The 62,254-nt window shown below is 40.1% G+C and overlaps 1 protein-coding gene and 1 pseudogene across 3 annotated transcripts; one reads left to right on the top strand and one right to left on the bottom strand.

The window, feature by feature from the left end:
* The first annotated feature begins 22,525 nt into the window (after nt 1-22,525).
* On the top strand, nt 22,526-23,938 carry LOC143850401 (UDP-glycosyltransferase 91C1 pseudogene; annotated as a pseudogene).
* Nucleotides 23,939-31,678: 7,740 nt separating this feature from the next.
* On the bottom strand, nt 31,679-57,366 carry LOC143850765 (uncharacterized). Of its 3 annotated transcripts, none has more exons than XM_077360014.1 (2): nt 55,601-57,366; nt 31,679-31,703 (listed from the first exon to the last, which is right to left on the bottom strand). In XM_077360014.1, exon 1 carries the CDS (start codon nt 57,323-57,325, stop codon nt 55,676-55,678), a length of 1,650 nt encoding a protein of 549 aa, XP_077216129.1. In that variant the 5' UTR covers nt 57,326-57,366; the 3' UTR covers nt 31,679-31,703; nt 55,601-55,675. The 3 variants fall into 3 exon arrangements, with proteins under 3 accessions (XP_077216129.1, XP_077216131.1, XP_077216130.1); XM_077360016.1 differs by lacking the exon at nt 31,679-31,703 and adding an exon at nt 46,710-47,772; XM_077360015.1 differs by lacking the exon at nt 31,679-31,703 and adding an exon at nt 54,128-54,557.
* Nucleotides 57,367-62,254: the final 4,888 nt, after the last annotated feature.

Genomic DNA, 62,254 nt, shown 5'->3' with positions numbered 1-62,254 from the left:
CCTTGAGATTGAAACCCTTAAGGGTTGTTTGGATGAGAAAACTTGCCAAATTGCAAAACTCCAAGATGTGGCAAGCTCTTCAAAATCTTATGGAGATGAATTTAGTGATTTTCTAAATCAAATAACCCATCTTCATAATGAAAATGAAAGGTTAAGATTATGTCTCCATGGTTTTCTAAATGGTGATAAAATTATAGACATAATCTTGAAGAAGGCTAGTCAAAGACCCAATCATACACATTATGATAGAACTAGTTTATCTAACCCTTATGTTAGATGCCATTATTGTGGAATTAATGGTCATTACCAATTCCAATGTGCATCTAAGATTAGGGATAATGGAGGAATCAAGAAATCTTGGGTTCCCAAAGCCCCCATATGATCCTCTTCATATGTGCTAAGATTAGGGGCTTTTGCTTAAAATTGAATATCTTTTTATAGTTATTTAAATATCCCCTCTTGTATTGAAATTATTTTTCCAATAGGGGGAGTTTTAGGGTTGTCTTTTTCCTTGAAAAAGGGGGAGCCTTAAATTGAATATTTCATCCATTTGTTTCTCTTTACCCCAATCTTTTTGATTGATGCCAAAGGGGGAGAGAATTCTAGTGTAAGGAAAATATGTATGCTTTTATTGGAAAATCTCTTGTGCTTGTCATCATCAAAAAGGGGGAGATTGTAAGCCCAATGGTTTCCAGCTTGGCATTCCCATCTTATTTTGATGATTCCAATACACAAGTGATTAATGATCCCTAATGTGTTTGAATGTCTAAGTTGTAGATCTCATTGGTGCTAAGACAACATTGCTTGGATTAAGGCCAAGAAGATCTCATTGGACCACATAATGAAGGCCAAAGACATCGAAGTCCAAGACAAATGATGACTTGAAGAATCGCATTGAAGATCGAAGTCAAATTAGATTGTAAAAGATCCAATCTTAATTTAGATTTTAAGAGGCATAATTAAGTTAAACTCATACTCCCTAAATGTATAAGAGATTGTCCTTGTGGTGTTCCAACACCTTGGAACCCTCATAGCAATCCCAAATTGATGTTAAGTTGGAAGCCTAAAAACAAGAATTGAAAATCTGCTCAACATAGGCTTCTCGGAACTCCGAGAAATATTCTCGGAACTCCGAGAAATGGTCCAGTAGACTTTTTTCCAACTTCTGTTTGTATTCCCGGAACTCCGAGAAATATTCTCGGAACTCCGAGAACACTTCAACGGTCGGATTTTTAGCCGTTGCGATTTTTCCTGGAATTACAACAATGCCATTGAACGGTCATATTTGGTTTTTCCTATATATATGGGTATTCCAAACAAACAATCAATCCTAACACTCTAAAACTCCATTTGAACATCCAAAGAGTGAATCAAACTTGATTATGCCTCTCATCCTCTAGAGCTTAGGATTTGGATCATAGGCTAAATTTGTACATCTTCTACAATTCTTGTAAACCCTTATGAGGGATTTTTTGTTCTTTCTTTCTTATCAAGAACGTTGTATCGGGCGAGTGTTCGGAGAAGCGTAGCCCACTCTCCGTGGTGAAGATTGCCACCAAGGTTAAAGGTAATCGGAATTTGTAATCGGCACCGATCTTCGCCGAAGTTAAGAAGATCACATAGTGAAGCCATCAACGGGTTTGGTTGGTGGAGTGGAGTAGGCCTTGCGTTTTGAGGACCGAACCACTTTAAATCTCGGGTGCATTCTCTCTTATCTCTTGCTCTTTATTTTGCAAATGCACTAAGGATTTAACTTGTATGCTTGAATTTCATTTTGATCTCTTAATCTTCTAAAAATTGGGTTTAAGTTTTCAAAAGTCTAAAACTTGTTAGTAACCTAATTTTACCTCCTCTTAAGTTGCCAACTCGGGACCACCCTTGGAATTTCAGTACTCTATAGGCTTTACATTTTATCTTCCTTAGAGTGTTTGTGAGCTTTCAAAGTTGTAATCCGCCTAATCTAGAGGCATTGAGAGTTTCTTTTTTATTTCTTCATTTGTTTGTGAGGGTCTCTGATTCGGCCCGTTAAGAAAGGTGAATCATTGTAAGAGGGAGGTGCCCTCGCAAGGCTTCGTGCGAAAAGGGTGTGATCCCTTTTCATCTGTTGTCATTTTTTTTTAGTTGTCATATTCTTATCACTGTTTCTTTTACATTGTTTGGATATTCAATCTACCGGAAATAATTTTATTTATAAAATGAAATAATAAGGAAGGGGGGAATTCTCTTTTAAGATTATCTTCAGTGATTCTTTTAAGTATGTATGATCATTGTTTTATAGGATTTTACGGATTGTTCATGATATTCAAACAGTGTTTCCTGACAATAAAGGATAAATTTTCAAAATAGGTAGATAGGTAGATGAGTGCTGGGCATATCAAGTTTATCAATTTTTACAAACTAGGTTATTGGTACCTTTTGTTTGGACATTGATATTAAATTCATCTCTTTTATTACATTAATAGATAATTGAAGTTGTTGTTTAATTGGCTTTAGAGCAGAATTGTTTGGAGTGAAAATCATTGAAAGTCTTACTCTTATTCAAAAATTCTATCTCATTTTGTCCTCTTCAATAAAGTTTTGGTGATATTGTGTAAGTGTTGGATAAGGGAATCCTTCCTGTCTTATGCTTGGAAGTTTTAAATATTGTTTGTATGAGAAAATTAGACATAGAGCAATAGTATTTCCAACTAAAAGTTTTTTTTTTTTTTTTTAAAGAAAGTTTCTAAAGTTTTGATTAATTGTTGGGTTTAAAATTTCGTTCCTATAGTCTAGGGATAGACACCAATGTGAAGTAGTTAAAAAATTGATTATGTCATGATAGTCTTCTTTTTGAAGTTCCCAAAAGAGACACAAGGAGTACTTGACTTCGGAAATTTCCTAAACCTGGATCAAAAGGATATATATATATGTCCATTTGCCTTTTGACGTCCAAGGAATATGGGTTAGGTGCTTTATTCTTTGATTTATTTTTATTTATTTTTTTGCCCTTATTTAGTCATTGAAGGATGTGAGCTTACTGTGCTAAAGTATTCAAAGGAGTAAAGCATGTTATCTGTCCTTCAAGCAATGAAAGTCAACTATGTTAGGTATTTGGTTGGGTATTTGGGCAATAATATAGTGATCCTGTTATGTTTTAATTTCTAGATAGTGTAAGTTAAGCATGATAATGTAATTTAATAGTTTATGTTTGGGTAGTAGATTATTTTAGGAATATGAATGATACAATTAGTAGTGTTTAATTATAAATTGGGCTTTATTTCATGATAGAGTTGTTGGCACTTACAAATTCTTTAAATGTTTAAGTGTAACATGTCTGGTCAGAAAAAAATGCAACTGGAGTAATGCTAATATTGCTTTATCTGTTTAGACTATTACTCATATTTTTTTTAAAGACATTCACACTCAATTTACTATAGTGTGAACAATTCATTGTTTTCATTTATCATGTCTGAAATTTCCAAAAGAATTACAAGTGTCAATTTAGTCTAATGATAAAGAACTTGACTAGTGTACAGTGATATCAAAGTGATATTATTTTGAAAGGTAATTCTAGTTTCTTTTTAGGAGCTTCTCAATATACATCTCCAAGTACCTTATTTGTTATATTTTTAATTTCTCGTGTATAAATTCTTAAGAGTAGCTTAGCTCTATCCGTCCTTCTAAAAGTGGTGTAGAACTTCATGGAGGAGAAACTAAGAATAGATAAGTTAATAATGAAATTTTGAGTAATAAAGAACATGATGAAGACAAAATAGTGTTGAGAGTGAATATAGCATAATTAGATACAGATTTAGTCCTTTTTTTTAACAAAAAGAAGTTATTCTCTTTTCATTGATTTCTGCTCTAAAATGCTTTTGGTCCTCACATGTTGTCATAGTGTAATTGCATCATCTATCATTTGATTTAAGTAAGGATAAACAGTAATCGTTTGGTGTCTGGTAACATGAAGTATGAACAAAATTTTATTCCTCACATATATGTATTCTCTCATATAACATTTTTTTATGCGTACAAAGTTTGAAAACAGGACATTAAATTTCTGAATATCTATTCCTAGAACAAGGCTATTGTAATAGATTCAATGATCATTTAACTTTTATGATTTATTGACGAAAATGAATATATGATATCAAAATAAGGAAGGATTTGTGTTTATGCTTTGATTCATTGCCGATGAAACCCTCACACTTTAATTATCGTACTGATCAACTTTGCTTTTGGTAGAGTAATTTTATATATAAAGTTCTAAGTTTCTGTGCTTAAAGGAAAATTTCATAATATGATTATTACCCATTCAACTGTCACGATCACCTATTACAGACGTTATTTAATGAGAATTCTCTATGTTTTTATTACATTTGGGTATTGCTTTGTTGCACATATTTGATAGATATTAGAAGTGCATAATGAATTTATGATACGACTACTTAGAAAGTATATAAAATTGTTTTTCATTTATTCTGTTTGTTCGTCAGAAGGTAAGCCTGTTGATAAAATTGGTATCTTCTAGTAATCAGTATTCATATTGCTACGAGATAATTATAATAGCATTCATCTTATTCATTATCTGTAAAATAGAGTGGTCGCTTGTGATAGAGACTGGGGTGATGATGATGTTGCATTATGTTTAGATAGTTATTGCGCTTTTAAAATTATACTTAGTCAATTATTTTTCTTTATACTTAGCATTCATATTATTAATGAGTCATGTATAGGTTAGAAGATTAAATAAAAGGATAGTTAGTTGTTAAGTTAACATAAATGATCTTTATCCTCTTCCCATTAAGGGCGATGAAGGCGTTAGCCCAAGCCCATCATTAAGGGACGTACTCGGTCCTAGTAGCACTCCTCTCTTTTATTTAGTAGGCTAGCCCAGCCTTTTAGATGCCTTTAGATACTTGTTCCCTCATTGCAAGGGCAATGAAAGAGTTATCTAGAGCCCCCTTAGGAGACACACTCTGTCTCGTTAAGGCGATTCTCTTTTGGAGACAAGCCTTGTTGTTTAGAGCCTACCTCTTAGGGAGTATACCTTGACTTTAGTATAGAGTTAATACATAGGGGGTATGCTTTGCCTCACTTATAGAGCCCTTATTTGGAGACAAGCCTTGTCTCATTTAGAGAGTTTCCCTGTTAAGAGGCTTACCCAACCTCATGTTAGAGCCCCCTCTTCTAGAGAGAGTCTTTGACTTATTTGCCCTATTTTGGTAGTGTTATTAGCGAGTCTTTGACTCATTTGCCCCCCCGTTAGAGTTGCCTGTTTAGAAGTTTATCTTTTAGATAAGAGTTTATCTTTTAGAGTTGATGTTACTTCACCTTGATTAGAGACTAACTTAGTCTTATTAGAACATTGCTTGTTTGGGATCTTAGATCATTTTTCACTGTTCTTGGGACACTAGTTTACTTGTTGTGGGTCGTCTCTTTGAGACACTAATTGTTTGTTCGGAGTTTTTCCTTTAGATTTAGGGCTTTGCCCTAGTTTGTGTTTGTGCTTGCGTGTTCCCTTTAGGAGTGAAAACATTTAAAGGTCCAAAAACATTGGAATATTTTAAAACATAAAAAACATTTGAAATGTTAAAGTTTTAGGAGTAGTTAGGAAAATTTGTTTCCGAACTACGTTGGCTTGATACTCTTCCATGAGGTACGTAGGCAGTTTAGGATTTTTATCCCAAGTCCAGTCAAACTTTTCAAAATAAACATTTCAAACTTCATAAATAAACCATTTAAACCTTTTTCACAAACATTAAAATATTTTAAAACTTTCTCGATAAACCTTGTTTTCAAAAATTCTTCCTCTAGAGTTAGGAGTTTGTCATAAATAGAGAGTTTTAGAGTTAGGAGTTTGTCCTTGATGTGATTTTTGATATGTTGTGTGATTGTTGTATGTTTTGTTAGAGTTAGGAGTTTGTTCTAGCTAGGAGCGCCTCCGTCCGGTCAGTTGGCGATATACATCGCCGATTGATAACTAGATTTAGGGTGCATTAGATAAGCCTATTGTTTTCCTTAGAACATACAGCCTAGTTACACATAGGATATAGGAACCACCTGCATTAGCTTAGGGCTAACCTATATTTAGTTAGGGCATATAGAGTATCCTAAAATCCACAATCTATTGGAATATAAATAATCGTGCAAGAAGCTTTAAGAACTAGTCCGGTCTTTTAGGTCGAGTCATGGATAGAAGTCTAAATGTCTTAGGCATCATAGTTTAGAATAGGTACGAAGAACTACATAACTCTGATTCTCGTGGAGGCGGGGATACGAAGGCGGCTTGGATGAACATCAGATCATCCAAGAATCGAGGACAACATTAGAGTCTTAGGAGTTTGTTGTTAATGTTGTTTTAGGGTTTGTGTTTATGGTTATCATTGTTTGTTGTGTGTTCTCTTTCAGATTGAGATTATTTTATTATCTTTGATTCTTTCACTCACATGCTTAGCTATAGTTTACATGTTTCTTTATTTGCTTTGCTTATTCACATGTTTAGTTGTAGCTTTTATTATTGATGATTATTATATTTGTTATCATTTACTGACATTTGTTCATTGTGCAGATACACTTTGTGTAGTTTTATAGATATGCATGTGTATGTTTACCGCTTTCTAGATGCGATGAGTTAGGGTTAAATATGAATGATGGAGATTGGTAACAGGGTTATCTGTTATCAGATCGATATTAGTTTTCTTCGCCTCTTTCTGAGAGACGACAGATTATGGTGTTCATTTTGATAACAAATGCAACTGATACTAACTCTCTTTAGGCGTGGATGTTAGACATGATGCATGTAGATAGGTAGCAGAGTTATCTAATATTGGATTGACCCTAGTCTTCTCCATCTGCCTAAGAGACGGTGGATTCTAGTGTTTATTCCATTGTCAAATAATTCCGATATCACTTTTTCTTAGGACTTGTGTGTTTTGTTTTCTTTATCCCTCCCCGAGATATGCATGCTTAGGTAGACATCCTCTCGGGGATATTCATTCCCATTTCATATGATTTTCATCCAAAACTCTTCAAAATCAATAAATAAATGGCATAAGAGACCATGTGCTTGCACTTGGGCGGATGAGGTGCCCTTCGAACCTTCCAAATTCGTAATCAGGCATGAACATTTTTCCATCTCTGGTTATCCATTGCAACAGAGCATAGTATGGGATCCAGGGCCGACTTCCTTGGATGGCGACTCTTTTTGTTTAAGGTACGTCTCGAATCAGGGCTAGTCCCCAAATTGAAAGGTATCTCACTTTACATCGCCACTCATGCTGTGAGGGGCACTCTTTTGAGAGTTCCTTGGTAGAGCTCTCCTTCACGTAGATGATCTAGAGACTCGAGAAGGCTCGTCCCCCGCCTCTCTCGGATCGGGGTCCACAAGCAAATGTGGAATAGTTAAAGTGATTCAAATCACTGGGCCTATGTGCTTGGATCTTTTATGTTTTGACTAGATGCACATAGTCAGGGGGAGCTTTCACTTGCAAATATATAACTATCTAGGGCCAAACAACTTAAACTCAAAAGTTATTTTATATTTCTGAGCATGTTCATGCTCAGAAAGTGTCTTGTATGCCCTATGACAAGAAAACCCCTACAAAATGCAACTTGTGAACTTGAAAGGTTAAGTTATAAATCTGAGCATATCTTTGCTCAGGTAGATACTTATCTGCTTTAAAAAAAATTACAAATGAAGCCCAAGTATTCAAATCATTCTGCCTGGTCATGCCCTACAACATAGGTTTCACCTAAGGCCAATGACAAACTCATAGGAGGAGAGCCAAATGGTTATATATTCATGCTTCTATAGATCATTGTGGTGTGCTCACAAGGTCTATTACCCATAATCCTATGCTTAACCTGCAAATCATTTGATAAAAAAATGACTTATCATGCATTTCACTCTCGTTTTCTCTTTGATAAGCATTCATGGAGCTTGAATGGTATATCATATACAAGGCACATAGTTTAGACAAGCTATCACTTGCACCTTCACTTGTAGATCCCTACCTTTTTGCTATTGCCAAAAGGGGGAGAATTTTGAAAATTGATTGGGTAGTCCAATTGTATATGCACCATATGTTTTACAGTCATTAATTATATTTGTGCATATAGTGAGGGGGAGCTATGCTTATTGTGTATATCATATCATGCATACTCATCTATTTGTTTATTATCTCCTGCCTCCCTAGTCAATTTGTTTGCCATCATCAAAAAGGGGGAGAATGTAAGCCAAAGGATTCCCATGAGTTAATCATTCACCTTACTTTCTTATTTTGATGCTAGCAAACTAAAATTGATTAGCTTTTATGGACTAATGTGTTGCCTTGAGGTGTTGTGTCATATACAGCAATTTCATGTCATAATCGCCATTACACAACTCAACTCAACACATAGCTTGTGGATCAAGAAAGCAAGGAGCAAAGAGCTTGCTCCTACATTGGAGTCATCACCATTTGGAGATGATCAAGTCAAGAAGCTCAACATGAAGATCCCACAAGTTCCCCAGCAAGTGTCAAGAATGAGCTTGGAGTTGAACATGTCATGGTGACAACTCATGTACCTCAACATGCATTGAAGATTGGAGGACAAGTCACAAGAGCCAAGACAAAGTTCAAGATGTTCACTCAAGCCAAAGAAGTCCAAGGAAGTGCAAAGAGCAAAGACATTCCAAGAAGACTCAAGGTTCTTATTTTTAGAATGTATTTGGAGTCCTCTTGATTTTATGTTTAAATGCACTTTCAAAAGGTTTTCATACTCAACTTTTTACATCTTTGAAAGCCATACACACACCAAAATAAGTGTTTGAAAATCTAAGACTTAAGCCCAAGACCATAGCCCAAAAGCCCCTGGATTTTAAAGTTAAAATCAGATTTTACTCAAGGCCGGTCGACCAGGCTATGTCTGGCGACCGCGGGACACTGCCTGAAATTCCAGGACATCTCGAAATTTAATGGGCTTGTCGACCGGGGTAAGCCGGGCGACCGCCGATATGTTTTTTGTAAATCCAGAAAACATCCAGGTTGGGCGTGGAGGTCGACCGCCATAGGTCCGGTCGACCGCGATAGTGTTTTGAGCGGAAAATTTATTTCAAACAGGTAGCCTTCGCCGGGCGACCGCCATAGGGCCGGTCGACCGTGCCGGTATGAAATTTGAAATTCAAATAGAGAGCCCGATAAGGGTGGGCGACCGATGTGCCTCGATCGACCGCCACGACATGAAAATAGATCCGTTGGGGCTTGCGCAGGTTGACTTTTCCACCCTGTAATTTACTGTTTTACCCCCAACGGTCATATTTTCTTGTGGGCTATATATACACTATCATCAAAACCTTTCTAAATAACCTTTTTGTGAAGATCAATTCGTATCTTCTTAAACCTAAACTTTTATATGAAAGGTTAAAACCTCTTTGAACTTGTATTTGTACATTCTATCAAGAGGTACCCCATAGGCTTTACATTTTATCTTCCTTGGAGTGTTTGTGAGCTTTCAAAGTTGTAATCCGCCTAATCTAGAGGCATTGAGAGTTTCTTTTTTATTTCTTCATTTGTTTGTGAGGGTCTCTGATTCGACCCGTTATGAAAGGTGAATCATTGTAAGAGGGAGGTGCCCTCGCAAGGCTTCGTGCGAAAAGGGTGTGATCCCTTTGAAGGATAAGTTGGTGTACGGCTTTGAGATTCGCCCGTTGAAGAATCTTATTGGTTTAGTGGAGATCCCAAGGAGAAAAACTTGGACGAGTGGAGCAGGTCAAATTTTGACCGAACCACTATAAAACTTGTGCCTTGTGGATGTTTTCTTATCTCCTTCTCTTTGCACTTTGGTAGTTGGTAATCTCTACCTTTTCCTTGTGTTTATGTTTCATTGAACAAGGGTTAGAGTATATAAGCATAAAGTCATATATAATCCCTATCTTACATTATATTTATTGATTGACCAAGAGTTAGACTTGTTAAGGCTTAATAGGTAGATTGATTTTAATAATCCACTAAATTAAGCCCCAAATTTTTAATTAGCCAATTCACCCCCCTCTCTTGGGTTAACACCCTTTATTTCAGTTTATCTAACCGTTATTCTCTTGGAGTCACTAGAGGGTAGTACTGGAGTGTTGGACAAACCTTCGAGGCCAACAGTGATACCCGACATGGAATTCTCCACCTATTTCATAGGATAACATCTACGGTTTCTGCCTGAACAGTAGACCTAGAAAAATACCAGGCCAGGTGGATTTGATAAAGTGTATATCAAAAGAATTCACAAAATAAGTTTTGAAATGGTTTTTTAGCAAATGCATTTGCGGGCCGGCACTGCTTGACTGAAAGGTATACCGTGAGTGAGTCTAGGGGTAGTTGATGTCCACCCCCGTAGGACTCAACTTTGTAGATGTGGACTTGGAGAAAGGACTTGTACATTTGATGTGAATAGGGGTATGATGATTTGACGGTTATCTTTAGGGTTACGTCTCGATGGAGACCACTGACTCAATGCGATTGTAGCATTGGCTACGGAGCAATAATCGCAGTGGGGCTCACTTGTGGGTTCTCTAAGATCTACCGTTGAATCCCTGCTACGATCCCACTCACAACTCATTGACCTATTATTATCTATTAGATAGAGGTCCCATATTTATTTGGTTGCTTACACAAACTAGTTTTGTGGCATTAGATGCATTGAAAGGATATACACAATGTATATAGTGCATATGCATATGGATAGATTGGGAATACCAAAATGGTTAAGTATAAACTATAAGGGTATTTTGGAAATTATATAAAAATATGGATGGAGTTTTTTTATTCCATCGGATGGGAGGAAATATGTTTATTTAATTAAAAGAATTAAATAAATAATTGTAAGTTTAGCTTATAAACTAGTTTTACTAAAACAGTCATAACTTACTCATCTCTTGTCAAAAATTTATGATTTTTTCTAATTCGGTTATTTACGTGTCCAAAAATGAGGTTGAAATTAGACCTACAGGCTTATAGCGGGAATGTTGAAAAATGAAACAATGTGTGAGATATTTTTGGGATTATTTTTATCCAATCAAGCAACCACATTTTTTACTTGGAAAAAACTCAATTTAGGGATTTCTAAAAGTCCAAGAATTTATAAAAACACTCCCACATTGTTCGGTATCTATTTTGAAAAAACTAACTAGCTTGTTTCCAAATTGGAGCTTCTAATTGTGGCTAGTTTTCATATTTTGTGAGATTTCTCTAGAAGCTTTGGGTTGTGTATATGAAAATTGAGAACTTTGTAAATATAAGACAAAAGAATAGAGTTTGTACGAGCTCTTCCATAATTCCATGTGTTGGAAATTGGTAGAGACATCCCACAGTCTTTCTCTTCTTCTTCTTCTTCAATTCCATCAATTAGTTTTGTCTTTTCTAAGTTAAAGACAAACATCCAACAAAGCTCCATTGATCTAAATACATATTCCCACATTATAATTTAATTTAGATCAGGTTATAAAATAAACAAAGAGTTGTTTACAATATCCTTTGTGCAAAGAAAGGCATCCATCGGTTCAACTTGCGGTTTCGAATCAATTAGATCGTTGGTGGATTTTCGAAGAGTAGATCACGCAGACGTTTTTCTTACCATCATCAAAATAAGGTATTTGTATTTATGTTTATTAAATCATATTAAAATCAATTAGTCCTTAGAAATCCTGGGTTAGAGCAAAAAAAGTTTTCTACACGGTTTATTCTTCCGCAACGTGTGGCGATTTTGCTCGGGGTTTTACAACCAATCTAACAAGTGGTATCAAACCTAACTATGGAATAGATTAGGAGGCTAACAAACCAAAGAAAGATCATGTGATGATCCACTGTGAGTCAGGACGTTTATCCAGGCTATCCGAGGTTCCTAGTCTTTATGTGTTTTTAATAAACAAAGGACTGTTTGCTGGAAAACAGCAAAACTGAACCGTATGGTGGATTTCTAGACTGATTGGCTTACGTTTTTGGAAAGTAGACTCGAATACGAATATAACACATCAAAAATCATCGAAATCCAAAGAGCGGTTTAGGAGATATGATTTTTCAAAGTTTGGAAAAAGTTGCTGGAATTCAGGAAATTAATTCTGAAAATTGATTTGGAATTTTGTTTCTCAACCCCAAACGATTCGAAAACCCTATTACCCAGGCATAGACTTTTTTAATAACGTCTTGAGGTGTATGTAGCATGATCTGATCCTTGAGAAAGCATTCGAGTAACTATATCCTACTCAAGGTAACTCGAAAGGTCATGTTATCCAGATTGTGTTCTCGGTATGGAACAATTTTATTTTTCACAAATCAAACGATCTTGTTTTCGTGCAAAATTTTGTACGCTGATTTATTTGACCATATAAAAAGGTTTTATGATGTTTCTAATTAAAATCAGAATTCTTGTGTGTTAATCAAAATTGAATTAACCTGGTTTTGTGCGAATTGATCGGTATTGGTGAAAGATGGGCAAAAAGGAGATTGGACCTCAATTCATGCAACAGATGCATGACCTTTTTATGGATGTTATGATCTGATGTAATGATTTATTTCATGGTTTGTAATATTAAAGTCCACAATGTAATTTAATTATTTCAGTTTTTAATTACTCTATCTGGGCAGTTTGGCAGACAACTGGTTTCCCATGGAGATTGATTATGATGTATAGATTACATAGGCTAGTGTAGGACACTAGAGTAGTTTATATTTGTTTGTCCAAGACCAATTGAAGGTGAGATCATTCTCATGGTGCTCAATTAATGGATCGTGGATATTGCGACATGATGATGCTCCAGATTGACTGGCAAATGGAGGTGGATTCGATCCAACGAAAGAGGGATAAACTTGCTGATGTTCCTGATGTTATTGTGCTTCATATAATGAGGCAAATTAGATTACACTCCTTTGGAAATTCGCTTTGAGGCCAGAGAAGTTCCCCTTGTGCCGTTGCACAAAGTTGCCCATAATTCACCCTCAATTTGACAAGATGGTGTTGTAGGGATTTTCTTATTCAAATAAGGTTAGTGGGAGAATCCCTAGGATCCAAGATGCCAAATTGGGTTTCATGGATGGTGTGTTTTTATTTCTATAGTCTGATGGTTTGCTTTTCATGTGATGGATGGCATGGTTTGGTTGTTTGCTTTTCATGTGATGGATGGCATGGTTTGGTTTGTAATGTATGTTTTTTCTTTTATGCAATGGAAGCCTAATCAAACATACACAATGTTGATTGTAACTCCCACATTAAATAACCCTCTTAAAAATATTAAGTTGATACACGGGGTTAAGTCAAAAAGACAATACCTCGTGGCCTTCCATAGCCATCCAACCGTTGGCTAGTCTAGGAAATAGGACTGTCACATGCCAAAGCAGAAGCCGATCTTTTTTTTTTACTAGAGTAAACCGTTAGATTCCTATAAGGATAAGGAGAATATGCATGATACATTGGTCACATGCCAAAGCAGAAGCCATTGTAGATTACATAGTTTTTCCAGGCAGTAACCAAGCAAAGGGTATTGACGCCCAAAGGATATACATACTGCAATGCTTGGAGGCTGAATATAAATTGGATCTCATAGGATTAGATGAATCCACTTATTCAAAGTTGTTGAATAAGTTTCTGATGATCATTGGAGAAATTATACATTTCTCTTGATTCATGAAGTTGAGGAGCCCGTGAATGAGACGTGCAATGGGCAGTTCCATTGTAGATCAAAATCCGAGATCTGATGGACATGTCATGGAATTAACTAAAATGGTAGTTTTGCTAATTATACTTCTTTCCTTTGTACATAGATATCATGGCTTTATTTAACCCATTAGCTAAAATCCTAGACGAAAATAAGAAAATTGCCTTCCTAGCAAAAGGTAATGGACCCTTAGCACCTAAGCCGAAAGGTAAAAGAAAGGAAATAGCAAAAGTCCAAGGCTCTAAGAAGAACATGCCAGTAGTAAAGAACAAGAAGAATTTTAAAAAGAAGTCAACCAAGGGCAGCTACGGTTGCTTCCATTGTGGAAAGACTAGACATTGAAAGCAGAACTGCAAGAGCTATCTAGCTAGCAAGCAAGGCAACAAGCCTACCTTATGTATGTTGCAAGTTTTTGTTGCTAAAACCAATATGATTGGTCCTGCATTTTCCTGGTATGTTGACACAGGTGCGACCTCACACATCTACAATATTTTGCATAGGTTCAGGAAAATCAAGAGGTTAACTGAGGGCGAGCTCACCCTACAGGTTGGAACTAAAGCAACAGTTGTTGTCCAAGCTGTAGGAGATTACGTTTTGACATTCTCAAGCGGTTATCTAATATTAAAGGATTGTCTCAATATTGGCCTAGAGCGGATAAGAAGAATTTAATTTCAGTTTCAACATTATTTGATGATAGGTATTTTCTACTAGTTTTAATAAAACTTCTGTTTTTATTAAAAATAAAAATTCCTTAATTGTGGAAGGTACAACGAGTCATGGTCTATACTTAATAAACACCTTAGAGAATGTGAGCAAAGTTGAGAATATTCCGACTATTGATATTCCAAACCTCAAAAGGGCAAGGGACACGGTAATTCCAACACATCTTTGGCATCTTCGATTAGGTCATATTGGCCTAGAGCGGATCACAAGATTAGTGAAAGATTGTCTATTGGATTCAATCCAAGTGGAACCCTTTCCAACTTGTGAGCCATGCCTCCAAGGCAAAATGACTAAAATACCCTTCAAGGGCAAGAGTGGAAGAAGCAAAAGTGCATTGGAATTGATACATACGGATGTATGTGGTCCTCTTTCCCATCCTGCTAGAGGAAGGTTTGTTTACTTCGTGACTTTCACGGATGACCATTCAATGTACGGCTACCTGTACCTAATGCGACGTAAGTCTGAGACATTTGAAAAGTTCAAAGAGTTCAAGAATGAAGTAGAAAATCAGCTAAACAAGAAGATTAAGATACTTCGCTCCGATAGGGGAGGAGAGTAGGATGAGTTTAAGGAATCGAACACTGTTAGACACGGTTCAATCTATGATGAGCTTTGGACAAGCACCTTTGTTTCTATGGGGATACGCCCTAGAAACGGCGCTCTACATCCTTAATCGAGTCCCAACTAAATCAGTAGCTAGGACTCCATATGAGATATGAACAGGCAGAAAACCCACATTGAATCATATGAGGATATGGGGTTGTCCTGCCCATGTTAAAAAGATATGTGTTGAAAAGTTGGAGGCACGAACCAATAGGTGTTTCTTTATTGGATATCCTAAGTAAACAAAGGGTTACATATTTTATAACCCTGGTGAGCAAAACTATTTTGTGAGCCGGAATGCCGCATTCTTAGAAGAAGAGTTCATTCAAGATGCGAGTGGACAGGATAGGATTGCCTTACAAGAGCAACTCGAAAATCCAATAGAGAGATATAAGGAAATTGAGCAAGTACCCACTAAACCTATTCCAACACTCCGACGTAGTAGTAGGGAGGTCAGACAACCCGATAGACTTGTCTACTTGGGTGAAGTAAATACAGAAGATACAGATCCCCTTAACTACAAAGAGGCGATGTTAGACATTGATGCAGAAACATGGATGGACGCTATGAAATTCGAAATGAATTCTATGTATTCCAATAAGGTCTGGACTCTCGCTGATCCACCTGAGGGTATTAAACCCATTGGATGCAAATTGATCTTTAAGAGGAAGAAGGGCTCTGATGGAAAGGTGGAGACCTATAAGGCTAGGCTAGTGGCGAAGGGATATAGTCAAAAGGTTGGTATTGTCTATGAGGAAATATTCTCACCAGTAGCCATGCTAAAGTCCATTAGGATTTTACTAGCTATCTCTGCACATTATGATTATGAAATCTGGCAGATGGACATCAAAACCGCCTTCTTGAATAAAAACATTCAAGAATATATTTATATGGTCCAGTCGGAGGGTTTTGAGGCTGCTGAAGAGCATATTCAAAAGTTGTAGAGATCCATTTATGGATTGAAGCAAGCTTCCCGTAGTTGGAACCTTCATTTTGATCAAGCAGTCAAAGAGTTTGGCTTCTGTCAAAACGTAAACGAGGCTTATGTTTACAAGAAGGTCAGTGAGAGCGCGGTTACATTCTTGGTTCTTTATGTAGATGACATTCTACTCATTGGGAATGATGTAGGAATGCTATCAAGTACAAAGTTATGGCTTTCAAGCACGTTTGCTATGAAAGATCTGGGAGAAGCTTCATACATTCTAGTACTTAAATTGTTTAGAGACCATAAGAATAAGAAGCTTGGGCTATCACAAGAAACTTGCATAGATAAGATATTGGCAAGGTACAACATGACAGATTCTAAGAAGGGATTAGTTCCTTTCAAGCATGGAATCAGATTATCGAAGAAGATGTCTCCCAAGACACCTGAGGATAAGCAGGTTAAAAACAACATTCCCTACACTTCTATTGTGGGAAGTCTTATGTCTGCTATGTTATGTACAAGGCCAGATATCTGCCACTCTGTAAGTGTGGTTAGCAAATAACAGTCAGACCCAGGTCTAGAGCATTGAATAGAAGTCTTATGTATAATATGTTACGGTGCAGACGAGTTGGTCGTTTCTCGTTTTACTGATGTAGACTTTCAGTCTGACGTTGATGACATGAAATCATCATCTGGTTTTGTGTTCACCTTAGCAAATGGGGCAGTGTCATGGAAAAGTTGCAAGCAAGATACTACGGCAGATTCCACAACTGAGGCTAAGTACATTGCTGCGAGTGAAGCAACAAAAGAGGCGGTATAGCTGTGAAAGTTCCTGGACGACCTTGGAGTCGTGCCCTCTGTTGAGAGACCCATTACGCTATACTGTGATAACAGTGGAGATATTGCTCAAGCAAAAGAACCGAGGTCTCATTAGAAGTCCAAGCATGTACTTCGAAAGTATCATGTGATACGGGAGATCATTGATAGAGGGGATGTGATACCCAACATGGAATTCTCCACCTATTTCATAGGATAACATCTACGGTTTTGGTCAGAGCAGTAGGCCTAGAAAAATACCTGGCCATGTGGATTTGATAAAGTGTATATCAAAGGGATTTCACAAAATAAGTTTTGAAATGATTTTTTAGCAAATGCATTTGCGGGCCGGCACTGCTTGACTGAAAGGTATACCGTTAGTGAGTCTAGGGGTAGTTGATGTCCAGCCCCCGTAGGACTCAACTCAGTAGATGTGGACTTGGAGAAAGGACTTGAACATTTGATGTGATTAGGGGTATGATGATTTGACGGTTATCTTCAGGGTTACGTCTCAATGGAGGCCACTGACTCAATGATATTGTAACATTGCCTACGGAGCAATAATCGCAATGGGGCCCACTTGTGGGTTCTGTAGGATCTACCGTTGAATCCCTGCTACGATCCCACTCACTACTAGATTGACATATTATTATCTATTAGATAGAGGTCCCGCATTTATTTGGTTGCTTACACGAACTAGTTTCGTGGCATTGGATGCATTGAAATGATATACACAATGTATATAGTGTATATGCACTATGAGATACATTGGGAATTCCAAAATGGTTAAGTATAAACCATAAGGGTATTTTGGAAATTATATAAAAATATGGATGGACTTTTTTATCCTATTGGATGGGAGGAAATATGTTTATTTAATTAAAAGAATTAAATAAATAATTGTAAGTTTAGCTTATAAACTAGTTTTACTAAAACAGTCATAACTTACTCATCTCTGGTCCAAAATTAATGTGTAAGTACTCATTTCGAAGGATTTTGAAATATCTACAACTTTGTACTTTATGATGTTTTCTAATTCAGCCATTTACTTATCCAAATATGAGGTCGAAATTAGACCTACACGCTTATAGCGGGAATGTTGAAAAAGGAAACAATGTGTGAGATATTTTTTGGGATTGTTTTTATCTAATAAAGCAACCACGTTTTTTACTTGGAAAAAACTCAATTTAGGGATTTCTACAAGTCCAAGAATTTATAAAAACACTCCCACATTGTTTGGTTTCTATTTTGAAAAATCCAACTAGCTTGTTTCCAAATTTGAGCTTCTAATTGTGGCTAGTTTCCATATTTTGTGAGACTTCTCTAGAAGCTTTGGGTTGCGTATATGTAAATTGAGAACTCTATAAATACAAGACAAATGAATAGAGTTTGCACGAGCTCTTTCATAATTTCATGAGTTGGAAATTAGTAGAGACATCTCACAGTCTTTCTCTTCTTCTTCAATTCCATGAACTAGTTTTGTCTTTTCTAAGTTAAAAACAAACATCCAACAAAGCTCCATTGATCTAAATACATATTCCACATTATAATTTGATTTAGATCAGGTTATAAAGTAAACAAAAAGTTGTTTACAAGATCCTTTGTGCAAAGAAAGATATCTATCGGTTCAACTTGCGGCTTCGCATCGATTAGATCATAGGCAGATTTTCGAGAAGTAGATCACGCAGACATTTTTCTTCTCATCAGAAAAATAAGGTATTTATATTTATGTTTATTAAATCATATTAAAATCAATTAGTCCCTAAGAATCTTGGGTTAGAGCAAAAAAATTGTTCTACATGGTTTATTCTTCCGCAGCATGTAGCGATTTTGCTCGGAGCTTTACAACCAACTTACAACTTCACCTTGAATGTTCCAGAGAAGCACAATGTCCAAAATCTTTCATCTTCACCATTCCTATGTATATAACAAGTGTCCAGTATCTCAAATAATCTTGCTACCCGATCCAGCTTCATATTTATCTTCCATTAAATTCCCCATTCCACCCACTCTAAACACTCCTTAACAAACACCTCCTTATCCGCGACACAGAAAACAAATTTAGAAGTCCTTCAGAGGGTCTTCTTGGAACCTCTTTTCATGCCAAAATCTAATCCTATCACTTGAATACACTATATATTTGATCCTCTCATGGAACTTGGGTTTTTGTAGACCTGGAAAACGGGCGGGTTGGGTTGGGTTACCTGCGAGTGCGGGTCAAATGGGTTGGGTCAAAAACGACCCGCCTCCCTATGGGTCAGCACTTAGGTGACCCGCACCCACTATAGGTGGGTTGGGTCAACCCGCGGGTAACCCACAATTTTTTGCCAAAGAAATTTTTTTTTTTTTGGAGGGAAGCATGTTCAACCGACCTCTCTCTCTCTCTCTCTCTGTCTCTCTCTGTCTCTCTCTCTCTCTCTCTCTCTCTAAACCCTAAAACATGAGAATGAGATACCCCCCACCCCAATTGCAAACAAACCCTTGTCCCTTTTATACTAGGCTGCATTTCCTCTTAATCTAGACTGTCCATTTCTCTTTTTCTTTGATCTCACGGTTCGTATGGATTGCTTCTCAATGATTTAACACAAAATGCCTGGAGTACCCTCCAAAAGAGAGAAATCTCCTCTTTTATCTGAAAGCTACCCTCTATTGCGAGTTAGGAAATGAGGCCGGTATCTACTCGAACCAAAAAAAAAAAAAAAAATGAAATGTGGGTACTTGCAGCTTCAGCCGACCCAACCCATGTTTTGGCGGGTTGGGTGACCCGCGGGTCAATTTTGACAGTTCACTCAAATGCCAACCCATACCCGCAAATTTGCCGGTGGGTTGGGTCGACCCGCGGGCATGGGTCGATTTTGCCGGGTCTAGGTTTTTGTTTCAAAATGTCACTTCGTTATGTCTAAACATGTCCTCAAATAAACACTGGGCTGGCACACACCCATACTTGCAATCTATGTCCTGGTCCATAGTTGGTGTCTTTCCATCTCCAAAGCCACATCCCCTGCCAAGCCTTATTAACACCTTTATGCCTTTTGATGCCTAAGCCACCAGCCCTAATAGGCTTGCAAACCTCCTCTCGGCTAACCTAGTGTAATTAATGGTTCTCATGTAATTCGCCCATAGGAATAACACTTACGGAGCATTAAACGCAGGCTAATAAATAGCGTGTTTAGCCATTATGAGCGTGACTCTCCCTGCTCTCCAAAGAGATCAAGTTCAACTTCCACGTATCCAATCTTGTTTCCACCTTTTCACAATCGGATCCCACTCCTTCGTCACCCTTCCCACACAGTTGTAGCCTTAAATTAATCGACGGAACCCTATCCACTACGCAACCAAGAAGACTTGTCGTTCCCTCAATTATTTTGTCATACATGCGGATACATGAGGATAGAGAGGAGCCTAGAGGTGCAAAAATTAGGTCTCTAGATAGTAACCATATCATAGCATTTGAGAATTGCCTTTAAGTGAGAACTTTATTAACTTAAGGAACACTAAAAACCAAAGTATCATCTACAAACTGAAGGTGGGAAACCTCTAGCAGTTGATTTCCCAAATATGAAGCCTTCAATTTGACCCTGGTTTTTCCTTTCTCAATCAATCTGCTTTGAGTCTCTGCAACTATTTCAAATAGGAAACGGGGAGGGGGTCACTGACACAGCTTGATGGCAAAAGCCAATTTTATCTTCAAACAAATTTCAAATGAAAAGGAAATTTCCACTTCTTGCTGGAATTCATCAAAACTATATTAGATCTGTAACTTCTTTCTTTCTTTAATACATTCATAAAATTTCCAGCAAATTCAAATTGAAAAAATTGGAAGTTGTTGAAATACTTACACTTTTTTTTGGAATTCTTTCTTTAATACATTCATAAAATTTCCAGCAAATTCAAATTGAAAAAATTGGAAGTTGTTGAAATACTTACACTTTTTTTGGGAATTTTGTGAGATATAAGAAGTTGATATTGCCATGAGCAATGGGATGCAAGAGATTAGATCAAGTGCGAAGTCGGAGAACCAGAATTCGTACATTTAACAAGAAAGATCAATGCAAGGGAGAAATGGAGGAAAAGCTAGATTCACTAGCTTGCAAATCTATTATTTTTTTTGGTAGGTAAGTTGGGATCCAACCTGAGAGCTCAAGGATGAGATACAAAGGCTCAACCATTGAGCTAGAGGCCTAACCCCAATGCAAATCTATTATCACACGAAAAGAGATGGGATACATCATACATGAGAAGAGCTAAGCTTTCTATCCACAAGAAAGGAATCACCGTCGATTTCAAAAAAACAAGCCCCCCCCCCCCCCCAACACATGAGAGAGAGATGGAGAGAGAGAGAGATGGGCTTTATATGAGTAGTCCTCACCACCATCAACTAACATAACTAACATATAGTAAAATGACTAAAGAGCATCACTAAAAGGAGAAATTACAAATAAGGACTACCACTAAGGACAAAAACACACTAGCATACCCATAACCTAATGCAGTCCACATGTCGAGTCGATGCACCAAGGGATGCTCTGCATCAAATGTCCTTTCTTGAGAAGAACTCACCCTCGAGTTTTAATCAGCTTCAGTCGGATTAATATGGCAGTTACTGATGCAGTCCGCTTGGTGACCCACTTGGTGAACTTGGATGTGGTTAGGTCAATTATCAAAGGCCAGCGCCTATTACATGCAACTAAGCGCAGACTGTGGAGAAATCCAGCAGGTCTCTCTCTCTTTCCTATTCAAATTAGGAAATACCTAGGACAGCGAATCTAGCCGTAGAATAGCTAGGAAACCTTACTCTCATTCTTTCTCTATGCTAGTCATAGTAGGAAACCTAAATGAAAGTAAGAGTCTCACTTCCTACTTACGTAGGAATCAAGACACCTAAATCCAATAAGAACACGGTACAAAATCTCACCATATAAAATCTCTCTCTCTTTCTCACTATATATATATATATATATATATATATATATTCGTGTGTGTGTTCATCAATGAGACAAAAGGGAAAAAATGAACCCTCACGTCGTCCCTGAATATAAAAACCATGCGCCAAAGAAATAACTCAAGGGGATCTATTGAACTTGAATATTAAACGAGCCTTGACCAAGTAATTTTGGACTTTCCTTGCAATTGTTTTCGTTTGTCTTAAGCAAATAATCAATGAGCCTAATCCAAACTATGTCCTACATCTGTTTTGGACCTATTGTATAATGATCTTATGATCCAGTCCATCCATCTAATAGTTTCCTCCTGTCTGTAGTCAGATGATAGATAAAAAATCAGACTCGAGAACCAAGAAAATAATGGAACAGTTGGGATTGTTCGCTTATCGTAAATTTGCACATTAATCCATCCAAGAGCGGAGCCCATTGAATGAACTGTTTCAGTAGATCACCTAAACTTTTTTTCCCTCTTTTTCTTTCTTTTTTTTTTAGTGTATGTCATGGAGAGAGACAATGGCGATACGAGAAAAATTAATTATGCCAGAAAACGAAAGGAAAAAATAACAGAAAGAGGGCTGCAAACACAGCCAAAAGGCTTAAGAAGAAAACAAGAAGAGAAATGACAAACACAAAATGAGAAAAACAGAATACCAAAAGTTCAAATACACTCAATATTGGTGAGTTGAGATCATTACAACTGATCACTAGTAGAAATCGATGCTTGAGAATGGCGGCCCACACTTTATCAAGTAAAATTGTGTATTATATATTCACCATATCATCTCTGCACAACACCAAACATTCAAAGCCCTTTCCCATTGCTTGCCTTTGTTCAGCATTTCTCAAAGAACTATGGACAATGATGTTAAGCTTCACATTGTCATGTTCCCATGGTTGGCTTTTGGTCACATGATCCCATTTCTGCAACTCTCTAAGTGCTTAGCCAAAAAGGGTCACCACATCTCATTCCTCTCTACCCCAAGAAACCTCCAAAGGCTACCAAAAATCCCTTCATCCCTATCCCCAAACATTGACCTAGTGGAACTTCACTTGCGTCCTAGCGAAAACCTGCAGAAGAACGCTGAGTCCACACTTGACTTACCAGTAGACAAGGTCCCATACCTCAAAGATGCACTTGACGGGGTCGAGGGACCCTTGTCGGGGCTCTTAGAATGCCTCTCCCCGGATTGCATAATTTATGATTTCAACTCTTATTGGATCCCTCGAATTGCTCATAAATTTGGCATATCGTGTGTCTTCTTTGCCACATTCAATGCAGCGATGCTCGCCTTCATGGGACCACCCTCGGCGTGGCTTGAAGGCCAAACTACGCGGACACTGCCGGAGCATTTCACGGTCCCACCTGAATGGATCCCTTTCCCTTCAACAGTGGCCTTCCGCCTCCATGAAGTACAACGACTCTTGCCAACCAATCTAAATGTATCGAGTTAGAGTGTGTCCGATTTCCAACGAGTCAGTTTGACACTCCAAGACTGTCACTTCTTAGTTATACGAAGTTGCACCGAACTTGAACAGGAATATTTGTGCGTCCTCAAAGAGCTCTACAAAAAACCGGTCATTCCCGTAGGCTTGCTTCATCCCTCAATGCAAGAAGATATCACAAGCAATAAGGATGACAATTGGGAAGTTGGCAAGTGGCTAGACGAACAATCACGATCATCTGTGGTTTATGTTGCATTCGGGACCGAGGTGGCACTAACTATAGATCAAGTGCACGAAATAGCTATTGGGTCAGAGAAATCCCAATTGCCCTTCATTTGGGCACTTCGAAGGCCACCGGGCTCGCTCGATGGCTTAGACAAGTTGCCACAAGGGTTCGAGGAACGAACCCAGGGTCAAGGAATTGTTCAAATGGGTTGGGTTCCTCAGCATCGGATCTTGGCACACATTTCGGTTGGCGGGTTTTTGACACATGCTGGTTGGGGTTTGATCATCGAGGGTCTCGGGTTTGGAAAGGCTATAATCATGTTGCCTGTACTGGCAGACCAGCCATTGAATGCAAGGTTGATAGAAGAGAAAGAGATGGGGATAGAGGTGGAGAAGAATGAGAGAGATGGGTCCTTTACAAGGGATGGAGTGTGCAAGTCATTGAGGTTGGTGATGGTGGAAAAAGAGGGGCAGGGACTTAGAGCCAAAGCCAGGGAGATGAGGAGGGTGTTTGGCGACCAAGGAAGTCAGGATGTGTATGTAGAAGGCTTTGTTCGCTACCTAAAAGACCATTTACAACAAAAGAGATTACCTTAGTATGTAGGCCACCCTTCACAAGCATGAATCTGTTTAAACTTCGAACATTAGTTTCTCAAGTGGTGCGAAAGGGTGGGAGATGAAGACTTGAGATCGCTAGAGTGAGGAGAGGAAAAGAAGTGGCTAAAAAGCAGCTAAAAAATTAAAGTCGGTTTAGAGCAGAGTTTGTTAGGTTTTTTTTTTCTCCATGCTTTTCAGCCCCTTGTCACCTCACTCAAGCCCTCTAGTCTCTCCTCACACTCTCCCTAGCCCTCTCTCACGACTTGAAAACTAAAATTCATGGAAATATTTTTCATGGCAGCCAAACAAGGTTGTAGTTGAATTTTCTTCCCATGAAATGTAAGTTTATTAGCTATGAATTTGAAATGATAAGGAGCTGCTTCTTTACATTTGGGGTTTAACCATTCATCGTGATTTATGGTGAATACAAGAACAGTTAGACCATATTTGCAACTTGTCAAATTTTCAAAACATATTATCACTAAGACGCAGTTTCGATTGGAAGAAAAACATTTCTGATGGAAAAAAATTCCATCATTTAAAGAGCAATGATAAGATTATGATTGATTTAGAGAGATATTATCATAAATTGAAGGTCCCTCTATGTAAAAATTGAATAAGATTGGTTCGAGTCATATTTCTTGGTGTGCAAAAAAGTAGAAAATTTTAGAAATATTTTTCCTTTCCAAAAATTTCCCAAACATTCTTGCAATCCAAACAGGGCCCAAGTTAAAAAGCAAACCAAGGGAAAAATCAAGAGTTAACGATGTTAACAGAGAGATTTGATAATGAAATATTGTGTGTTAGCCTCCTTGCCCTAACACACACATATATATATTTATTATGAAAAGACTATAATGCCCTTAGGCTACATAAGCTTATTCTAACGCTCCCCCTCAAGCTGGAGTATGAATATCATACATGCCCAGCTTGTTACATAAATCACTCAATCGAACTCCATTCAACGGCTTGGTAAACATGTCTGCAATCTGATCATTCGTTCGAGTGAACTCGGTTTGAATTTGGCCTGTCTGAATCCTGTGACGAATAAAATGACAATCCACTTATATATGCTTAGTTCGTTCGTGAAATACCGGATTCATAGATATGTGAATGGCTGACTTGTTGTCACAGTAGAGGGATGCAGGTGAGGAGTATGAGAATCCAATCTCTGACATAAACGAACGTAGCCAAATTAATTCACAGCTTGTGTAAGCCATGGCCCTGTATTCTGCTTCTGCACTGGATCGTGACACAATGTCCTGCTTCTTACTCTTCCAAGATACTAGATTTCCACCTATGAAGGTACAATAGCCATTAGTAGATCGCCGGTCAGCAGGAGATCCGGCCCAGTTTGCATCAGAGTAGCCCTCAATCCTCAAATGGTTATGCTTCCTGAAGAGAAGACCTTTCCCGGGAGCTTTCTTCAGATACTTCACTATCTGAATCACAGCTGACCAATGTGATGTTCGAGGCGCACTCATATACTGGCTAACCACACCAACAGCATATGCAATGTCCGAACGAGTGACTGTGAGATAGATCAACTGTCCTACTAACCGTCTGTATCGACCAGGATCTTCTAGTGACTCCCCCTGATCAGGTGAAAGCATGACATTCGGATTCATAGGAGTCTGTGCAGGTTTTGCCCCTAGAAGACCTGTTTCTTCCAAAATATCAAGAGCATACTTCCTTTGGGACAAAGATAGCCCCCTTTTGTGAATGTGCCACTTCAATGCCTAAGAAGTATCTCAGAACACCAAGGTCTTTTGTGCTGAATTCATTCTGAAGGAAATCTTTGAGGCGTTATATTCCTGCTTTGTCATTCCCTGTAATAACAATAGCATCAACATATACAACCAGGAGAATCAAACCATCCTTGCTTCGAGAGCTGAACACAGAATGGTCTACAGCACATTGTTTCATACCAAATCTTAGGATGGCCTCACTGAATCTCCCAAACCAAGCACGGGGAGACTGTTTAAGACCATAAATCGCCTTTCTAAGCTTACAGACGGTATGCTGCAACTCCCCCTGAGCAACAAACCTTGGTGGTTGCTCCATATACACCTCCTCCTGCAAATCACCATGGAGGAACCCATTCTTGATATCCAACTGATATAGTGGCCAAGACTGATTCACGGCCAAAGAAATCAATACACGGATGGATGGAATCTTTGCCACTGGAGAGAATGTCTCAACATAATCAATCCCATAAGTCTGGGTAAAGCCCTTGGCAACAAGACGGGCTTTTAACCTCTCAACAGAGCCATCAGGTAGGTATTTGACGGTGAACACCCACTTACATCCGACTACTTGAGCACCAGGTGGAAGGGAAGCCAACTGCCATGTCTAGTTTTTGTCCAAAGCATCCATCTCAGCCTCCATAGCTGCTCGCCATCCCGAATCAAGCATAGCCTCTTGAGCAGAGCGGGGAATAGAAACCGATGACAAAGATGATATAAATGCGGTATACGAAGGAGATAACCGAGCATAACTTGCTGCATCAGAAATAGGGTGATCAGTGGTACGAGAATGAGACAACTCGCAATGGGGGCATCAAGAGATTCATCAACCTGAGTAGCATCATCAGAGGATGAGGGTAAAGGACCCGCTTGCTGAGAAGAAGTGGCAGGGCATGAAGGCTCAACTGAAGTAGTAAAACGCTTGCGAGTATATACCTGGAAGGGACGCTAAACCGGATCCGGTGGCAAACTGGGAACCGGAACTGGCAATGGCAACGGAGGAGGAGATACCGGTAAAGAAGAGGAAGCAGGAAAGTAGGGAGTATCCTCAAAAAAGGAGACATCAGCACTAATAAATTTGCGGCGAAGCTGAGGACTGTAGCATCGATAACCCTTCTGGGTTCGTGAATAACCCAAGAAAACACACTTGATTGCCCTTGGGGCTAATTTATCAAGTCCTGGGGTGAGATCCTGAACAAAGCAAACACACCCAAACACCGTGGGTGCTAACGAAAACGGATCCCCATAAGGGTGTAACACCGAAAAAGGGGACCAATTGCTAAGAACTGAAGATGGTAGACGATTAGCCAGAAAGCAGGTTGTAAGCATAGCGTCAGCCCAAAAAGATTTGGGAACATGCATCTAATACAGAATGGTGCGAGGTATATCTACAAGATACCGGATCTTCCGCTCAGCAACACCATTCTGTTGTGAAGTGTGGGCAGAAGACGACTGATGAATAATTCCACGACTAGAAAGAAACTCCTGAAAACCGTGCCGATCAGAAAAATACTCACGGGCATTATCAGTACGTAAACATTTAAGGGAACATGAGTATTGATTTGTAATTTCAGCATAAAATAAACAAAATGTAGAAAACACCTCAGAACGATCCTTTATTATATAAAGCCAGGTCATCCTGGAAAAATCATCAACAAAAATAACAAAGTACTTCCCACCAAACATAGAAGGAGTACGACATGGACCCCAAACATCAGAATGCACTAACTCAAAAGGACTACTGACACAACTAACAGAACGAGACGGGTAGGAAACACAATGGTGTTTTCCATACTGACAAGACTCACAATGAAAAGGACTAATAACACCAGAAACAATGGATGAACGCTGCAGACGCTCAGGAGAAGGATGACCGAGCCAGCAGTGCCACCTAAAGAAATCTGCTAAGGTACTAAACGTCGTGGGAGTGATAGCATCATCCAGGTAGTATAGGCCATCTGTCTCATGCCCCGAGCCAATAGTCTTCCCAGTCGCAAGGTACTGAAAAACACAATAAGACGGAAAGAATGTTAATGAACAATTAAGACGATTAGTAAGCTGACTAACAGAAAAAAGATTGCAGGGAAAAGTAGGAACACAGAGTACAAATGATAAGGATAAGTGGGATGTGGCTGTAACAGTCCCAGTGCCTGAAATATGACATCGAGTCCCATTGGCCAAGGTGACCATCTTAGTAGGAGCACAAGAAGTAAAGGAACTAAGAAGTGTACTGTTACCGGTCATATGATGAGAGGCACCAGAATCAATAAGCCAGGAAGCAGAGTGGCTAAGGGAGCAAGATGGGTTGCTACCTCCTATGGCAAGTTGAGCAGCCGGTTGTTTCCCTTTCTCCTGTAGGCGCAAAAGTGACTCATACTCAGTCCGAGAGACAAGCATGGTGTCTGAGGGAGCAGGAGTAGGTGCAGCAGGTGTCTCAGAAGCGAAGTGGGCGGCTCGAGCGGGACGCAGCTCGGGATGGAGATCGTAATAGAAATCAATAGTGTGACCCTCAATGTCACAATGACTGCAATAACGTGAGCCACGACCCCCATAAGTACGGCCTCCCTCTGAATCTCGGCCAAAGCCACGGCCCTGTCCGCGACGACTACAACCACGGCCCCTAGCACGAGTGCCCTGAAAGGAACCAGACTGGGCAGCAAAGGCGGACTGGTCACCAGCAACAGAGATAGCCAGATCGAGATGTAGAGCGCGTTGAACGCGAGAAAAGATCTCATCCAAAGATAGGAGTGTGCCTAACCCAAGGATCTGCTGCTGAAGAGGGACAAACTCAGGCCCTAAGCCATCCAAAAACCGAGTAGTACGGAGCTCAATCTTCTGTTGAGCCAAGACCTTAAGGTCGGTGGATGGGGGATGATAAATATCAAACTGCTCACAAAGACCAACAAAATCCAAATAGTACTCAGCGACAGTCTTATCTCCACGCGAGATACGAAAGAAGTCATTGTAAACATCAGTAATCCGTGTGAGATTGTTGCTTCCGGAATAGAGTGTCTCAGCACGCAACCAGACTGCCCGTGATGTATCCAGAAATAGCATGTGGCTTGCAATCTTTGGTTCCCTACTCTGACAGAGAAGAGACTGAAGCTGGGCATCCTCCTGACTCCACTTATCATACCCAGCATCTTTCGGATCCGGAGGATCCATCGTGATGAAACGTAACTTGCCCTGACCTCGCAAATAGAGGTGAACAGAACGACTCCAGGCAGGGTAATTAGCACCATCCAATTTAATGGATGTCATAGAGGTCACCGACACCGGAAATGAACCGGAGGAAGAAGCTGATGGCAAGGCCATAATAAACACCAAAACTCAAATGGGATGTGGGTGAAGCAGACCAGACAAGACACACCACAACAATCACAGACACCCACAGAAAAGGGCAGCCAAATATAGGCAAGCAAATCACCACGAAAAATAAACAATCAGAAGGAAAAACCACAAACATCCGCCGGAAGGACCCTGAAAAAACAAGCACGAAGTCTCATACTTGTGGAACTACAACGAAACATAGAGACAAAGCTTAAGTCATCACGTAGGAAGCAAAGAAAAATGTAACAAAGCGGAGCTGCGACCAAAAAGGTGAGAAATGTAACGGGAAGATTTAGGGCATGAACACCCGACAACTAGAAGAGAAGAACACTATCCTTATAGGTCAAAGAAGATGGGGAAAGATGTTACAAAAGAAGAAGGGAGAACGCGCAGGGGGGGCAAACAGGGAAGAGTAGGATTTTCCAGGGGCAAAACAGGGAAAGTTGGGCTTCCAGGGGGCAAACAGGGGAAGTTGGGTTTTCCAGGGAGCGCACAGGGGGAAAACAGGGAAAATTGGGTTTTCCAGGTGGGGGTGCGCAGGGGGGCAACCAGTGAAGAGTTGGGTTTTCCAGGGGGCAAACAGGGAAAGTTGGGTTTCCCAGAGGGGCCGCGCAGGGGGGCAACCAGTGAAGAGTTGGGTTTTCGAGAGGGGGCAAACAAGGCAAATTGGGTTTTCTAGGGGGGGCGCGCATGGCAACCAGTGAAGAGTTGGGTTTTCCAGGGGGGCAAACAGGCAAAGTTGGGTTTCCCAGGGAAACGCGCAGGGGGGGCAACCAGTGAAGATGGAGGAAGAAAGATAAAAAAAAAAAAAGAAGAATTTAGGGCATGAGCATGGCCATGGCCATGGGCTTCAATGGAAGAAGAAGTTAGGGCATGGGCATGGGCATGAGCTTCAATGGAGGAAGACAAGAGGTCTTCAATGGAGGTCCCTAGGGCATCGAGAAATCCTAGGGCTTTGATACCATGTTAACAGAGAGATTTGAGAATGAAATATTGTGTGTTAGCCTCCTTGCCCTAACACACACATATATATTTATTATGAAAAGACTATAATGCCCTTAGGCTACATAAGCTTATTCTAACAAACGAATCAGAATTGACACAGAAACTAAAATAGAATTTCAAAACTTTTTGACAGCAGATCTCATGTAAACTTAACAGAACTGAAATTTAGTGCATGCGATATCATCCCAATCTCATACAACCAGGAGAGCAAAAATTTTGAATACACCGGTATTCAGAAAATGTTAACAACAGGCCATATGTAACCTGACATCTTCAAAAAAGTTGAGTTGTGATACAATCAAAATAAGCATGCCAACTAGAAGACCAGAGATTTAGGGTATGCCATATATTATGGGACAAATCCAGACATACCAAACTGGCCCCGGTTTAAGTATATAAAAGAAACGAAAATATGAAATCAAAGCATTAACTGATACTCAAAAGAACCGCATTACAAAAAAAAATAAACAGTTGCTGAACTCAAAGCATTAACTGATACAGCCCTTTACTCTCTAAATCCTGACACCAAAATCGTTTGGAAACCTGACCAGACGGGATATTCTCCCTCAAGAGTGCCTAGAATTCAATTAGGAAACCAGCTCCAAAACCTCCATGGCCTTCCTCAATCTAGTTCCCTGGTTATATCCCCAAATACAGCTTCATCACTTGGCAAGCTCTACAAGACAGGCTGACCACTAAAGATAGACTTCACTTCCTTGGTCCAGCTAAAGATATCACTTTCAAACTATGTAACTTGGATCCTGAAAGTATTAACCACCTCTTCTTCCAATGCAGCTACTCTGCTTGGATTTGGAGGTCAATACTCTGGAGAATCTCCAAAAGAAAAAAGCAGCTGCGATCTCTTAGTGAAAAAGAAGCTTGGATAAGAGAGAAATTCAAATCCAAAGCCCAAACAGCTGTCGTGTCCAGAATTCTTCTCACTGCATCAATTTACTTTATCTGGATTGAAAGAAACAAAAGAATCCATGAAGGGAAAAAATGTCACAAGCAATCTACACTGAGAAAATTCCTCTATGCAGCCAGGGAACGTATCCTTGACCTCAAGCTGGATGAATCTCCAAATGAAGAGAACAAAATCATTGCTCAAAAGATGAACCTCCCTTTCTTTCCAAAAACCTGTACCCCCAAGTACTGCCAGTGGAAACCGCCGTCACACCAATTCCTGAAACTGAACTCTGATGCTTCCCTTCAAGATGACAAAGCCTGCATAGGAGGAATAATCAGAGATAATAGTGGAAGACCCATTGCCATTTACTCTCTAGATTGCACTCCCTCCTCTATTCAAGAGCTGGAAATGGAAGCAATCTACAAAGGAATCCTCATCGCTTGCAACCTCAACATCACTAACCTTTGGATAGAATTTGATTCTCTCCTAGCAGTCAACATCATTCAAAAGAAATACCCTTGCCCTTGGAATTAAATTCCGCTACTGGAAAACATTGAAGATAAGCTGAGCTCCGTACTCTCATGGAAAATTTCTCACATATGGCGTGAAGGCAACAAAGCGGCAGATTACCTCTAAGATTTCTTGCCCATGTAAAGGGGACTCTATCCCAATTGATTCTATATCTCCAGTCTTTGTCAAATTTTGTATGATGACTCCTCCGGAGTTAATTTCTTGAGATTGCAATCCTCTTTTTTTCTTTCATGATTCTGGTGGGGGTCTGTCTAACCCCAAATTACCCATAAAAAAAAAATGAAAATATGAAAGAGATGAAAGTGTCAATCAAATGGGTTTGAAATCCAGAGCCATAACGTACACTATTTCAGTTTATGTTACAGCTTTAGAGACATTTCCAATAAATAAAGGTTCTTTTGCAACATCAAATCGTAAACAGGATGTAATAATGGTCACTGTGGTATTAACCATGATGAATTTCATGTGTTTTTGTGAGAACACAACTAAGAAAGAAACAGTCTTGTCACCATGAGAGTTGTTGGCCAAATTAGGCTACAATCTCTAAGCAAACATTGTTTAAAAAAGAAAGGATCAGTTCATAAGAAAAAAGAATCAATCCAAAATAGGCAAATAAACCATGATCTCAAGCACCCAAAAATTAAGAAGAGTGAAGATCAAGAAGTTGATCGACCAAACAATTTATAAGCACATGGCTCATCTTACGAGGATAACCAGCTCGATAATTCACACAAACAAAAACCTATTACCAAAGTTGCCAGAGCAAAAAGCGAAGGGTCACGGGATGGTGAGAAGCGGGAAGCATGAAGGGCCGGGGGAAGCGTGAAAGGGAAGTGTGTTTTCCATTTTTGTGATTCCCATAAAATTAAAATGACGGGAAAGCACGATTCTCATTTTGGGGAAGTGCGATTCCCACTTTTTTTGCGAAGCGTCGCGATTCCCAATTCGGAATCGTGTTTTGGGGAATCGTGATTCCCTGATGCAGGGTACGATTCTAAATCGGAAATCTTGACGCTTCCCCAAAAGTGGGAATCACACTTCCCCAAAATTGGAACCGCGCTTCCCCAAAATGGTAATCGCGAATAAGAAAGAACAGCCTATGATGATGCAGTCTAAATAATAGCAGTTGAAATTCACATTTTAAGAAAGATATGCACATGAACACAATGGAATAACATGAGAACTGATGCAAGCTCGCATGTAACTTCAAACTACAAACAAAGATTTGTGAAATGATTTTTTTAAACCAAAACTTAAAAACTGATGTGATCCAACCGTTGGATCATCATTTATTTGCTTTATGGACCATTAGATTGTTATATTTTAGTGTTATTGAACTTATTTACTATTATTCTCGTTTCTCCTAGATGTGAGGGGATGTCCACATCACTAGGGCCCACTCCATGCACACACACTAGCCTCACTTACCCCTACCCTTTTATTCCATTTGTTGAGACCCTTTTACCCTTAAAGGCTTATTTTCATAAGTAGTGGGAGAGGGGTAGGATAGACATTGGGTTTCACTTTAGTTCTTTTAAAGCACATGGGGAATTAAGGAGAGATTTGGGCCCACTCTTTTAACTTCACTATATAATAGAGCCTTGGGAGGAAAAACCCTAGTTTTTGAGTTTTAGAAAATAACTTGCAAGGCATCCCAAGAGAGAGCCGATGGCCACTCCTCTCCTTCTTCTTCATACGCCATGGGCTTTCTCTTCCCCCAAAACTCACACCCAAGAAGAGTGTTCTCCTTCTTTCTTCCTCCCTTCTCATCTCTTCCATCTATAACCTTTTCTTCTCATCTCATCCTCTTCAAACATCTTCTTCTACCCTAATATTTCACCTCTCTTCTTTCTACTTCTCTTCTTCTCTACAATTTTTTTTTGAAAAATGACATATATATATATATATATATATATATATATATATATATATATATATATATAGAGAGAGAGAGAGAGAGAGAGAGAGAGAGAACGGTTCCCACACACTTGTGTAGATAAGTTATCTACACACTAGCTTAAAATACAGTGGGGCCCACATTGTTTGGGTGATCAAAGCATTCATTTGAAAGGCCCTCACATAGATAGGGTATCCACAAAAAATCAGATCCATAGGATCATCCTAACCATTTGAATTGTGGAGGCAAAAAATGGACTAATTTGTGAAGGTTTATACACATCCATTTTACCTCCACAAATCGTAGGGTTGGGATGATCCTATGGATCTGATTTTTTATGGACACCCTATCTATGTGAGGGCCTCTCAATGAATTGTTTGGATCACTATCTAGTGTGTAGATAACTTATCTACACAAGTGTGTAGGAACCGTTTTCTCATATATATCTATAACTCATACGAGAATTACAGAGGTTAGGGACCAGAAGTCCCTTTCTGATTTACAACATATGAGATCCAGGGGATCACGACTCGGCCATAATAAAAACCAAAAATTCCTTAAGATGCCCTTTTTCATTTTATCATAGCCTCCAACTTCTGAATCCCCGACACCTTATCTCCTTCCCATCGTAGAAGCCTCAAATTCTTTTCATCTACCAAGACCTTGGTAAAGAATGGGTGCTTATGCATAGGTGAGTGAGTTTCTTTAACATTGCGCGACCCGGTTACACTAAAGAAAACTTTTGGCCTCCTGTTAGCCGCCTCCTTAAAGAGCTTCCATTGTCCCTTCAAGAAGTCCCTAATGACTTCTCTCGGCGTTGGCGATAATTTGGAGGCCAACTCTTCATTGTAGACCATAGCTTTTATCGTGTTCAAAGTTTCTTCCATCTCGATTAGGTCCACAGTCCGCTTCCTCTTCCTACCCAACACCAGATTACTCGAGGAAGAGGGCCGGACTAAGGAAGTATCATTCAAGTTTTCCATCTGGTCTTCTTGTAAGTTGTCTTTTCCTCTACTCTTACTATTTGCAAGGGAAGAGAAGACACGAAAAAGGTGGTTATTCCTACTTTTGTAATCCACCGCCTCAAAATGACCACTAACCAAAGACCAAGGTGTCTGTTAAAGTATAAAAGATAAATAATGCCTTTCTCCAACAACTTAAGCTTTTCGAGAAGTTGGTAAGTTAACGTAGTATCAGAGCCAAAGGTCTCGAGTTCAAACCTCCCGGATAGCAAAAATCTGCATGCGATGGTCGGCCCAAGGTGGGACCACATGTCCCACGTGTTTGCCAAGTGGGCCACACGTGCGGGGGAGTGTTAAAGTATAAAAGATAAATAACGCCTTTCTCCAACAGCTTAAGCTTTTGGAGAAGTTGGTAAGTTAACAGTGTCCATACTAACACTCATTGTGGCATACAAAGATCTCATCCTGCCATAAATGGGCATTAATGGCGTCATATTACTCATTGCCATCCAACCCAACTCAAGGAGGCCTTTTCAACTTCCCATGATATAAAAGACAGCAAAAGTTCAATACTTTAATCAAAAAGTTTTAAAATGCCTAAGGTAATTATTCCAAAACGGAAATCTCAATTCTTCCTTTTTTAAATAAAGGTGATCATTCCTCCGTGTAGCATCATCTCGACAGTACCAATGTCAGAATCAAAAAATAGTAAATGTAACCTTCCTTGATGCTATCCCCAATCCCAAGCACCATCAAAAACTCCCAAGCTAGAGGCTGGGGAGACCCAGATAACCTTCATCCGCAACGGCACATGGCTTGGGTAGCTGGGAGGCCCAACCATAACTCAGAAGGGTCGTGGCCTTAGAAGCAGGAATCTTCCCTCGGGGTGCCGCGCCCACCTTGGAACCTCGATTCGGCGCTCCTTAGGAAGGAGCTTCCAGGGAGCGCGACCCCAAAGAGACGAGAACCGCTCCAATGACGATACTAGCTTGCTTCTATTACAGTATTTACTCCAAAAGTCCCACCACCACCAACTTCCTTGCATCAAACTCCTCCCAACTCTTTAAAGCATTTCATTGGAGCAAGCACAAAGGCTTTGCATCTTCAGAAGGCACAAGGATGTGCACGTAAATGAAGATGGTTAGAAATTACTGCTTTTTGATGTACTTAAATTTCGAAAGATACATATGAAAATGGCTAGAAACTATTATTTTTTAATGTACTTGAAGTTTGAAAGATATATAAAGAAAATATTACACACGCTCCCATGGCGCTCCCAAACTTAGACTCTTCTAGACCCATGCTTCCCTGCCCCCGCCCCCGCCCCCGCTCTCGCACCCGCTTCGTGCTTCTAAGGTCGTGGCAATATTTTCCTTTTTATTCTTCAGCCCTTCTGAAGAAAGCTTCTTTGAAGCGTCCTGTTTTTTCATGGGTAATTTTCCACAAGGGTACTCCCCATGACGGCCGGACACTTCCGCTTCGAATCTTTGCTTCCAAGCTAAGCCAGGTTTCAGCTTTCGAGATCTGGACTTTGACCCTAAAGATGCCCCAGGAGAAGATAGCCCTGAAGTCCCAAGTTTAGTGACTCCGAAAACTTTCCTCGGTTTCGCAAGCCTACCCTGCCGGGTCAACATTCGTGCAAAACTAGCATGCCTAGGTGATTGTTTAAGATAAAGACCCTTCAGCCTCAGACCTTCTTTAGCGGGACCCGATGCAGTGGGTAAAGGTCATTCTTGTCCAAGTTGTTTGTTTGATGATCCCTAGGCACATCCGACAATCAGAGCAGGAAGCAGAGAGGGGGAAGGAAATTCACCCTGCAGATTTCCTGGTGCTTCAGCTGAGCAATGAAATTTGAAATTTGAATTCAAAGAAGCGGGCCCCAAAGGATCAACGACCCTCCTGCCCGATTTTTCCGAAAGATGTAGTGAAGGCCCCATCACCGGCGCCGACAGCTGCCTTTCCAAATTCGGAATATGATCCCTCACAGCTCCATTCTCCAGGGAGGTAGTAGCCCCGAACTGTGGGATGGCTCACAATGAGCAGTGTCGGATCCCAGCTGAGGTCCAGTATTCTGGACTTCGATTCAGACTGTGTGACACTGGCCTGAGATCCGAATATGGACAAGGGATGGGAATAACTTCCACCATGGAGCAAGAATTTTAGAAGACACAAAGGGCATGTTTGGTTTGCAAGAAAGAGGTGGAAAGAGGTGGAAAGGAAATCCTTTTCCATGTTTCCACATCTTTCTCTTGTTTGGATGCATAAAGGAGACAAAAATTTAGGTGGATAGGTCTTTCGATTTTAACCGCGCCGTATCCAAAATTCTCCAAAATCGTTTCCATCTAAAAAGCTAGGATGCGGCTTTCCTTTCTGCGTAGAAAGAAGTATCGGGCTTCACGTAACTAAACTCCAACTACATCACGATTTCATCTCTGTTTATAAAATACCTCACACAGTTGTCGTCTTTATCTACTACCCTGGGAAAGCTCCCCGAAGTGCCTCCTCGTCCAGATCTAGGCAACACCATCACCGATTCACCTTCTCGTGCAAGAAGAACTTGTGTTGCCGCACATTGCTCCTCAAACAAGAAATTAGCTTAATCTTGCTGTTCCCACCCAGTATTATATTCTGTCACAAGAGGAAAGACTTCAGAAAATGCCGCCATTAATGGGTATGTCCGGAGCTTCTTCAACAAGATAGTAGCTTGTTAGTGAAACTATAATTAGAGTTCATCAAATCTTCAACCCATTTCATCTCTTCAATCAATCCCACCAGAAACAGGAAGCCCATCACATAAATCAAAACCATCCATGCCCATATCATCAAAACTGCCCTCCTTCAATCAGATATCTTCATTGCTAACACTCTTGCCGATTTCTACGGTAAATCCTCTGCATTGAATGACGCACTCTGTGTGTTTGATGAAATTCCTCACCCAAATTGTATCTTTTGGAATCTCATGATTTCTGGATGTAATTAGAGCTTTCAATTTGATGAATCACAGAGAATTATCTTACAATGTTTTCTTCTGGGATGGAGCCCAATCGCATAACTTACGGGACCGTTCTTTCCGCTTGTGCCTCGTCCTATAAGACTTGAAAAACATGTTTACTCTCTTGAAGTAAAAAAATGGTTTTGTTTCAGATGCCTACATTTGTAATGAAATGAAAGACTAGTTTGCAAAAAGTTGTAATTTTGATGATGCACTGAGGGTATTTTCAGAGCTTCCTGATGAGAATGTGGTTTGTTGGAATATCATCATTGCCGGGTGTGTTAGAAAAGAGAAAATTGGGTTGCTATAGATCTTTTTCATCAGATGTTAGATCAATTTTCAATGCCAAATGGTTTTACATATTCTAGTATTTTAACAACTTCTACTGCAGTTGGAGAATCAGAGATGGTTATAGGGATACATGGATGAGCGATTAACTATTTTGATATAGTCTATTTTCTTCTTTACAAGTAAGAATCAAAACTATTGGGTTTTTTCTTGATTGTCTTAGAATGTTCTCTTGTACATATGATGCTGGAGTTTTCATATTTGGTTGACGTAATCTAATATCTAATAATCACAATCTTTATAGCAATTGTTTATTACTATTGTAGATAATATAATGATATTTTGTGAGTGTTGTTCCTAGGTGCCCTGTAGAACCATGTATCCCTTGGTCACCTATAGACAAAAACGAATGTCCAGCCCCTGAGGATAATGCTTGTTCCGCAGTTGTAATTCTAACTATTGTATTGACTTATTTTCAGAAAGAAAGTTTCCTCCAAGTCTCTCTTTTGTCACCACAGTAGTGAGCAAGTATTAACAGTAAGGTGTAGTCAGTGGCTATGGTTGCATGCTGGCTCACCAAGGCTCAATTTTCAATATGCACAGTCTAGATCTCTTATATCTGAGTAATTGTTGGCTTTTTAGGTATATGCTTTTATTTATTGGTAAAAATGATAAATAACTCATTAGTGTACACGTGGGCCCCTTGGCCATCAACAGTCACTTAATAAATGAGTTGATAATTCTTTTCCAAATAACATGCATCCAAACGAGATTAATACATTTGCAGGAAAAAAACTTTCTATTTCGGCTGTGTTGTACCAAACGACGAGCATGATTTCCCTGCAAAGGAAAGGAAAGGAAAAGGCTTTCCTCATAAAGCCTTTCCAGGCTGGAAAGACCTTTCCGGCAAACCAAACAGGCCCAAAGTTCATACATTGATTATGGTGCCCTTCTATTTTTACCTCCAGAACTCGCCCAAATATACTTCCTAAGGCTTCAACCGTTGAAGTGGCCCATACATGAAGTGGAACGCCATAGAAATTAACCCAGAGTGCTTATGTGCCTTGAACATATTCGCGGCTCCAGGTCGACAGAGAATACAATTGATTACCCCATACCTCGTTTCCCTTAGCCAAGATCTCGGCATCCTCCTCCTCTGATTCAAACATAAACAAGACTTCGTCCTTTGATAGGGTACATAGGCAAGAAAGGGAGGGGATATCCCAAGTTCTTTTAGCCCAAAGCCAAAGTTTATTAAGGGTCCCAGATGTGTCCTTCCTCCTTCCTATCAGGCAAGCTTTAAGGGTATCCAATCTCATTTCCACCTCCTTACCCGAAATAGATAAGGAAGGAATACCTCCCTCGACCAATGAGAAGATCGTCCCAGAGTCAGGCCATCGATCAACCTCCTTACTAACGTTAGCCGATGAGGCTTCCGGATTGATGTGGTTTTCTGTCCAAATGGCACCTCCGGCATCTGCCCCGCCACTTGAAATGAAGGTAATTGCAAGATAAACAGCGCCAATCCCAGGGCCTCCGGTTCGATTCCTCCTTATTTCATCCTTTCCACGAACCCCCTGGAGATGAGGTAACTCCAAATGGGTGATCCCGTTTTTCCTGCTTACACCATCGGCAATAACTCCGGCATTTGAAATTACAATAAGCACAAGCTAAGCACAACCAATCCCCCACCCGTCCTAGCATTTCACCACCAAACTAATCACCTCCTTCTTCTCTACCATTTTCACCCCTTTTAATCTCCTTTTCTATTTGTGGATCACCATTGCACTCTTCTTTCACCCATTCTTCAATCTTTTCACCATTTCCTTGCACATTCCGAAGGTTCTCTTGGAGGTTGCTATTGCCCGCATAAGATTCATGCCCGGAACTTCTCTACCATCTTCTTTTGGGACCCATTGTGAGTATTTTTGGGCGAAAGTGCTGCTGCGTTTTCCGAAAGGTATTTTAGAACCCTATACTCTTCATTTCTTGGCCTTTTAGCCCTCATTTCATGGTAGGTTTAACCCTTGTCCCTCATTAGTGCCATAGGAGGCTTTTCACCCTTGAATAGTGTTTGTGGGCCCTAGTTTTAACCATTCAAAATTCTGAACAGCAAGCTATTATTTTCAGTTTTTCTTTGTTTTAGACTCCGTTTGGTTCTTTTAAATGCAATGGAACATCATCTTCAGATGATGATTGATTTAGCATCAAGTTCTCATTGATTTTCGATCTTTGAAGCTAACCGTACGTAGGTTTTCGTGACTAAATTAATTACTTCTGTTTATGTTGATTATTCGGTTATGTTATAGTTAATGATATTGCATGAGCTCCATTTAGATCTTGGTTGTTGTCGCGAACCCTTCCAGGTTTGCACCAAAAACCCCCAGGTTTATTTGGATGAAGCCAAGAGTATTCGTTCGTGCCCTTTTGACCCTGGACAGTCTGAACGCGCAATACTAGGCAGTGTTTTGGGAAAGACTCTCTTTGTGCCAATTAAGAAAAAAATTGCATATATATGAAAATCAATTGTTTTTCAAAGCAATCTCTTTAACTCGATCCAAGTTCGAGATATGGTTGTCGACATCTTTGTTAACTTATCAACTTCTCCAAAAGCTTAAGCTGTTGGAGAAAGGCGTTATTTATCTTTTATACTTTAACACTCCCCCGCACGTGTGGCCCACTTGACAAACATGTGGCAATGTGGTACCACTTTGGGCCGACCATCACATGTCGATTTTTGCTATCCAGGAGGTTTGAACTCGAAACCTTTGGCTCTTATACCATGTTAGAAACTTACCTACATCTCCAAAGCCAAAGGTCTCGAGTTCAAACCTCTTGGATAGCAAAAATCCACATGCGATTGTCGGTCCAAAGTAGGACCACATGTGCCATGTGTTTGCCAAGTGGGCCACACGTGCAGGGGAGTGTTAAAGTATAAAAGATAAATAATGGCTTTCTTCAACAGCTTAAGCTTTTGGAGTTGGTAAGTTAAGCTTTTGGAGAAAGGCATTATTAATAAAAAATACAAGGAGAGAGAGAGATGCTATCGGTGGTAGCTGAAATTAGGAGAATCCGTAGAGATATTTATTGATATTGATCTTTTCTCAATATCACGAATAAGATCCAAGAATAAGATTAGTTGATGGAACAGGGAGATAGATCTAGGGAACAACTGGTAGCGAGAGAAAGGATCACTTGTTCCTTGACAGTGATTTCCAAAAATTCATCTGATTGACAAGTCATAAGACAATTCAGGGTTCAGATTATTATTAAGAGTAGCCTGAATAGGAAGGAATAATCGAATCGAGCTCCGGCGACATTGAACCATGAAGGAAAGATAGAAAGAGGTGCTTTCTCCGGCGACATTGAAAGAACAGCTTATGATGAAGCCATCGGTGAGTTTAGTGAACGGGATGGCCAGTCATAGGAAGTGACGGTGATAGTTATCCTGCAGTGAGTGAGTGTGTGTGTGTGTGTGTGTGTGAGAGAGAGAGAGAGAGAGACATGCCGTTCTCATGCAGTGTTATGAAGAATGGATAGTTGCTCACAATAGTCGATACCCTGAAAAATCTAAGAAATGATAGCACCGTACCATGGGAGGATATCAGATAACTATGATCTTAATAGAAGAATCAGAACCAGACCCAACAAAGTTTAAACCTTTAAATATTAATAAATCAATACAGACCTGCATGCACTCGAGCTATTTAATTAATGCAACAAAGTAAGATGAAATAATTACAGGCCAACATGAACAACTTCATAAAATCATTGTCCAATAACCAGAGGAAGAAGCAACCCGACCAGATCCGGACGTCGAGGTTGCGGCAGAGGAGGGTGAGGATGACGATTATGATTACATCGCGGATCCTCAGGATTTAGGCGATGATGGTTCCCCTGTGCCTTCCAGGAAAGCAGGCAAGCGTCGTTTGACGACTATATCCTCTTCGCCGAAGAGGATGAGCGCAGGGACTGAAGCTCTCGGGTTATACGACTGCGGATCTCCATATTTGGAGGAGAGGGCGGCAGACATCTCGGGTGGAAACATCATGTCCACGATCATGGCTCCTGGCTCGGATGAGTACTCGGCGATGAGCCGGGCTTTCAGGGCAGCATCAGGAGAGGAGCTGGGGGTTCAGTGGAGCGAAGGGAGACCTCAGTTTCCCGAGTACCCAATGACACGACGATCTATTTAGCGCCCCCGAAGTTGACAACCGTCCCTCCGTCGAGTGACAAGCCACCACCGCCGGAGTCCGCATATCCCTCAGCGGTTCGTCCATCCTCAAAGACCTGATGTACTCTTTATTTTCCATTTTATGTACACCTTTTTAGACATTCTGGATGTACTTATCTTTTATGTACAGATCATTTCTTTTCTGAGATGGTTTGCTTTGTTCATTTGGATGATTGCTTTTCCTTGCATGTGCTTGTTTTTTCTTTACTTAGATGATGTGCATTTTGCGTTGCTAGTCACCGGGCCAGGTCATCAGATACACAAAATGCCCCTAGTGCAGATCTCTTGATTATTGTTCGAGCATTTTGCGTTGTTAGTCATCATCTGTAGTGATTAACGAGACAAAATGCCCCTAGTGTATGTATTTCCATAGACAAAAGAAAACTTAAAATAAAGTAAGAGGCAAAAGTGATTTCATTGCAACAATGAGAGTATACATTTTGGGTATCCCTGATTGGGATTTTACATTTTTACGAGTACTCTTCTTCTAAGCACGGGATGTTGCGAAAAGTTATGCTTTCTTCTGATCGAGAGAAGGTCTGCCCTGTTTCCTTTTCAGTACATGAACACCTCTGCTCTAGTTGGACAGGGGTAGATGTTCTCTGTGGTGAGTTTGACAAGAGAAAGGGAGAGTCCCGATTTCTACTGAAACAAATGTTTTACATTTTTTTATAGGTAAGTCAAACCTTTAGTAGATAAGTTTGAAAATGTTTACGCATGGGCAGTATTCCCTGCCCCTAGTTTTTCAATCATGGTCCAAACACCCTTTAGATTGTTCAAAGTTTTAATGCATTTTGTTTTAGATCAAAGAGTGTTTCGCCTGATTTTTAATACGCCTTGCCAACGACTAAGTCACCTTTTACAGGTTTTCGACTTGGCGGACCGTTTTGCCCTAACTTTTGCCAGAACCGCCCTTTCGAGTTTTCACTTCTATAGGCGAGATGACCCTAAATTTTTCCTAAGTCGCCCTTTTAGGTTTTCGACCTAGCGGGTCTTCAGATCTTCTCGTTTTTATTTGTTTTTCTTTTCTTTTCTCCTACTACCTCAGACTTGAACATCGGAAGGGCTCGTAGGTTGGGTAGCTTTTTAGAAAGAGGGGAATGGATTTACTTTGTGAAATGTGACAGAACCTAGATTGTTCAAGCTGCCTACGTACCCCAATGAAGTTGGGACCAGGTCCGCGTAGTTAGAGGGACTTCGTGGGGAGATGATTTGGCTATTTTTCTGAGATGGTGACCGAACCTATGGAATCAGGTTGCCTACGTATCTTATCGAGATAGGGATCAGGTCAGGCATAGTTCAGGGAACTTGCCCCTAGTTTAAGGTATTTTAGGAAGAGATGGGTTCAAAAGTGTTCTCAAAAAGGGTTTGATGACTAGGGTTGTCTGTTTGGGTCTGATCGGTCAAAGATGGCCTTCTGATATTCAAGCATGGTATCTTTTGAGTTGATCGAGGTTGGTAGATTCTGTCATTTTATCTACATTTTGATCGAGGAGTCTGACGGCTTTTCCGGGCAGAACTTCGTCAACGATGTAAGGCCAGACCAGTTAGGTCTAAATTTTCCCCAAGGATCGAAGACAGGAGTTCTTCATTCTCTGAGTACCATATCCCCCTCTCTGAGGTCTCTGATTCGGACCTTCTTGTTAAAAGCTCTCATAATTCTGCTTTGATAGCCTTGTACGTGATATGACGCTCTCAGTCTTCTCTCATTCATCATGCAAAGTTACTGATGGCGGATGCACGCCCATTTGGATTCTGGCAGGTTACTTTCCATCAAGATTTGGAGTGAAGGGAACTTCAGCTCGATTGACAGCACGGCTTCCATACCGTACATGAGTAAGGAGTGGCCCCTGTAGAAGTACAGACCGATGTCCTGTATGCCCAAAGTGCAAACAAAAGCTTGTTCGATCGGTCCCGGAAAGTCTTGGTCACCTTTCTGACGATCATCTTGACATTTTTGTTAGCTGCTTCGACGTCTCCATTGGTCTGAGGACGATAAGGCGATGACTTATGATGCTTGATTTTGAACTCTTCGCATAAGGAAGCAACCTCTTTCTTGAAATGGGAACCGTTATCCGATATCAGTTCGTGTGGAATACCATATCTGAAAATGATATTGTTTCTGATAACCTTTGCTACCAGTGCTGAGGACAGCAAGGCGCAGGACTGAGCTTCGATCTACTTGGTGAAGTAATCGATTGCTACGAGTACGTATTCATTCCCACTGGACGATTTTGGAGAGATCTTTCCAATGACGTCAATCCCCCATACCGAGAAAGGCCGTGGAGAAGTGAGTGAGTGGAGTTCTGATGGTGGTACATGTATCAGATTGGCATGTATTTGGCATAAATGATACTTTTTAACGAATGTGAAGCAGTCTGATTCTAAGGTGGTCCAGAAATAACCGAGCCGGAGGATCTTTCTAACTAACATCTTGCCAATCATGTGAGGACCACAGATTCTTGCGTGAACTTCTTCTAGGATTTCGGAAGCTTTGTATTCATCGATGCATAAGAGTTAGACCCCATCAAAAGACCAACAGTATAATTCTCCCCCAGAGATGACGTAATGAGATGCCAACTTCTGCAATGCTCTTTTCTCCTTTGTGGAGGCCTCAGGGGGATGCCCATTGCCAGAGATAAGGTTTTTGATATCAAAATACCAAGGCCTTCCATCTGGGCATCTGGCTGCTATCTCGATCACATGCACATACGCCGGGATTGATTGTTGCTAGATTGCTAAAGGCTTAACCCTTACCCCCATGGGAATATCAACCATGGACACAAGCATGGCTAAGGCATCAGCATATTTGTTCCTTACTCTTGGGAGGAAAGTGAACTTTATGTTACGAAAATACTTTACCAGGCATGTGAGGTAAAAGTTATATGGGATTAACTTTTCCTTTTTGGTCTGCCAATATCCACTGTTTGACAGATGATGAACAACGAGCCTTCGTATACTTCAAGGTCTAGTACTCCTAACGATAAAGCTGCTTCAAGGCCAGTTATGCAGACTTCGTACTCGGCCATGTTGTTGGTACATTCAAATTGTAACTTGACTGAGATTGGTATGTGTTCGTCTCGAGGTGACATTAGCACAACACCAATCCCTTGGCCTCTAGCATTGGAGGCGCCGTCGAAGTACATAGTCCATGTGGAGCCAGTAGATGTGTCTTCGATCGCCATGATTTCTTCATCCAGAAACTTGTGTATCAACTCAATATCTTTAGTAGGTGTGTCAGCCAACTGTTCTGCTATAATTCTGCCTTCGACAAATTTCTAGGTGACATATATGATGTCGAACTCCAACAACAATAGAAGCCAACGGGCTGTTCTGTCGGTGAGAGCTGGTTTTTCGAACAAATACTTCAAAGGATCGATCTGAGACATGAGGATAACTTTATGAGATAGCATGTAATGCCTAAGCGTTTGAGTGGCCCACACTAATGGCAAACAGGTCTTCTCCAGAGGAGTTTAGTTTTGTTCGTACCCAAGCATCTTTTTGTTGAGGTAATATACTGGCCTTTCTTTCTTTGTATCAAGGTCTTCCTGGGCAAACATACACCCGAGAGCTGTATCCGTTGCTAAAAGATAAAGCAAGAAGGGTCATCCGGCGATTGGAGGTGCTAATACCGGTGAAGAAATCAGACAATTCTTGATCTTTTCAAAGGCTTCTTAGCATTCAACGTTCCAATCTTTTGATGAGTTTTTCTTTAAAAGTTCGACGATCGGTTCACAAGTGCTTGTAAGCTGTGCTATGAAACGGCTCAGGTGTTGAACTCTTCCCAAGAATCCTCTTATTTCTTTTTCTGTTCTCGGAGGCGGCATCTCCTGGATTGCTTTGATCTTGTTAGGGTCCACCTCGATGCCACTTTGACTGACGAGGAAGCCCAATAACTTTTCGGAAGTTACTCCGAAAACACATTTGCTAGGATTTAGGCGGAGTCGGTACTTCGCGATCCTTTCAAAGAACTTCCTCAGGGCTCTGACATGTTATTCTCGAGTTTTGGCCTTGACAATCATGTCATCGACGCACACCTCTACCTCCTTGTGAATCAAGTCATGCAAGAGGGTGGTCACAGCCCTTTGGTAAGTGGCATCGACATTCTTGAGATCAAATGGCATCACTTTGTAACAATAAGTCCCCCACTGCGTGGTAAATGCGGTCTTGCTTTTATCTTCTGAAGCCATCTTTATCTGATTGTATCTTGAAAATCCGTCCATAAAGGAGAGTAATGCCAAGTCGATGTGTGGTAGGGGAAAATCATCCTTCGGACTAGCCTTGTTCAGATCCCTGAAATCGACACAGTCGGACTTTCCCATCTTTCTTGGGGATTGGAACTATGTGTGCCAACCATTCGGGATATCTAACAACTTCCAGGAAACCTGCGTCTAGCTGTTTGGTCACTTCTTCCTTGATTTTGAGGACCCATTCTGGTTTCATGTCCTGAGCTTCTAATTTTTCAGCTTCATTTCTGGAAAGAGAGGGATATGATGTTGTACAATTTCTTCGCTCAATCCTGGCATATCTTCGTAGAACCAGGCGAAGACTTCTTTGAATTCTTTTAACAAGTTCATTAATTACTTACGTTCTTTAAAGGATAAGGTTTTGCCAATCTTTATCTCCTAGAGCAAGGTTTCAGTGCCAATGTTAATAGTTTCATTTCATTTTCTAAAGGTTTTGCTTGGCGCTCCTCTCTTTCGATTAATTGCTTAATCTCGAGGGGAGTTTCGTCGGCGTCCTCGTCCGAGGAGGGTTCTTCATTATCATTTAATGCATTTATTTATGAAGAATCGAGAAAAACAGGCGAGTACAGATAAAGTTCTTTCATTGATTCAGAATTGAAAGATACATCAGAAAGACCATCAACTGACGCACCCTCACTAGGCTCACTTACATCGGACGTAGTTTCAAAAGAAGAGTCAGAATCTGATTCGTCTACCGAATCAGGGAATGAAAAGTCCGTGTCAAACTGAGTGATGGTAGTGACAGTAGGGAGGCGGACGGCGGACCAGTTGGATAGTGCATCAGCAGCATTGGTGATCATATCCTGAGGGACTGAATGAGTATGATTTAGAGGGTGACAGCTGCCCCAGACGGGATAATGAAGTCACCCCTGTTGATGAGTTTCTCGATGGCGTGCTTTAAAGCGACGCATTTATCGGTCGAGTGGCCGCTCCTTGATGATGTTCACAGAATTTCCACTCACTGTAGTTCACTGGCAGCGGATGGGGAGGAGAGAGAGGTGTACACATGGTGAGTTTGTTTGCTTTTAAAGAGAATCCTCATGATGGTAGAAAGGCTGGCAGGTAGAGGGGTGAAGTCTTTGAAAACTTTGGGTCTAGGTTCTGACTTAGGAGGGTTCTTGCCTTGCTGCAAACTACCGGTGGGTTGGATGATTCGACAATTAACTTGACCGTGTTCACCTCTTTTGATGTTGTTGGTTGTCTGGGAACAACAAGCTTTGTATCAGGTCAAACTTTGGAAATCCAGCCACGAGCCATGGGGTCCTTCATTTTGCTTCTTGTGTAAACAAAATGCTTAAGAGTTGCGAAACATTGAGTGGCTATGTGACGTACGCAGAGGGGAGTCAGAGTATGTTGCCTCATCTGAATCTTCTCTTTAGAAACAGATCCAACAGTGATTCTATTGGCTGAACCGCGGATCGAACCTCTTAAACCTTGGGTTCCCGAGAGGTCCCAGGTCTTTCGATGGGCTGAAGATTGGTTTTCAACCGGGCGTTTTCTTCGACTAAGACATTGAGTTTGCGAGACAAATTACCTATGATTTGTTGCAAATCCCAAATCGTCAGAGTTTCATCTGTCACCTCTGCCATGACAATGGGTACAGGTGGATCAAAGACTGGTTAAACGGGAAAAGGTTCAGGACTAGGTTCTCTTTTACTTAGATGCCATGGTTTTGAGAACGGGGTAATCCTTTCTCCTGAAAAATGGAAGTATGAAGTATGAACACTAGTTTATTGATCACATCTTGTGCAAGGAAAGTTTAAAGCGAACATCCTTACGAACAAGTGACGAAACAAGAATTCTTGAGGAAATTTAAATTTTGTATTCATTTACATTTATGCTTCTTCTTTCTTTTTACATGGCCGATAGTAAGCTGGAAAACAAAGCAAAAACAAGGAACTTAATTTAAAAGAGGAGAAAAGTGTCTCATGTCTCCTGCAAACACTAGGCCGGAGGTCGAGAGCTAGTATCCTATCAACAACATCTCTCTGGAGTGCGGGGTATAATTCGGCGACACTTCATTTCCACAGGCTGCGACAATGTCAAGGATTGGAATGATGTCCCTCTTCTTCCACTTAGAAGCAACGGTCTCAGGGACCTTCCAGGTAACCTCCTCTGGAGGGAAGTACTAGGTAAGAGGTCGACAGACCTCTTGTCTTACTCCGTATTGGCGCATGACGTGATCCGAGATATAGAAGGAAGTGTTTTCCAAAGCCAGAAACTGGATATAGTTGCATTTTCGGGTTGCCAAGGCGGCAGTATTGTACCCACGCAATCTCCATGATATGTCCCCAGAAGTACGGGCAGCTAACCACGAAGTCCATTCAGGCTAGGTGTTAAAATGCTGACAGCAACCCCAGGTACTAAAGTTGTAGATAGAGATATCTACTCTGGACCTCGGGATGGCAATACTGAGCTTTAAGCAAAGCCAAATATAGAGTAAGACAGGACTTCGAGAAAACGGGTGATGCGAATCATCGCAAACTTCATCCAAATCGTTAAGGGTTTCTGCCAGAATGATAGGAACGGGATTAGCTCTCTCCGGGAGTTGATCTGTTATGCTCAGAATGGCAGGAGAAGCCACATTGGAGTTCTAACGCGTGAGGTATTTAGCGTATATGCATAGAAAAAGAGCCATGTGTCGGCATATCTAGTAGGAATCATCCTCTAGATCTTCATCAGGAGCGAAGGCGCAGATGAGCTGATCAATTAAGATGTCATCCAGAATCACAAAGGTGACAGGGTCCTGGTAATACCTGCAGATCAACCGCTTGACCGCTGTTAGGTAACCACCTTTGATTGTGGGTTTAACTCTAGGCCTGTCGAGTGATACCCCTAATAAGGTACAGCATTCCTCAAAAGTGGGACAAATCTCCTTCGTACCGAAATGGAAGACGTGATACTTAGGATCCTAGAATTTTGCAACTGCCCTGAGTAGATTCCAATCTACTTGAATGGAGAGTAATAGAGGAAAGAATTCCCCATCGGGGATGATTAGCCATCCAAGAAGCTCGTGGTTTTCGGAAGAGTAGAAACGCTGAATCTACTCGGTTAATATTCTTGGGTCCATGCTTCACCTATACAGGAGGCAAGGAGTCAAAACGTGAGAAAGTCAAGTAAAAAAATTTTGCATTTTTGTTTATTGATTTTGTTTGATTATTTGAAAGATTAGATGAGAAATAAGAATGGTGATGGACAAGGGTCGAGACATAAGTCTGTCCCTATAATTCGGGATTTATTGGATGGGGTGCCCCCAGAAAATGTACGAGAGCAACAGTAAGGGTTTAAGAAATGGGCCAAACCCTGTAACCAAAAAAGAATGGTTCTCGTGCAGAGCTTGGACTCGATTTGGCCAAAGTGTTTGGTCCATAATCGAGATGGCAAGGACATAGCACGAGGAGTCAAGGTTTCAGAAATAGCTCATGATTATGGGGACCTTGTGTTGATAAGCGGGCATGAACCCGAGACACAGGAACCTAATTAATCAGAGATGTTCTGAGGTATTGACTTTTGATTCGAAGAATGGATTGGGGGAAAGAATAAAACTAGAGTGTAGGCCTTTTAGAATAGATGTCCTAATCATAAGACATACACTCTTCCAGGGTTCATGACTGTTTATCCGAGGAAGGTGATTATATGGGTTACAATCATGATTCTGGACAAAACACATGGGTTTATTTAAAAAAGGAGTGGTTTTGGGAAAAAAGCTGCGACCAATGCGCATCGGGCTAAGGTAATGAAATTCCCTAGCAAGAATTGGGGCAACTCGGGGACACCTTCCTAGACCCAATAGACATGACCAATGTGGGTAGAGGTTTAGTGTATCCCTATTTGATGGAATGCTCACATCTCTAAAAAATGATGGGTTTTGGCCAACCTAACTGTAAGCTCAACATACCTTAGATAGGCATGGTATACTACTATGTGAATATGTTGGGCGATGCAGTGGGATGAAGACTTGAAAGTTCCCCTAAGCCAAGGCTGTGGTGCAGCCATCTCTTACCAGTAGGCCCTGGCGCGTCGAGATGGCCGACACGGCTCGTTTTAACACACCTGAAGGTAACGTGCGAAGGGGTGGTGTTTTCACGATCTCAGATACTGCGACAGCAGCAAACAGGTCATCACTTACTGTAAGCCACGGGCCCAGTCCAAGCACTAGTGGCTCCCAAAGGGTAATGGGTATGCATAATATGGTGTGTGCAATGTGCCATAAAGTTGTGAAAATGGAATCCTTAGGTACCACTTGGGGCATTTTCGTGCAATTTTGGCAGCAATTTTGAGCATTGGCTCAAGCAAACCTGCAAAGGAAGAGGTTCTTGTGCTTTTATTTCGACATAAAAATTAGGTGTTTTCATGTTTTGACAAAAATGCTGAAAAAGACCAACTTTCCTTAATTTTTCCTTCTTTCCGTTTGAGTGATAGCCACAACTTGCGAATGATTCGCAACTTACAATTACCCCTAAACACAATTCGAGGTTAAGCTGGTGTAACAGAGCTAAGAAATCAGTTTCTACTAACGTTTCTAAAATCCGTCATTTCAAGTCTTTTCAGAGCTATATCCTTGATAGCATCCCCAGCAGAGTCGTCAGTCTTTGGCTCCTGGACAGCGGTGGGGAGCGCAACATGATTCCCCGCTATCTCCCTACACTCAGGTGGTGTGTCGCGAAGAATGCGAGTATGTTTTGCTGGTTGTTGACTTGAATGCCCTTTTTATTTCCTTTGGTCAAGGGTGTTTTGTAAGTATCTGTGTTTCCTGTGAACTTGGGATTAAGATCCGAATTTCACAGAAAAGAGATTCTCAGAGTCACCACCTAGGTTATGGCCTAAGACCAGTGTCTGCGTTTCTGATGAACTAGGGATAAATATCAGAATCTCATAAGAAGAGCAATGACCAAAGCTATCATCTAGGTCAGGGCCTATAACCTGTAATTAACTCTGTTTTTAGGCATGGTCTTGGCAGAAATCTAGGTAAGGGATATGGGTACATTTGGGCAAGGCATTATGCACTCCTCATGTCCGGGTAAACTCTGTCTTTTGACTCGACTTGGCGGTTTTGGGAAAACATAGCAAAATTTAGTTCTAAACCTGTATCACGATTAAGCTTACTCTCCAGTTGGATTTCAAATGGAAGAGGGTAAAAATAATAAGGAATTTAGGCTTTGTTTATTAATTGAATACATAAAACAAGGTAAAGGGCCTTCTTTAATTCAATCTTCGACGAACGATAGTGCTCACAAGATTGAGATTACCCCTAAATATACTTCTTACGCGTAAGCCCTCATGAACGAGTCAAATGAGCACCTAAAAGCGGAGACAATCTCAAGCTAGTTGATTACCGTAGACAATGAGTGAGAATTAGAGAACAATCTTTACAAAGGGTGAAAAAGGGTTTTTTATTTAGTAATAGAGGGAGGGCTTTCTTAATCTAGTGGGTTTATAAAACAACAATACTGAAATGATTGAAATAGACTTCCCTGCGGATTCCGGACATCGGGGGGATCGAGGCCCATATTTCCCCGTTGTCACTTACAAATACCGAGGAGAATGGTCTATAGTTAATCATATTATTTGTTGCGTACAAATAACCGGACTTAAGAAAATAGCCTCCGTTTTAATAGAGAAGGGGATTTACGCTAAGGGTTTGGGGCCAGGCGATCCCCAAACCCTATAACCACCCACTCCGGATTTTTGTAAATGTAATATAGAAAGTTAAATATACCTAGCAAAGAAATAGTGTTGCCTTCGAAATTTCAACAGAGTACCGGCATCCTAAAGCTCATAGTAGAGTGGTGTCGCTCTAAATCCTCAGAATGTTGGCAGAGTGCCGACGCCCGAGGTTTATAGAAGGAATTTCAGGAGAAATTGGATAATGTACTAATTTCTAGGGAAATTCGAGAAGTTTCTCCGATATTTATCTCTCTCTCTTTCTCTCTCTAGAAATTTTGAAAGAAACTAATTTCTGGGAAAAACAAAGGAAAGAAATAAAAATCTAGATGATCTTGATCTGTTTTTTATCATAAAACTAAAATCTAACTGATTCTGCTCTAGCTTTTTTATTTGGTTTTTAAACTGAATCTGGTCCCTATATATAGGCAAACGCTTGTAAATCGTAGGTTGCAATTTGAAATCGCAACTTGCGATTTCCTCTGACGCCAATGTCAGGTCGGCAGGGCAAATTGCAGATTGCGAAATCGCAATCTGCAATTTGTTCTGGAAAATTGCAGGGTGCGATTCCCAATCACAGGTTGCGATTTTGAGAAATCACATGGGGGGTTTTTTAACTTAGAAAAGTGGTTTTTTGGTTCCCATAATCGATTCTTGGTTCCCGAGATTGATTCTCAGTTTCTAAGCAGTAGTTTTTGTTCCAAAGAGTTAGTTTTTGGTTCAGTGCGGTGTAAAAACGGACTTTTTGGTGGTGCCGTAAAAGGCGGGTGCCGTGCAAAGATGGGCTTTGGTGTAACTTTGAAACAAAAATTCGCTTTAATGAAATATTTTCACTCTGAAAACTAGAGAGATCGAGCGAAAGACCAGAGAAGCTCTGGGACTCATCATAGGAAACATCATCGCGACTACCTATCATTAGCACAACCTCAACAAAATGGGGTGTTGCCTGTATAAGCCTATCATTTGCTTCAATGTTTTTAGTTTCTAGGATTTTATTTCCATGTTTTTAGTTTAGGGCTCTTATTTTCCATGGAATTTTAGTTCGTTGCCTATATAAGCGTCATGTATTAGGGATTTTGAGTTTTTGATGAATTAAAGATTGATTGAGATTCTCCCCTCTACAGATTTCTCTTCTCCCCTAATTTCCTCTCTTCTCCCCCTCTATTCTTCTACTCTTTCTCTTCTATTCTTCCTCTTCTCCTCTTCTCCTATTCTTCTTCTTCTTCCTCTTATTTCTTCTATTTCTATAATCTGGCCTACATCACTGACAGCCTCGACAATTGAAATATTGCCAAATGTGTCTAATCTTTATGTTGTGCCCCTCAATCAGATCGTGAATCTCCTCGGTCGCACTAGCAAATCTCCATGGGAAGCGTAGGCCGTCTCTCACCTATTAAACAACATTGAGGAAATCTCCCTCTAAAATCAGATGATCAGCAAGGACAGATCCACAATGAGAATCACAAAAGAATAGCCTCAACTTTTGTCTCGTTAGAATCAGGCATGCCCACGGGCCCCAAGAACGCCCACTTTGTCATGCCAATGAGTCCTCAATAGACCTATGATACCATCCGGGACTGGATCTCCGAGACTCGAACCATCAAAATTCAATTTCGTAAATCTCAGAGGAGGATCCCACCTAGAGCTGGGGAGATCCTTTTTACAACGCTCGACAGGATCTCATCCCAATCCCAGGATGTATGGAATGTAGTCACTACGAAGTCTTTGAACAATGGGAGGCACGAGACCTATTGAATCACCACATAGAAGATTTGCCTTTAAATGCTTCGGGAGGTTGAGCAGCTCGCCTCCCTGATAGCCACTTCTATCCAAGTATATGCTTAACTAGGTACTCATGCATTCTCTAATCGTCATCATCTTCACCACAATCTAAGTCACATATAACTCTAGAAAGTGCTTATTGTATCATATTTAGTAACATTCAGAGCTTGCATTTACCAAAAAAAAGGGAAAATGATATCAGCACAAACATATTTTGATAATTTCGCAAACCATCGTGTCTTTTAGTATTTAAAGAGCTGTCAAAAGGTTATTACATTTCCCAAAAAGCTCTCAAACCTAAAAAAAATTGATAGACTCAAACCTATTGTAGATAAACATTAAATCATTGTCCCTTTCAACAAGCTATTTTTATCGCTTACTCAGGACAGCATCGTAACTGCATGAGAAAAACCTCACAACATGATCCCATTTCTTAAGTTATTCAAGACAGAGACTGAGACTTTTAACAGCATGCAAAGCCTCATCATAGCTCAGATGTTCACATTTCCTTTCACATAAGCTCTGTAAGAGGTAGAACTAGTCCTGAAGTATCAGAAGAATTCCCATTCCCTGATTTTTTTTCTCTTCCCTAAAGTGGAGCCAGCATTCTCCACTTTAGTAGATAAGATTTTTTTACGAAGATAACGAAAAACTTTATTAATAAAAGGGTTAAATATGCATAACATCGGGTAAAAGATAACCATAATACAAAATAGGTATGGACTAACCTATAAGCTATTAGCGTTCACACTCCTCAAGATTTGTGAATGAATAATCTCAGTACCTCTGAACCTCTCGTGAATATCGTCAATGTACCTCAGATGCTGCCACGGCCTTATATGTGCCCGTTTCACACAGAAATAGCATTGGATAAATCATTCTCAACACCCAGTCTCCCTTCCATACCTTCAAAAATGTGAACTCCTGACTGCATTGATCAGACCTCCATCACCGACAAATCCGCATGACCAATTGGGCCTGAGACTGAATGAAGAATGCGGGAGACACTATCACAAAAAAATCCACCTATGCCAGCTGAAACAAGATTGCCAAGCGAGAAATCATCAACATTAAACATAATAAAGTTAGGTGGAGGAGCTCACCATCTTGACACAGTTTTAGCCTTAGCAGTTCTTCTAACCATGATTCTCTTCCAGTTTCCCAACAATATCATGAAAAACTCCACCATTTTAGGGGTCATTAGAAAGAATTATGCCCATCAATAAAATACTCATTCAAAATTAGACATGATGAATCACTACTAGGAGCAACTCTAGGCTCATCCCCGAGACTGACATTATGGGTATCATCGATGGAGATAGTCCTCTCCGACTATCTGCCTAACCCACGAGAATGTGAATGCTCATTGAACCGTTTTGTGTCAACCACAATGGTTACTCCCTACCATTACTCACCGTGCAGTTCACTGAACTCACCGACGGCTTATTCATAGGCTATTCTTTCAACCAGATTTTTGGAGACAGTACTTCTTTCTAGCATTTCTTCATGCTCTGAAATCTCTCAGACGAGAAAACCAAAACCCCAGCTTGACAGTTCTGGGTGCTGCTGCAAATTGTTTAAACTTTAAAGAGAATTCAATGTCGCTGTTTCAGATGCTGACGCTGCAGTCGAGGAAATTATTAACTTTTTTCTTTTCTAATATATAAATAGGGAAACGAGGAAGTTATTACCGCCCAAGACTGTAAAATCTCGCTAAATGACACTGAAGGGCTGCCAGCCTGCCATCAGTGTCTGGCGGGTGTGGGAATATCATTCCCCATATGTGTGTGTACAACATGAAACAATAATGTGCTTGAATTTGACAATAAATCAATGCTAAGTAATCCCAGCATAAACTTCCAATAGTTGACAAATAAATGAGTATATGTTTTCTTGTAACAGTAGGAATCAAAGTAAATAAAGGTGAAACATGACATAATCTTCAAGAACACACAGTATTCAAAAATAAAGAAAGAGAATCGAAGTAAATAAAGGTGAAACATGGCATAATCTTCAAGAACACAGTATTCAAAAATGAAGAAAACACATACACGCATAAATGACATCTTCTCTTTTACCTTGCATCCACAAAAAATCCCAGTTATTTGTGTTCTTTCCAGTCAACTATGAGGTCTGCATGATGCTCGCATAATTCAGAATCTCAGTAAGAAATCATCTCCAACGAACATAGAATCAAAAAGTGGCCTCCATCCAAAATATGAAACCAAATGCCCCTTCTCAATCATTTCATTTGAATATTTATATGCTTCCTCAAGTCTCCCACTTTCACATAATCCTCTAATAATGACCCTGTATAGGGTACCATTCACAACAACATTGTTATTAAGCATTTCATGGAAAACACAAAGTGCCTTCTGAACATTTCCACAAACACAAAGAGCACTAACTATAATGGTGTAGGTCGCAACATCAGGCCTACTGCAACTTCCACTCCCCATCCTTTCAAAAACAGACATTGCTTCATCTAGTCTCCCTGCTTTACAATAACTATCAATAATACAATTGAAAACATTAGCAGTCGGCACAAACTCTCCATCCAAAATCTCATTTAGAAGACTATAAGCATCATCAAGTCTACCCATTTCACAAAACCCTAGAACAACTGGAACCGAAATCTCCCCCACACAAACAAGCCTTTTCTTTCTCTCCATATTAAAAAAATTAACAGCATCATCAACTCTACCAATCCGAAAGAGGGCCTTAATGAAAGATCTATACACACAAATCTCCGGCACAGTTGTCTTACGCAACATTTTTTTCAACAACTTTTCTGCATCCTCAACCCTTCCTACACTACACAGCGACCTAAAGTAAGTCTCATATGCCATTATCTCAGGAACCACTCCTTTACAATTCAATTGGAAAATAGCCCTCCTCCCCCTCTTCAATGGAAAAACAGCATTCGCCAAAGAATCTTTTTCTATCAATCTGCGGAACAATTTATCAGCTTCTCTCAATTTACCAAACTTACATAGACCGGAAATGAAGCTCCCATAAACACAAACATCGATACTATAGTTTCGGCGAACCAAATTCCTCAGAATCAAATCAGCTTCAGATAAATTCCCATTTTTACAAAAGCACTGAAACAATCCCAAATATGTTAGATCATCAGGTTCTAAACCCATCTCCATCATATCTCGAAGAACGTCTTTCGCTAATAAACAAGCATTCTTCCTACATAAAGACCCAATCAATGCAACATAACTCTGCCTTTTTAAAACCCCATGACCCATCAAAACCCTCTTATAAACCCACTCTATCTCCGAAACTTCGCCGAATTTACAAATATAAATGACAAAGTCGTCGATCCCAATACATGATTTGAACCCGCATATCTCATTCCAAACAGAGTCAACATCCTTAATTTTACCCTCTACAACCAAACATTGAATTACTAGACTGTAAATAAAATGTTCAGACAATTTTCCTTTCTTTTTTAGGTTTGATAGAACATCTTTGGCTCTCCCTAATTTTTTCAAGTGGCACAGACCCTCAATTACAAGGACTGAAGTTGAAGAATCTAAGATGTGGGTTTTGGTTAGCATCGAATCTATAGCGGATAGAACCTTAATATCTCTATTGTTGTTAGCAAAAATTTTGATCAATGAGAGGAAATCTTTTATGTAAGTAACATGGTTGAGGGTTTTTTGATCCGATATTAACTCTTTTGAAATGGAGTGGAAATGGAGAGCTGCTATAGAAGTTGAGATAGAACTCAAAACGGGAGAGGTTAGAGAAGAGCGGGAAACGAAAAAACTGAATGAAGACCAGAGTTTCATATGCACAGATGGTTGTGTGTTTTTTGCAGCAATAAGGTGAAGTGCTTACAAAGGTTCTGTTGTGTTGGGTTAGATAATAGATATAGACTCTCACCTTCCAAGAAGGGAGATGATTATTTTTCGCCCACTGTAGGATAATACACCCTACTGTAAACGTGATTTGACGTGAAAAAGTGTTAATGTCTGCCCACAATCCACGTTAACAGAGGGGTGAATTATCCTACAGTGGGGCGAAAAAATCATCTGCCTCCAAGAAGAGTACAAGAGAAGCCGGAAATAAGGTTGCAACTTGGGTTGGTAACCCAACGTGTATCGACCCAGCCCTAAAATAACTTCGGTCGGATTTAAAAATCATGGGTCTTGGGTTGGGTCAGGTTTTAAGTTGAAAGACCCGACCCTAGGTTTGAAGAAAAAAAAAAAACCTCAAACCCGACATGACTCATGTAGGTGTACAATGACTTTCTTAAATATCTTGGGAAATGATATCTGTGCCAAGGTGTTTCGATAAACAAGCGCTCCACTTGTTTGTCGTGTAGTATGTAAAGGGATTTCAGAGGATATTACGGTTCTCAAAAAGCTCTTTAAACCCTTTTCCTGAGAAAACTACTTTGCCTGCATACTTTCTTTTCCTTTCTCGGCCAAGTGAACAACGAGAAAAAAGAATTTTCTCACAGTTTCTTTTCCTTTCTTTTCCAGTTTTCCACGTCAGATTCTTTTCCTTTCTTTTCTTTTCCTGCAGCTAGAATACAAGTGAACGGAGCGATAGGGAAAAAATGTTGGAATATGTTTCCTGCCCAAGAGGTGGTATTCTTATTCTGCCCCGGTCAAAAATTAAAGTTCTTATCGAAATTTTTTATTGGGACATATACTGAGTTCAATTCCTAATTCGGACAATCCAAATGCAAAGTGTGTGTTTTGTCAGAATTAGGAATTGAAATTGGCGCCCTATTCTGATTGCACCAGATTCTATTTGTTGCTGATTACTCAGGTCGATGACTAGTCAGACAGTGCGCGTGGTCTGTGATTTGCGATGAATGCGCCGGAGTGCCATTTTATAAAAAGTTTGAAGTGATGGCTTTAATCCCTTTTTAGACAAAAGGACTTTTAGTTGACGCGGGGCCAAAGTGATGGCTTTTAATGTCAATACATGTACAATGTAAACAACTCAGTTAAACATCGATGCACGTAGAATGCAAACGATAATAGATCAACATGAACCCAATTGACCACTTAATAAAACAACGCAAACAAGCACCAGTGCATAGGATAGAGAATTTGGGTATGTTTGGATACGCAACATAGACTCGGAGAGTGGTGGAATAAGCAGTCAACAGGGAGGAGACAAGCATTGGATTTGCCTGGAATTACCTCGGGGAATAGTGGTAAGTAGTGTTTGGTTGTGCAGCATGGACTCGGAGAGTAGGGAGATAAGTAGGGGTGTCATTGCCAATATATAGAGAGAAAGAGCACCATTTCCAAGATTTTTCAAGCCAAATTCCACCTTTTTTTGTAGAATCTGGTCTAAAGTTAGGGGACGAAAATTCCACCTAGACATGTAATAATTGCCAAGGAGACATCTCAGAGAGTCTTCAGGGAGTATTGCAGTACCAGTACCGGCAACCAAACGAAGAATCGCATGCCAAATTCAAACAAAATTCCAAAAAATGTCGAGATTTTGTCAAACCAAACACAGCCAAAGAGAAATGCTCACCAGAGATGATGAATCCATTTTACCGGGTCTTCAATTCTTAGAGTGAAACTACAACTAGTGAAAAGTAAAAGTATAGTGCAAAAAAGGTATACTAAAGTCAAACATAAATTAAGACATATTTGATGTTGGTTGTTGGACCACTTCTCTTGTTGCAGCTGTTCTTTTTTATAATTTTCCGTCGTAACTACTCACAAATGCCCCACGTCTTTGAGTGGGAATTTGTTGTAGCCGCCAACTTTCATTTTAAAGTTTAAAATTATTGTTGCCTCTATCTTTTGAAATATGTGGCCATTAACACATAATTATTCCAATCTCAATAGGCGAGTTATCAATCAATGATTCAATCCCATGCGACCGATTTCAAATTCAAAAAATGGGTGTAAACATTGGCCCCTGCCCACGTTCCTCTGACCGACCAAAGGAAATTGATGGAATGTCTCTTTAACATAATTAAATGTGGATAATGTGATGAGAAAAAATATTAATTTGTATGCCATATTTTAAATTCATCTATACATATTGAAACAACGTTACCTTTGTATTTTAAATCATATAATAGTCCCACATCGAAAACGGAGAGAGAAAGTTCCTGGGTTATATGTGTAGACCCCCATTCCCCGTGTAGATGCATTTTCCGCGGGAAAAACAAAACTGGGGAGGGCTATGGCCTAGAACCGGACAATATCTACATGGATGGTCGGGGCGTTACAAATATGGTATCAGAGTCGTACCTCCTCTAGTACGATGTGCCAGCGAGGACACTGGGCCCTTTAAGAGGGGTGGATTATGATAGTCCCACATCGGAAATGGAGAGAGAAAGTTCCTGGGTTATATGTGTAGACCCCCATTCTCTGTGTAGACGCGTTTTCCGCGGGAAAAACAAAACCGGGGAGAGCTGCGGCCTAGAACCGGGCAATATCTACATGGATGGTCAGGGCGTTACACAACATTACCTTTGTATTTTAAATCAGTCTTTTATGTCATTAAATTTGTAAGAATACAATAGGCCTCTTAATTTTCTCATCTTGATGAAGAATGTTGACATTCTTCACCCAATATATGATTATGGAAATGCAAAAGATGCAAGGAAAAAGTGAATCATGAGTAGGCCAGATGAGTAAGCTGGAAACTGTTGATGATTTTTCCTTCAAAACCAAAATATGACGTACCTAATTTCTATTAAAAACAGAAGATAAATGAGTCAGATAAACCTTTTTCGACGAGACGAGATTAGGAGTAAAGAATTAGTAAGTTCATCTAATGTTCTATTCTTCCTTTCTACAACCCCATTTGAGGCGGGGGAGTAAGGTGTAGTGGTTTCATGTATAATCTCTAGAGATTTAACAAAATAAATAAACTCTAGTGATTCATATTCACCACCTCTATCTGTAGACACCTCATTTTGACCGGACCCAAGTTCGTGTTGTTGGTGCGTAACCGCACCAAACCAGTGAATTAGGCCCCCAAATTACACCCTAAGCTAGGTTAAGATTCCCCATAAGTCCCTGTAAAATTTCGTTGGAATCCGAGCTCGTTTGATCAGTGAACGGACTGAGTCAGTGTTGTAGTATAAATGCAGAAGGGGGGGTAAATTATCCGCACAAGGGGTGTGCTTTTGAAAAATTGGCCGAGGTTTGTCTTTGATAATAAGACAAAGCGGCGGAGGTGCGATTATTGAACCGCGCGCTTATCAAATAGGGGTAGTGCCATTATCAGCAACCCTCTATTTATATATATATAAAATCAGAAAAAAAATCGAAGGAAGACTGTTCATTTTCGTGAAAAATCCGAAAAAACAGAGAGAGCGAGAGAGCGAGAGATCTGGTTTTTTTTTTCTTTCCGCCGGTCGCCTTCTCAGACCTACCTCCGGCTAGCTCCGGTCATCTTCCCCACTCCTCCATTTCCCCACCATCACTTCATCCTCCTCCTCTTCTTCCATCTTCATCAACACCTTTTCTGCAAACCCTCTTCTTCTCCTTCTCCGATCTAATTTCATTTTTTCCGGTGAGATTCGACCGGATTCCCGTCCATCCATTATCAAAACCTATCCCTGGTCATATTCCTATGGTCATTGCTCAGATCTGACCGATTATCACCACCATTTCTAACATCTTATCTGGTTCTATTTTTGTTTTCTTTTGTTTTTTGTTTGTATTCTTGAAATCTAAAACCAGAAAGAGTGTTAATTAGAGAGAGAGAGGGAGTTGTAGAGAGAAAAGAGGAAAAACATATCTCATCTTATTTCATCTTCTCCGGCAGATCCATCGGCCAAAATCCGAGCTCCGATCATCCTCCGGCCATATGCGATCATTCTATCACCTTAAATCTGTGTAAGTTTTTTTTAGAAATCGCATTCTTCATTTTTCCCTTTTCATGCCTCCATCTCCGATCGGTTTTGGCTCAGATCTGTTTGTTTTTTTTTTAAAAAAAAAAAACCAAATTCATTGCAAATCTGGTGACCTTGCCGGAATTTGATCATTTTTCCTCTACCTCTGTTCATTTTCCTACCAGATTCGGTAGAAACATATTCATCCTTCTTTTGTTTTTCTCAATCCAAACTCTGTGAATTCTAGAATTCGTTTTCTGCAACATCTATCTTGATCTCCTTTCTCTCAAGCCCTAGATTTGGATCTAAACTTTAGATCCAAGGCTCTAAATCCTTGATCTATTCATATACTCTTTAGATCTAATTGTTACCGATTCAGATCTCATTGTTAGTGGATAAAATTTGAGCATTCCACTTGATTTTGAGCAAGGAGGCCTCGTTTGCAACTGGATCTGCATATTGATTGTAATTTCATTCAAAGCCGTTTCAAGATCTCTAAAGAAAAGGTAGATCGGGATTTCGGATCAGGTAATGACAAAGTATTGTTCTTATTTTCATTTTCTTCAGTTTAATTGGATGTTTCTTTCAAATAGTCCTCGGATGGTGATGACTTGCTAATTTTTTGTCTGAGTTTATATTGATTCCATCCTTAAGATCTGTGATTATATCTCAGTGGGTTTTGTTTAGATGATATTGTTTTGTGAGGAATAGATCCCATAGATTTCGTTTTGTGCCCAAACAGAGCAAGGTATGTTAATGCATGTTTGTGTGAATACATATGGCTGAATGGATATTTTGAGTTAAATTGAGAAAAATAAAATTCATTAGTATATTTTGAACTGAGCATAAAATTGGGAACAATACAGAATTGTGTGTATTTTGAAATGAAAGA

This window comes from Tasmannia lanceolata, unplaced genomic scaffold (genome assembly GCF_043159265.1).
Source record: "Tasmannia lanceolata isolate RefF3 unplaced genomic scaffold, GAP_Taslan_0.1 ptg000018l, whole genome shotgun sequence".
Lineage (NCBI taxonomy): Eukaryota > Viridiplantae > Streptophyta > Magnoliopsida > Canellales > Winteraceae > Tasmannia > Tasmannia lanceolata.
This window is presented reverse-complemented; position numbering and strand designations above follow the sequence as displayed.

What these genes read in the sequence shown, in the direction of transcription:
- LOC143850765 (XM_077360014.1), bottom strand. Translation starts at nt 57,325, where the DNA reads ATGAAACTCTGGTCTTCATTCAGTTTTTTCGTTTCCCGCTCTTCTCTA.